The 68,709-nt window shown below is 36.7% G+C and overlaps 11 protein-coding genes, 1 non-coding gene and 1 pseudogene across 18 annotated transcripts; 6 read left to right on the forward strand and 7 right to left on the reverse strand.

Annotated features, from left to right (window-relative positions):
• Positions 1-2,259: 2,259 nt before the first annotated feature.
• On the forward strand, positions 2,260-4,187 carry LOC105173133 (P-loop containing nucleoside triphosphate hydrolases superfamily protein). Its single transcript, XM_088875165.1, has one exon. The coding sequence runs from the start codon at positions 2,636-2,638 to the stop codon at positions 4,070-4,072; it is 1,437 nt and encodes a 478-aa protein (XP_088731291.1). The 5' UTR covers positions 2,260-2,635; the 3' UTR covers positions 4,073-4,187.
• Positions 4,188-13,070: 8,883 nt separating this feature from the next.
• On the forward strand, positions 13,071-16,123 carry LOC105173065 (serine/arginine-rich splicing factor RS31). Of its 2 annotated transcripts, none has more exons than XM_011094712.3 (6): positions 13,071-13,226; positions 13,315-13,439; positions 14,794-14,906; positions 15,097-15,320; positions 15,426-15,713; positions 15,892-16,123. In XM_011094712.3, the coding sequence occupies exons 2-5, from the start codon at positions 13,334-13,336 to the stop codon at positions 15,679-15,681; spliced, it is 699 nt and encodes a 232-aa protein (XP_011093014.1). In that variant the 5' UTR covers positions 13,071-13,226; positions 13,315-13,333; the 3' UTR covers positions 15,682-15,713; positions 15,892-16,123. The 2 variants fall into 2 exon arrangements, with proteins under 2 accessions (XP_011093014.1, XP_011093015.1); XM_011094713.3 differs by lacking the exon at positions 13,071-13,226 and adding an exon at positions 14,178-14,636 and having other exon boundaries at positions 13,241-13,439.
• A 419-nt stretch (positions 16,124-16,542) lies between these two features.
• LOC105173064 (calcium-binding protein KIC-like) lies at positions 16,543-17,368 on the reverse strand. Its single transcript, XM_011094711.3, has one exon. It carries the CDS (start codon positions 17,111-17,113, stop codon positions 16,754-16,756), a length of 360 nt encoding a protein of 119 aa, XP_011093013.1. The 5' UTR covers positions 17,114-17,368; the 3' UTR covers positions 16,543-16,753.
• Positions 17,369-19,674: 2,306 nt separating this feature from the next.
• Positions 19,675-21,042, reverse strand: LOC105173067 (protein yippee-like At4g27745). Of its 2 annotated transcripts, XM_020697937.2 has the most exons (3): positions 20,782-21,042; positions 20,400-20,550; positions 19,675-20,101 (listed from the first exon to the last, which is right to left on the reverse strand). In XM_020697937.2, the coding sequence occupies exons 2-3, from the start codon at positions 20,490-20,492 to the stop codon at positions 19,874-19,876; spliced, it is 321 nt and encodes a 106-aa protein (XP_020553596.1). In that variant the 5' UTR covers positions 20,493-20,550; positions 20,782-21,042; the 3' UTR covers positions 19,675-19,873. The 2 variants fall into 2 exon arrangements, with proteins under 2 accessions (XP_020553596.1, XP_011093016.1); XM_011094714.3 differs by lacking the exon at positions 20,782-21,042 and having other exon boundaries at positions 20,400-20,775.
• Positions 21,043-21,352: 310 nt separating this feature from the next.
• On the reverse strand, positions 21,353-25,276 carry LOC105173068 (serine/threonine-protein kinase WNK8). Its single transcript, XM_020697935.2, has 7 exons — positions 24,365-25,276; positions 23,911-23,948; positions 23,552-23,779; positions 23,258-23,478; positions 23,017-23,174; positions 22,542-22,935; positions 21,353-22,458 (listed from the first exon to the last, which is right to left on the reverse strand). The coding sequence occupies exons 1-7, from the start codon at positions 24,536-24,538 to the stop codon at positions 21,626-21,628; spliced, it is 2,046 nt and encodes a 681-aa protein (XP_020553594.1). The 5' UTR covers positions 24,539-25,276; the 3' UTR covers positions 21,353-21,625.
• A 138-nt stretch (positions 25,277-25,414) lies between these two features.
• Positions 25,415-25,487, reverse strand: TRNAF-GAA (transfer RNA phenylalanine (anticodon GAA)). The gene has a single exon. It is a non-coding gene; the product is annotated as a tRNA-Phe (tRNA).
• A 122-nt stretch (positions 25,488-25,609) lies between these two features.
• On the forward strand, positions 25,610-28,384 carry LOC105173069 (protein LEAD-SENSITIVE 1). Its single transcript, XM_011094717.3, has 2 exons — positions 25,610-25,972; positions 27,578-28,384. Exons 1-2 carry the CDS (start codon positions 25,879-25,881, stop codon positions 28,243-28,245), a joined length of 762 nt encoding a protein of 253 aa, XP_011093019.1. The 5' UTR covers positions 25,610-25,878; the 3' UTR covers positions 28,246-28,384.
• Positions 28,385-28,524: 140 nt separating this feature from the next.
• LOC105173070 (Pyridoxamine 5'-phosphate oxidase family protein) lies at positions 28,525-30,928 on the forward strand. Its single transcript, XM_011094718.3, has 7 exons — positions 28,525-29,010; positions 29,111-29,160; positions 29,248-29,305; positions 29,665-29,697; positions 29,828-29,923; positions 30,468-30,635; positions 30,712-30,928. Exons 1-7 carry the CDS (start codon positions 28,918-28,920, stop codon positions 30,811-30,813), a joined length of 600 nt encoding a protein of 199 aa, XP_011093020.1. The 5' UTR covers positions 28,525-28,917; the 3' UTR covers positions 30,814-30,928.
• A 5,411-nt stretch (positions 30,929-36,339) lies between these two features.
• On the forward strand, positions 36,340-39,441 carry LOC105173071 (uncharacterized). 5 transcript variants are annotated; one of them, XM_011094719.3, is made up of 3 exons: positions 36,340-36,572; positions 37,018-37,983; positions 38,677-39,441. In XM_011094719.3, the coding sequence occupies exons 2-3, from the start codon at positions 37,061-37,063 to the stop codon at positions 39,188-39,190; spliced, it is 1,437 nt and encodes a 478-aa protein (XP_011093021.1). In that variant the 5' UTR covers positions 36,340-36,572; positions 37,018-37,060; the 3' UTR covers positions 39,191-39,441. The 5 variants fall into 5 exon arrangements, with proteins under 5 accessions (XP_011093021.1, XP_011093022.1, XP_088731989.1 ...); XM_011094720.3 differs by having other exon boundaries at positions 37,035-37,983; XM_088875863.1 differs by lacking the exon at positions 36,340-36,572 and adding an exon at positions 36,579-36,764 and having other exon boundaries at positions 37,035-37,983.
• Positions 39,442-39,957: 516 nt separating this feature from the next.
• Positions 39,958-42,389, forward strand: LOC105173072 (uncharacterized). Its single transcript, XM_011094721.3, has 3 exons — positions 39,958-40,171; positions 40,941-41,023; positions 42,113-42,389. The coding sequence occupies exons 1-3, from the start codon at positions 40,093-40,095 to the stop codon at positions 42,146-42,148; spliced, it is 198 nt and encodes a 65-aa protein (XP_011093023.1). The 5' UTR covers positions 39,958-40,092; the 3' UTR covers positions 42,149-42,389.
• Positions 42,390-42,766: 377 nt separating this feature from the next.
• LOC105173073 (uncharacterized protein At4g00950) lies at positions 42,767-44,484 on the reverse strand. Its single transcript, XM_011094722.3, has 2 exons — positions 43,748-44,484; positions 42,767-43,088 (listed from the first exon to the last, which is right to left on the reverse strand). The coding sequence occupies exons 1-2, from the start codon at positions 44,378-44,380 to the stop codon at positions 42,993-42,995; spliced, it is 729 nt and encodes a 242-aa protein (XP_011093024.1). The 5' UTR covers positions 44,381-44,484; the 3' UTR covers positions 42,767-42,992.
• A 4,344-nt stretch (positions 44,485-48,828) lies between these two features.
• On the reverse strand, positions 48,829-53,424 carry LOC105173074 (exportin-2 pseudogene; annotated as a pseudogene).
• A 126-nt stretch (positions 53,425-53,550) lies between these two features.
• LOC110012885 (ethylene-responsive transcription factor ERF023) lies at positions 53,551-54,311 on the reverse strand. The gene has a single exon (XM_088875897.1). It carries the CDS (start codon positions 54,221-54,223, stop codon positions 53,675-53,677), a length of 549 nt encoding a protein of 182 aa, XP_088732023.1. The 5' UTR covers positions 54,224-54,311; the 3' UTR covers positions 53,551-53,674.
• Positions 54,312-68,709: the final 14,398 nt, after the last annotated feature.

Genomic DNA, 68,709 nt, shown 5'->3' on the forward strand with positions numbered 1-68,709 from the left:
TTTTCACAATTGGAATTTAGATTCATTCGAAACTAAATAATTTTAATTAAATTTTTTCGTGGAAACAAATGAATTTTGATGTGTTCTCTGGTGCTAATATATATATATATATATATATATATATATGTTATGAACCTTTCACAAATTCTGGGGACGGAAAATTAATGGCGACTAATGGGAAACGCCAAAAGAGTATTTCTTGCAAAGGCTTGTTAACATGAGTCAACTCTCACCTCAAAGAGTTCAGGGAGATTTTGTATTTATTAATTATGTCCATATTTTAGGCGTTAGGTGCGCCATTTCTCCTTTCACCTCAAAATTAGCATTAAAGAGAAAGAAAAGAAAAGGGCGCGCCGGTTGCCTTATATGATGCATTGATATGGACACCACCACACGGAATGTCTGACATTGTATCGGGTAATTTTTTGAAGTGTCTGTGCATTATACATTGCTTTACAATTAATTGGCTAAACTTCATTTTATTCCCGATGTTTTAGAAATAGGCTAAAAGTTCTCTGTGTTTTAGTAAATTTAGCAAAAAGAATCTTTTCAATTAGAAACTAACAAAAGGTGGGAGGACACATCAAATGTGTGTTTGGAATTGATTGTTCGCGTATCTTGACAATTTTTACTTTTAATTGATTAAAATGCCCCTATATTATATGTAAAATTACTATGATCAAATTGGCTTTTTTAATTTTTTTTATTTTCCTTTCTTCTAAAAATATGAAATTCATTTATTTTGAAATATATTTATATTAAACATCAAAATACATATAAAAATAAAAAAAAGTAATTACATTAGAAAGACTAATATACTAAATTTTATTTGTCAAATTTAAATATGTACATGAATATAAATATTAAGCAATTATAATAATTGTAAGTTATAAATTAATTTAAATATAATGATTAGTATAATTATCTAAAATTATTTTTAATTAACTATAATATATAATAATTATTATAATTATTTAAAATTATTTTTATTAGTTAGAATATATTTAATTAATATAATTCAATCAATAAATAAAATTAAAAAAGAATTGGAGGCAATGGTGACTACTGTCCTCCGCGTCGCCCACGCCATTGCCCAAATTTAGGGGCGCCGGATGTGGGGTAGCGGAAGGGGAGGAGTTAGGGTTTTTTTTAAACAAAAAACTTTTTATATATAATAATACTAATTTTTTTAGAATTTTAAATTATTTATATATAATATAAATTAAATAATTTCTTGAACCCAAATCTTTTATTTTTTTAAAAAAATCTAACTATTGAAATTAACTGAGTAGATCTGAAGCTCATTATTTAATAGAAAAAGATTCAATGATCATTAAAATAAAAAATAATACATATTAAATAAGGGTATAATGGTCATATTATAAAAAACTTAACACCGTTAGTCTAATTAAATGGAGAGAGGTGATTGAGCTATATTTAGAAAATAGAGAGGGGTTTATTGGCCTATTTTAAAACAAGATGAGATTTTTACTTGACTTTTAAAAAACACAGAGAATTATTTAAGCTCTTAGTATTTTGCATTTATATATCCTTCAACATATTTTTATAGGAAAAAGTGTAAGTACCGTTCTTGTTATTTTGCAAATAAGCAGATTATTCTTTTATTAAAAAAAATAACAATTTATTTTTTTGTATTTTTAAATGAAAATGTAAACAGAATCTAATTGTGTGGACGACGTGAATATTAGATAGTATCAATAATTTTTTAAATAATATAAATATTTATAATTGTATTAAATCACGTAAAAGCTTAGTAATTTACCAAAAAAGAAAAAGTGGTGGAGGGTGAAATGAAGTGAATTATTAAGGAAGGTGAGTGAGTGTAATAATGAGGGAAAAATCAAATGTCAACTTACTTGGATTGAAGAGGAAACAGGCGGCACCCTGTGGTAGGGCCATAATTAACGCCGTGTGTGTTAAGCCCAACAGGTCATCAATGCCGTGTGTGTGTGTGTACCGTACTATCAAATAAAATTAAAACCAAAAAAGATTATTATGATACTATAATTTGTTAGCTGGAAAGTGGAAAGTGTAGTTAGGAAGGAGGAAGGCCGATCCGGGACCAACCTCCACTCCTCTCTCTACCCACTATAAACAACCCTAAATATCTCTATTTTAATTCCTACCACCATTCTACTAGCTGGTTTGTGTGTATGTAATAAATAATTTTTTATAATTATTAATAAAAATAAAATATAAAATTATATTTTATAAAAAAAAGTAATTTTGATAGTATTTTCTACGCAATAAAAAAATTATTGTAATAATTTTACAATTGGTATTTATGAATGAAAAGGACTATTTTTTTATTTTTTAAAGATAGAAAGTAGAAGAAAAAGGAGGAGGATTCTCTCTCATCCGCCAAACCTGTCTTCCTTTCTTCTTTATCTCAGTTCCCAATCCCAACCATACTCTTTTTTTTTCTTTCCAGTTTCCAGGTCTTAAATACCCCACTCCGCCAACTCTCTAACCCTTCTGTTTCTAATCCTTTTTCATTCAACATAATTACCCCTTTTTTCACTTCATAATCTCCCCCAAATTCTATGTTATATATATTCTACTCCAGATTATTACTATTTTGATTGTGAAGGAATTCCATTCCATCCTCGACTACATGCCCATGTTTCTTGTAAACCTGTTCTTGATTTGTTTGTCGATTATATGTTTCCTGTTCCTGGTTCGATTGTTTCTCCACCGGACGGCTCTGATATATGTCGTCAGGAGATGCGTTGAGTGGGTGGAAGACCGAGTTCACGTCCACCAACACTTCAGAGTCCCTGAGTTCAACGATTCCACCCACCAGGAAAACCTCTTTTACCGCCGCCTTTCCCTCTACCTCAATTCTTTGCCTTCCTTGGAAGACTCCGATTTCACCAATCTCTTCTCTGGGATTAACCCCAACGACATCCTTCTCTCACTCGACGACCATCAACAAGTCCACGATATTTTCCTCGGTGCTCGACTTTCATGGCTAAATCAAATCGTCAGAGATCATCAGAACCAGGTTCTGTCCCGGAGTTTCCTGCTGAGAATCAAGAAAAAGGATAAGCGAAGAATTCTCAAACCTTATCTTCAACACATACACGCCGTCTCCGACGACATCGAGCAGAGAGGTAAAGAATTGAGGATTCACAATCACAGCAACGGCAAATGGAAATCGGTTCCCTTCAATCACCCCGCCACTTTCGACTCGCTCGTCATCGACCCCGATTTGAAAACCAAAATACGCTCCGATTTGGAAGCATTTCTTAAATCCAAGCAGTATTACCACAAGCTGGGTCGTGTTTGGAAACGCAGTTATCTCCTCTACGGCCCTTCCGGCACCGGGAAATCCAGTTTCATCGCAGCCACGGCCAATCTGCTGAATTACGACGTTTACAACGTCAATTTGTGGCAAGTGGCCGATGACGCCGATCTCAATGCGATTCTGCTGAAAACCACGAGTAAATCTGTGATCGTCGTCGAGGATTTGGATCGCTATGTTTTGGAGAAATCGAGGGCGCGGATTACGTCATCGGGTTTGCTGAATTTCATGGACGGGATATTGAATTCTCAGGATGAGAGGCTTATGATTTTCACGATGAACAGTAAAGATGGAGTCGATCCAGACTTGCTGCGGCCTGGAAGAATTGATATGCACATTCATTTTCCTATGTGTGATTTCAACTCTTTCAAGAATCTGGCCAATAATTATCTAGGAGTTAAGGAGCATAAGTTATTTCCACAAGTAGAGGAGATTATTCAAAGCGGAGCGAGGATGAGTCCGGCAGAGATCAGCGAGTTGATGTTAGTGAATCGGAGCTCGCCGAGCCGTGCGCTGAAATCAGTGATCTCCGCTTTACAATCCAACAGTAAACATGTGGGAAAGGTGGGAGGGAGGATGAGCGAGAGCACGGCACCGTCGCCAGCGATGTCGGAGGAGTCTGGTGGCGTTGATTGGAAGGAGACAGTAGTGCCGAAGGAGTTTCGAAAGTTGTATGGACTGTTAAGATTAAAGAGCTGCAGGAGAGCAGGATCTTTGGATCATGATTCCGAAATCAGTGAACGATGATAGATATTATATATTCTGTGTGTGTGTTTTTCATTGAAATGAAAATTAATTTTACATGTAAATATAGTGAAAATTAATTTCATTTATTGTGATATTCTTCTTCTTCTTCTTGAAACCAACATTTGTAGCTCTTCCCACCTGCTGCTGCTGCAAGTCTCAACAAAGAATTAGATTTAGCTTATCATCATCAATTTGTACACACACACATTACTTTTCCTGGTAAGTATGTGATGAGTATGGATTAAGTTTCAAGTAAGAATGGAGTACAAGGGGAGATAGATTTGCTGCTGTTTGTGACTTGGGACAGCAGTCACTTTTAGCACAAACATCATCTTCAAACCTTTTATATACTTATCACTCAATCGCCACCACTGACCACCACCACCTCTCTATGAAAACCAAATCCCAACTCCTAAATTCCTATACTGGCAGTAAGTCATGGAATCATTGGCATCACTGTGAATGAGACTGTAATTAAGTGGTGATTTTAAGCTGTAAAAATTCAGATGCATGCAGTTGATGAACATCCCTCCCCCCCAAATTGAGTTAGCGTATGCTCATCAGTCACACCCACTAATGGAGCTACTTGGGTGATGCTACCCAACACCAACAGAAGAACCATACGCCCACTGCCACCATAATCTTAAACAATGAGCCAACACCAAAAATAAACAACCTACTCCGAGTTCCACCATATGTGTCCACTCCACCCAAACCGGGAAAAACAGGACCATATATATCCCTCCTCAAAGTAATTGAGCACACTCGATCCATAATTATAATTTTAAATTTTTTATATATTGTGATGCGTATTGAGGTTCAACTGCACCACAAGGGTCGAAAAATCTTTACAAAAATTCTAAGATCAACGAGGAACTAACCTGCGAAACATGTATTGGCACTTTGATGTTTAAGTCTGTAACGTTCTCACTGAGAAAAACAATGAAAAACTTAAATCAAAGTGAAATGATGTAAGTCATAGGAGTGCAAAAAGTATGCTAAAAGTAACCTAAAAAATGAGAGAGAATGATAGTATGATTGTGATAGCTTGTTTTAGGAAAATAACTACACAATGCCTCAATTTATAAGAATTCGTAGAGCAGGATCCTCCAGGTAGTTGGGTGAATCCAATAATATCATTGGTTAGCTAAATGTCTTAGCTATATAACAGAAAAAGAATTTAGAATTCGGACTTATTTACATAAAGATAGAGGAACTGGAGAGGGCTAACCTCCAGCTGAATGAGGAGATGAGGAAGAAAGACAGGGTCCATGAGGAAGATACTATAAGCATTCGCCACCTGAGGGAGGAGGTGACCAACATGCACTGTAGCATTCCCTTCGCTACAAGGGTTATATCTACCCTATATGTCATATTTATAGTAATCCTTGTGTGTATATAGAAATGCACATAATCATCTAATCAATATGCATACGTAATCTCAACGTCATAATGACATAGTCAACCCACAACATCATATATATACAAATCAAACACCACAGGTGGTCCACCACAGTTGATCGCTACGCCTATGTTCTTTTTATACAAACAAAATAAGATTTGTACTCTAGCTGACAAGAGGAGAAAACAGCATACTGGCCCGACCTGCCTGAGTATAGTGCGTAGACCTATTCTTCAACAGTCAGACACCTCAAAGTCTACTCCTGAAAGAAAATGTCAACAGAGGGATGAGTCGGTCACTCAGTAAGTAAATAATCAGCCCTATCTATATATGTATATCAAACACAGCCCAAATAGGACAAGTAGGCAACATGCATGGATTACAGTCAATTTAATTCCAACATAATTAATTGTAGTACACCACATAGCTATCTCACAATAAAATAATCAATTAAACTTCCTTTTTCCTAGTTTGCTTACCTCTTTTCATTCGCATCATAGCTCTTTTATTTCGCATCATAGCTCTTTTCACATCACATCTTTTTCATACCGCATCAAAGCTCTTTTCATTTTATTTCTTTCTCATATCGCATCAAAGTTCTTTTCATTTCATTTCGCCTTATAGGTTTTTCAACACATCAAGGGGTATTCACGCCACAATATATATTCAATTTCCACCACTCGCTCATTTTCACATATCACCATTCTTGTAAGCAACTAATAACGTTAAACAGTATATCCATATATTCTCATTTTCAGACATCCACAACACATCAACAACAAACATAATATTCCAACGTATTTTCTCATTCCACGTATACAATACCATCAATCAAATCAAATCATCCATCACTCATACTTTCAAATAAATCCATTCAGCATGAACCACAAATTTAGATTACAGTAAAATCACAAATAAAGATATATATAGATAATACTAATTATTTACTTACCTCAACCTCACAACGTTTCTTTCTACTCAATCGCTAATTGTCAGTCCTTTCACCTCACCCCCGTATCCTATAATGAGTTATACCACATATAATTAATATATCGAAAATATCATAATTTCTTTTAAATATAAGATTGAATATCATTTGTACAATTTCTAATAATTTTTTAATATTTCATTTCTATCGAATATAAATCTTCTTTTTTTTCTCTTTATTAACATACCATTTATTAAATATAATTTTCGAAATATTTCTATGGATTTCTTATCAATTTCTCGCTATTATATAATTTAATTAAATAACAATACGTAGAATTGCGTATTTAGTTAACAATTCCGATGGAATTATATAAATTGGCTATAGCAATATTCAAATCTAACGAATTTAATAATCTAATTAACCAACGACATCATTTTTATATCTGATTCTATATTTAATTAGACACTATTTTAAATAGTCAAACCCGTAAAATATTTTGATTAAATGGTACGTTGCTTAATATAATCAATATTTAATAAATGAACTAATTAAATAATATAATTATATAAATTAATATAAATTAAAATCAATATTTCATACCTGAAATATTGCGGAAATACTGCGGAACTGGTTATGCGAAAGTATGTGTGTGAATATGAAGTCACACATATATATATATTTTTTTAAGTGGGGGGTTAAGGCGGTGCCAACTCCCCCCCTCTTTTATATATTATATACATATATTTATATATTATTATTATTATTATTATTATTATTATTATATATTATATTTAGTTTTAAACTTTTCTAAAATACCTTTCACGTCCCTCCTAATATAACTTGCCCCCAAATATTATTACGAACTCCAATTTAATCCGTTCAAGTTTTACTATATCCCAAATTCAATATATAATTTATTTATTAATTAAATTTAAATTTTTAATATTTACCAATTAGTCTTCCAATTATATATTATAATTTTTTGGGACGTCACATGCACATTCACCTGGAACAATCTGTATTATAACAGGAACAAGTCAGGAAGGAGGTAATTCGCAATTACCCTGAAACGGAAGAAGGTCGAGATATGCTGGAGGGTTTGTGGATGAGCCATCTGGCGGAGTATAAAAAATCCTTGGGGTTCCAGACTTCGCTAGCTAACTGTGCTTTGAAGAACTACTATCATGGGTTCCGGACCTATGTTCAACAATTTGCGGCCGTAGGGTACCCTCAAATTGTGGTCCCTGAGAGTCCTCTTCATGTAGAGCAATAGCCTATGCCAGTGGACCTGACTAATTAAGTGATGGAGGATGTCCTACCCCTTAGGACTACTCGCCCTGTTGCTGGTGGTGAAGAGGACGTGCTCCCTTCTGATGTCGGGGGGCCTATCTCTGCTGCAGTATACTCCCCAATTGGTAAATGAGAATGCTCCTCTCTCTAAAAAAAAAGTTCCTTTTTTTAATGAGTATCTAGGATACCTCCTGTGTGAGGTTTGAAAGTGTACCGGTGTGGTTTGAATATTTTTTGTTTATGCTGACACATGGATGCCTTGGATTCTATTTTCTCCTCCTCCTTCCTTCTATGAATGGTTTATGAATAATTCTGTTTTTGTTAAATAGGCATTTGTGAATGAGTATGGTCTTGGCCTATTTATTTTTCATGTAGGATAAAGTATTAGGAATATGCGCTAGAATATGTATCTCTTCTCATGCAGGATAGTATAACAAAATACTGGGATTATCCCAGTGTTATAATTGTAACATACTTACATCCCCATGTTCTTTCCCGTAGGTAGGTAGTGGTAGAAAAGAAGGGAAGCTTTGCATCCTATTGTAACACAAAATTTGAGCGATGTTCATTCTAAGTGGTCAGTCTTTATCGATGTAATTCTTAAGGTAGCGGACTTGGCTCAACCGTTCTATCTCCTGTCTTAGCTGGGTACACCTGTTCGTATCATGTCCACATTCCCTATGATACCTGCAGAGATATTTAGGTTTAGGAAGTTAGGGTCCCACCGCTAAACATTTAGGCCACTGAAGAGGAGCACCCAACTTATAGCCACGAGCATTAGTGTTGGGCTAGAAATGGGAGGGGTGTAATACTTGTTCTTTAGATCGAGGTGGTTAAATCGTCCTATAGGCTCCCCTTTGTTCCTACGAGAGGAGGTTTCTTCATTGTCTCTCCTTCTATTATGCTGGTTACTCTTCTTTGTTAGTTGGGCATATTCTAAATTCATATACCTTTTAGCCCGAGCTAGTAGGCCATAAAAGTCAAAAACAAGCTTGTGGCCAAGGATTCAAAGAGAGGTTCTTCAGGAAGCCCCTTCATAATAGATTCCTTTGTTTAAACATTCGACAGCCCTCAATGTCTCATTCTCCTCTTGTTTCATTCTGAAAATGTTGATAGCTGATTTTTGGCACTTCTTGTTGCTAGCAATCTATTATAAAGAAGGGAACTCAATTTTGCAAAAATCTCATTAATCTAACTGGAAACTGCTTGAACAATTGTTGAGCATAATCAGTTAGTGTAGTGAAATGATATTTAATACCAACGCTATACTTGTTCAACAGTGTTGTATTCTCAAACTTATAGATGCTCTCAGCAGGGCAAGTGGTGCCATTGTAGCAAGCAGGTACAAGGGTGCCCTGAAATGAACCAGGAAGCTCTTCCGCCATGATGTCAACGCTGAAGGGAATACCTATTAGTTTTGTATGGCCCTTGACACGTTAAACACAGAGGAAATTAGAGTTTAGATTACAATTTAATATTGTAATTAGTGAGCAAATCCCCTCTCTATTGCTACTACAACACAAATCTCAGGCAAAAAGGACTTAATTGAACTATTTAGGATACCAATCTTTGGTGCACTCCTTTTTATGTAGGTGATTGAAGGTTCTCAAGAACGAACCTCATTCCAAACCAACGGCGGAAATAGTTACTAGTTGCTTGGCAAGTTGGATGGTGTTTGACTATTGTTCACTGTAGGAACACAAGTGTATTCCCTCTAAAGATAGTCTACACCACCTATAACGGAATCTCCTTTAACCCTATGCTAGTAGGCGTTAAAGGATTATGATAGATCAACAATGATCGACTGAGAAGACAAGATAACTCATTTCTCTTTGAAGATAACAAGAGCAATAGAGCAAAGAGATAAAGAGATCGAGAGAGCTTCAACTTGGATGACTAAATTTTCAGCAATGACCCCTCTATTTATAAATCTTAAATGAGGCAAAGTTCAAATTGTGAAGAAGAGGAAGACAAGTTAGATTCTCCTTTCTTGAAAAGAGACAAAACAATTTGTCATATTATGATGAAAAGTTCAGTTTTACTTCTTTTTCTCATGAAGACAAATCCGGTTTTGCTTCTCCTTCTTGAAAAGGGACAAAACTATTTTGTCATATTATGAAGAGAAGTTCAACTTTGATTCTTCTTCTCAAGAAGATAAATCCGGTTTTACTTCTCTTTCTTGAAAAGTGACAAAACTATTTTGTCATATTATGAAGAGAAGTTCAATTTTGCTTCTTCTTCTCAAGAAGACAAATCCTATTTCGCTTCTCCTTCTCGAAAAAGGGACAAAACTATTTTGTCATATATCTTCTTCTCAAGAATACAAATCCAACTTTCCTTCCCTTCTTAAAAGGAGAAGTTCAACTTTGCTTTCTCTTCTCAAGAGGACAAGTTCAACTTTACTTCTTTTCAAGAAGAAAAGTCCAATTTCGCTTCCTCTTCTCAAAGAGGACACGTTTGACTTTACTTCCTCTTCTCAAGAGGACAAGTACAACTTTACTTCTTCTCAAGAAGACAAATTCAACTTTGCTTCCTCTTCTCCAGAGGACAAGTTCAACTTTGCTTCTCTCAAGAAAACAAATTCAACTTTTCTTCTTCTCAAGAAGGCAAGTTCAATTTTGTTTCCTCTTCTCAAGAGGATAAGCTCGACTTTGCTTCGTCAAAAGAAGAAAAGTTCAACTTTTTTTCTTCTTCTCCATAATTAATCAAAATAATTATTTCAAAAATTCCATCATGGATTTTTGTGTGATCCTTTAGGTTCACTTCTCAACTAAACTTGGGTTTATACCACATACAATTTAATCGAAAACTAACTTGCTCAGATTAATTAAATTGTACTTGATTAATCACCCTCAATTAACTCCTTAATTAAAGGGTACTTGTCACAATGGATGGCCACCTAGTAGTGGTCCATGGTATTAGAGAAAATGTGAATCTTCGTGAACCCGTACACTGTGCATGCCATACAGATACAGTCCCTCCATCAAACATTCTCCAGATCAAAGTCTAGGGTATGGAATTCGTAATCGGTTTCCATCCTGAATTTGGATATCTATGTATTTATTTTATTTGTTTGTCTCCTCAATTAACATAGAAAACCCCTTTTCCTATTTAATTGATAGCCGTGGCCACCGAATTTTGGAAAGTACACAATATAGAAAATATAAGAGATCACCATCATTTCATGATGGGAGATGGATCCTTTCTTGGAACAGTCCAACCTCCATACACATTTTGATTGCACTGTTACAGGGCTTTGTGGTAACCACGTATTTATGTAGCCACATCAGCCATGACCAAGATACAACCGTCCTATACACAAGGCTATTGTGACTCCTCAAATCAAAGAACTAATTCTTGTACTATCGCAGGCAAAGAGTTCTAGTTATATCGATCATGCCTTATTGACTTTCATTTGACAAATCCTGCGAGTCGGTTCAGTGAACTTGATAAATCCTTATTAAACACCCACTAAAGTACACAGACATCATTCAGCGTTGTCTATGAAATGCGACATTCATCATATGAACGCATCACTTAGTGCAATTTTATAAGAAATCATGGTCAATGCCCTATCTCAACTGATTCATCAACTTGGAACATAGATGAAACCATAGAGATTGATTCCATGGTCACCCTCCTATGCGCAACCCAACCTTTTAGTATCATGATGTAAAGGTTTCAATCAAATGCTACAAGTATTGTATTAGCATTTTATTGAGAAAGATCATTTAGAAGTAATAACAATGAGCCAACAATTGGTTTGTCGGACATCAATTCTTACAATCTCTCACTTGATCTAAAATCCAATTGCCCATAAGCTCATGCCATCTACTCAAGATGTTGAGTATGTGTAATCTATAATCTGACTTTGTCAGCACGGGTCTGCTATATTCTTTATTGATGCAATGCCATCCATTCTCTGCACATTTGTGTTTGGGTTTGTAAATCGGTCTTAGCAATGCTACGCATTACACCCAACCTTTGGATGTTATTTTCATCCAAACAACCTTCTTTGCAGCTTCATACGCCGCAACATATTTGGCCTATTTCATGGAATCGTTGTCATGATTTAGAACTTTTATAACTGACAACTCCTCGATTTAGCCCAAATATATATAACCAAGTTTAGCATCATCCACAACATATTGAAAGTGGGTATTGATATACCATTTCAGTATCAACTCTCCATGACCATCTACATTAAGAAATCCTTAGTTCTTCTCAAGTACTTAAGGATATTCTAGATGGTAGTCTAGTGACCATCACTAGCACATGTCTAATAACAGCTATTTAATAATTTAGTGCATTGCTACATATACATGCAATTTGTCGTACTTTTCCTACAAATCACAATATCACATATATAACAATTGATAAAATCACAAAACTCAAGGAATAAAAAAGTAATTCCATTATATCATCAAGCGGAAGAAAAATACCATATAAAATTAAATTAATAATATGACGTACATGTTCGTATCCAATCAATAAAATCAAAGAACATGAATAATGAGAGAATTCTCTACGCTGGGTAGAGATTTACAGCTCTGTAATTTATTTTTGTGATTTGTTTCTATAGATACATTATTTATAATGATACAAATTTCTTATCTTTTAAATTATTTTAAATTCAAATGACAAAGTAGTTAATATTTGATATATAAGTGACTTATCTTTTCTCACTTAACTATCAAATATTATTGCTTCATATAAAATATTATCACTATATAATAATAAAATATAACTAACTTATTAACTTTTTTAAAATATTCTCGTGCTTTTCGAATTTTATCCAAAATAATAATAAATTTGTGCAGATTAATAGATTAGAAATACAATATAAAATTCAAATTTATTTTTGTATCTTTTAATATTTTTTTATCATTATCATATTAATTTAAATTCATTATTTCGCAGCTTATATTGATTATATTCTTTTGTATAAATATTAATACTTTTATTTTGTACAAATATTAATATTTCTTATTCTTTATTTAAAAGAAACTTCATAAATAATATTAGTCAGATTGTTTTAGATAAATCCAATATTTATAATTTTTTATCCAAAACGTTGTTAGATAATACTACTAAGATCTCTTTAAGATGAAATATAATAATTTTTATATTATCTAAAAATATATATTATATTTTATTTGGCATAATAGAGCTCATTGAGGTTGTCCATATCTGTAAATACGTAGCACTTATGTGGATAGCTTTAATATTTCTGTTTTATTATATATAGATATGTTGTGGAAATGACATTACAGCAGCTGCCTCTGATAAATGCAATAAGCCCAAAAGGGTTCCCGGAATCAATCAGACTACTGCCCATGGGCCTATTCAGGTCTTCTAAAGTACAACTCCAGCCCTTTGGATCCCCATTAACCAATGCAATTGATTTAAGCCCATTGTCCACGACTCTCCAAATCAATTCTGAAATCTGAACCCATCCTCCGCTGCCGCTCCTGCAAGCTTTTACCCTCAAATTCGATTCACGAAGCTAGGGTTCTTCATTTTTTTACACGGTATATTATTCTTGCCCCCCTTTCTGTCGAGAGTTTTCAGTTTTGTGTTTTTGATGATTTCTGTATTGTTCTTTGCTTGTTTATCAAGGTAAAATTTGTGAGCGAATATGAGACCCATTTTCTGCGGCAATTTTGAGTACGATACTCGACAATCGGACTTGGAGCGCTTATTTTCCAAATATGGAAGAATCGAACGTATCGACATGAAATCTGGTAACTTCCAAAAACATTTTTTTCTATTGATATATTTATATATGTTTCAAAATATTGATTTTGCACTTCTGTTAACTGTTTTGCTCTCTTCCTTACAACTTTTAGTTTCCTGTGTTCTTGATTTGGGTCATGGATATTTAGTGATTGAAACACAAAGAAAAATGTTCTCCTCACTCCGGCAAATATAAATTTGTAGCTCTTTTTTCTTCTTTATTTTATTTTATCTTTTCATGTTTTTCCCTTTTCTTCTCTTTTATACACTAGAATACAGCCCCTGGTCTATAGCTGAGAAATCAAGCATAAGGGAAATTAATAGCGCCTTGTAAATTTACTACCTTTTCCTTCCCCCCTTTTTCCTGGAGTCCCTGTGCTATTCGTAATGCATTTTGTATTTAACACATGACTGGAGTTGTCCTTTGATTGCTTATCCGTTATAGCATGCTCACATTTCTGCTGATCAATTTTAACTTAAAAAAATGTGCATTCATGCCCCATTGTGTTTGGAATAGAAGGTTGAACTTTGACTATTGCTCGTCTTACCATACAGAGGATATTTTTGTGGTAGCATTGACTTAAGGAATTATGAGTTATTTAAGTGAGCTTACTGCTGGTGTACGACATGAATAAAACATAAGTGGCAGGGAAATTGAAAGAAAACTCATATCCTTGGCAAGGAAATGGCAGGAAATTTCAATCTTTATCAAAGATCTCCATATTTAAGTGTTTGTTTTCACGCAGGAACTTCTATTGCTAAAGGAAAATGAGCTACTACCATCTTCTCTGCAATAAAAACCTCTAATGCAAACGGCAACCTATCTACTTGACAGTTCTACTCACAGATGGATTTGTTCTACATCTCTTTCACTTTCCTCAATGAATAGAGTTGACATCTCACCAGAATAGTAATGGTGGAAATGAGTTCATCATGCCATGCACCACAATAATGATAAGGGATCAATGTTTCTGTTCATCTGCAATGCCAACCACACTATTCATAAGGCGATCAATGAGTTCTATCATGCCATGTCTTCCATTTACTGAACTCTGCTGTGAAATTCGTCAACCATGCTTAGCAATGACTACTCGACTCCCCATGGATCTACCCATATTTTGCCTTCATCATTATTCATCTTTCTTTAGTTCATCATGCAAGGCCTCTACATCCTTTCTTTCATCAGAACCTTCTCATGTTTGCAGGTGTTGTACTTTATTTAACTGTTTCATAGGGCAAAGTAGTTTTTCCTTTTGTGTTTCTTTTTTCCTGCCAGCTAATAATATGAGTTGTCCATTGAGGTGTGCTGCGGGATCTTATTCTTTATTGTCTCTCATTCTCATGCTTGTTCTTTTACCTCAGGATTTGCCTTCGTTTATTTTGAGGATGAACGCGATGCCGAAGATGCCATCCGTGGTCTTGACAACTTACCATTTGGATATGACAGGCGCAGATTGTCAGTTGAATGGGCCAAGGTATGTTGCCTCCTTAGTTGATCAATTTCTTTGGGTGAAGACTTCTCTACTGGCTGTCTGGTTCTAGCATTAACAATAGTGAGATTAAGTCGTCTCTTCTTTTAGTAATGGAAAAATAAGAATTTTCTTTGTTCAACAAGTTATTTGAAGTTAAATTGTTTACAACTTTTACATGGTTTCATCTTGTTAGGGTGAACGTGGAAGGCATCATGATGCAAGAGCAACAAGCCAGAGACCGACTAAAACCCTTTTTGTGATAAATTTTGACCCAGTCCGTACGAGAGAACGTGATATAGAGAGGCACTTTGAACCATATGGGAAGGTTCTTAATGTACGCATTCGTCGGAATTTTGCATTTGTGCAATTTGAGACCCAGGAAGATGCCACGAAAGCTTTGGAGTGCACCCACATGAGGTGATGAATATTATTAACTTGCCTTTTATGTATCTTCTGTCGTATTCAGAGTCATTTTAACCTCATCTTAATAAGTGGCCTGATAAAATTCCTACGCAATTGCAGTAAGATACTAGACAGAGTTGTTTCTGTCGAGTATGCTCTGAGGGATGATGATGAGAGAGGTGGAAGATATGATAGCCCAAGAAGAGATTATGGAAGGCGTGGAGAGAGTCCTCCCCGGAGGTCACCCAGTCCTCGGTACCGCCGGAGTCGTATGAGTCCTGATTATGGGCGGGCTAGAAGCCCAGTTTATGATAGGTACAACGGCCCTTCATATGCAAGGGCCAGGAGTCCTGAATATGGCAGATATCGAAAATAAGATGCGTCCTCTGCGTGCTCTCTGGTTAACTGGTATTCGAACTTTTCTCTTTGATTGACATGCATGTTAAAAAAATGAAGAAATTTTGTTTAAGCGGTGCCTGATAAGGATGACATCTCTATGTAGAAAGCATCTAATATATGTAGTCCTTTCTTCCCATTGCACTTGAGGTCATATTGTTTACATGCTTCTGTGTTCCTTGTGCGTTAGGTCACCTGTCCACGGATCAAGAACTTGATGGAGAGAGTCCGTATGGAAGTCCATACTGTACTTTGGTGTGCTAGTCAGTCTATGAATGGAGTGTATTAATCTTGCAACGAAAAAACTTATAGGCACCAATGTTCAATCTTCTTTGTAATTGGAATAGATTTGGTCGGTTTGTTGACAAGGTACTGGTTATTTGTAATTGGCTTGGTGTTTGAGGAGTTTCTCTTGTGCATAAGCTGTTGGTTTTGTGATGGATTTTTAGTTTCTTTTCCTTACTATTATTGCCAGTTATTGGGGATGGTGGCAACCACTTGGTTGACTAGGTGCATTCTTGTTTTCTTATTTGATTCCCTACTCTCGTCTTTGTGAGCAGACCGGTTTCTAAAAGTGGTGGGGTGAGACATATAACCAAGTTGCTTAGATTTTCAACTTTATATTTAGGTCCATTTTATTCAACAAGTAGTTGCGGTACCAATTTTTTTCTGTCATGATATCCTAATTGCCCATAGTGAAATGGATATGGGTGGAAGAAAAGATAAGCCAACAACTGTTAAATTCATAGGAAAAAATTCAATGGAAAAAGAAAAATCGACTGAAAGCAATAGAGGGGAACAGGACGTTTGCTGCATGGTTCACTCTCTATTTGCTAGTATGTCTTGAAAGCAGGGAGCCCACCTGTTTATAAGTAGTAAATAAACGAACATCAAATGCATTTTGCAGGTTTACATCTCTAAAAGTAATCGACTGTCGTCTCAGGTTGCATAGTTAATTCGTTCCACCAATTATATGATAGAAACATAGAGAGGATATAAGGTAGTTAGTAATTTAGGCATCATCTACACAAATAAAAATGACAAACACAAAATCAAGAAGAGGCTCTCTGCAACTCCCCTTGGATGGCCTTGTCAAGCCAAGTCTCAGCATCCTCCATCATCCCCGGACTGAGTCTGACCATAAGAATGCAAAACTCCGTCTCGTTGAGCGCCCCATCTCCGTCTAGATCGCCTTCTCGTACCATAGCCTCTGCATCTTCTTCGCTCATCCCTTGTAATCCTAAAAGCTCACAGTTCTTCTGCAGACTTGTGGACGTGATCAACCCTTTAGCTGGATCTGCCAGAAGACGGAACCCACTGCAGAGTTCGGCAACAAAGGTATCGACATCTAACTTATCTGCCATCACAGGCAACAAGTCTTGGTATTCTCCGCCATCAACTTTGGTTTCCATTTTTCCTTGTGAAATCTCAAGAATCAGGAAGAGCTGTAGTATATCTCAAAGGGAGAGAAAAACGTGATAGCCCTTTATGGGAATAGATTGGTGATGCCGACCATGGAATGGAGAGGCTAACGCATACGTGCCATCGTCAAATTTATGTGATTCCATGAAAATTGGACGGCCAGGATTTGGTTCTTGTGTATTTAATGCGTATCAAGTTGTCCAAGTCTTGGTACTACATTCTTGGAGTGCTTGATTGATTTCCCATTGGCGTTTTACACGGGAATTTGGGGTATTTTCCAGGAAGGTGCGTCGTGGGGTAGAAATATGGGACATGGGTATGGGTGGGTTTGTTTGGACAGATATTAGAGTATGACTTGTCACTCGTGAGGAAATTTGCTTATTTTGTCGGAGTTTATGATTCTTCTACGAAGCTTCCTTCTTCTTGTACTCCCTAACCAGTTTGCACCATCCAATACATAATTATATTTATATTCTCTGAATTTTTAGTATACTTATACGAATCATTTTACTTTTTCATAAATATACAAGTCATCATGTCACTGTTTTCCAACCAAAAAAAAAAAAAGTGGTCTGAAAGTGTGAACTATCAATACTGCCCCTTACTGATAAAAAAAAATAATAAAATGAAAATGCATTTCCTTGTGTGACAGATTTGCCCTATGGAGTGTTGCTGTAATTGCCAAAATTTAGCTGGGGTCTCAAAGTAATGATTTAGGGATAAGCAATATGGTCTCATATCATGTTTTATTAACTATATCAATTTTTAATTTTTATAATATTATGCTGTTTAATCTTTACAAAATTTTAGATAAAAATCTTCATATTATTTAATAAATTTTAAATGTGCACAGCTATCCCATTTTATCATTTTTTTTAAAAAAAAACAAATAGAACCTTATATAAAATTACCCAATTTAATAATTAATGATGCGTATCAAAATCCAACAGCACCACAAGAATTTTTAAAGATCTTCTAAGAAATTTTAAAATTATCATAGGGCTAACATGCAAAATAAAAAATTACCAACTCAGATGTGTAAAACAGTAAAAACTATTCGATAATATAAAAATGAGAAAATCGAGTGAACACTTGCTACGTGTGAGCAACTAGTTTATTTACTTATTGCCTTACCTGAACCCCTATTTATTATAATAAATTTTGAGATTTTATGGTAAGTAGAGATATCTTTAAAATTCTTGAGATGTCTATTTTCTGAAGATGATGTCTATTCAAGTTTTTGAGTTATTCCCTAAAATATATGCCAATAACAAGGGATTTTGTTAAGATAGCGAAAAATATAGGATTGTTAGTAGTTGGATTTTTGAACAATGGAATCCAGCTGACACCATTTTAGGAAGATAGAGCCTAAGGTCTACAGAATGCAAATGAATGACATTAGGCTGCTACTATGAGTCCTTTTTTTGGTGTTGTCCTATGAGAAAAAGGGAAAAGAATATTTTATTAAATATATTTATTACTAAATTATATTAAAATAATGAACTAACAGTTTTAATAGAATTTATATAAAATACACAAATATTTTAAATTACAATTCATTAATTTTAGTTATAACTAAAAATAGCAGATAATAAATAATAATCAATATAAAAGTTTAAATTTCAAAATTTTGTAAATTTTTAAAATTTATTAATTGATAGTTAATATGAAAATTTGATTTGAATTTTTTTAATAGGTGTATGTGTAATTGTAGTATAATTCAATGAATTATTGGGTAATTTTCCGTAGATATACTTAAAATTATCTAGTGATGTGTAATTAGGATTAACAAAAACCAGTCCACTAAAAGTTTGAAAAAATGCTTAAAAATTTTATTAATGAGTTGAATTCAACAAAAATTTAGAGAATGGAAGGAGGGTCATTAATTTGTATTGTTTATTTGGACAAATGAGTAGGAAAGAAAATGTGTCTTTCTCCCATAATATTTTGATGGAAGCTACACACCACTTTACACATACATTGCATACAACACAATATTATTTAATTAAATTAATATATGTAGTGTTCAAAGTCCACATATAGCATGCAATTAACAATAAGACTTATTTGTGATTATGGGTTTAATTAATTAATGAAGAAATTGATGGCCCTTAGACCCATTCATCAATTCATCACCAAATAGGGTTTCTGCAAATGATGATGAGTTAACTCTATGACAAGTCTAGAAAGGAAATTAATGATCAGAAGTGAGCTGCCCCATTCTCTTTGAATAACAACCAAACCCCCCATACCCATACCCATTGCATGCATCATTTTAGAAAGCCCATTCTTTCAAGACAGACATCCTTAATATATAGAATTCTGTAGAATTATAGGCCTGTCTCTGTCTGTCTCTGCCCCCTTCATCCATATTAATTCTTCTCCTCGGACAACAGAAACTAATAATCAAGGGGCTGCCGGCTGCCGGCCGCTGTTTAATATACCACAAATGACTTGTTAATCATAGTATCCGCAAAGATGAGTGAGACCGCTCATCTCCACTCACTCCCACCTCTTCTTTTCCTTTCAACTGTATTAATTTTCTATGACATCACACAACACTTTTTTTTATTTACATAATTCAAATCTTTACAATTACATTTCCTTTTTCACAGAGATTATAAGCTACCAAACATTCTTTTTTCTCCTCCACCAATCACTTGTTTCTTTTGTACATCACAAGAACTGGACTTCAGCTATCAAATTAACACAGAGATAGGCTCCTGCCCTTTTCAACATTGGATAGGTAGCTACCAATTTTCTTTCACAATTTTATACTTTTCGAGCACTACTTTTCCTTCCTTGTACTTTTGTGACTCTTCGTACGCTTTCTCATACTTCCACCCCAACACCTCCCGGCAGTCTACACAGTGGATGTCGGCCACCCTGTGCAAACCGGTCATCAGCTGCCGATCCTCCTTTGGACCCGTTAAGACATTATGTGCATGAGAAAATAGAAAGGCTCTACCGTTTTTCGACTGATCAAAATATCGAGATCAACAAGTTAGTGACAAACGTCATGATCATCACATGTAAAAGTAACCTGAAAAAAGAACCCTTTTTTATCCCCTTCCTTTTCCAAAATTGTTTCCAGTTCCTTTATGTGTCCTTTTTCAGTAATGATGAGCCGATTTACTGTCCTAATTTTCTGTTGATCAAACAAGCTAGATTCAAAAGAAATAAATGACCAGTTGAGTAACTCAATAAAAAATAACAGAGACATAGTCCCTGATAATTGAGTTGAGGGAGAAAAGAAGATGGGAGGAATTGCTTCACCTGAAATCCTTTTGAAACGATATCATCATGAAGAGCAACAGGGTTTCTGCATTTATAGCAGCTGTACAACCTTGGACCGATCAAATCTCCCATTTTCCCAAAATAATGTTAAGAGAATAGGGAAACCTCAGCTGCTTCTGTTCTATGTCGTCTAACCAGACAAGAAGTAGTTTTATTTGTCAACCAAACTTAGATGGCAATTTTCTTGCAAGAAAAGATTAGACGGAAATTAAAGCTCGGGACAAATGATGAAAGGAAAACCATTTGATTATTGGAGCCAACACAATTAAAATAGAAGATTGAGTGATGATTCTAAACAAGACATGATGTTAATCAAGTAAAAATTGGGTCTTGAAAAGGATAGGGTTGATCAAGTACTCACCCCCTTTTGAAGCAGAAGCTTATATAATTATAATGGAGGGGTATTGGCTCTCAACAATTATTGTCACACTCAATGGCCCCAGCTCCTTGCCTTGCGTTTGGATATCCATTCACCTGAAAACCGACGACCCCTCAAGAAGAACTTGTTATAGTAAACAATAACAAAAAATGCACCACTGCTGACAAAAGCGATTTCTTTATAGGCAATAGGGATAGGAATTGGTAATGGTTTCAACTACTTTTTCATCAACATTGGAAAATATATTCCCCACAGCATGCAGCATGAGACTTAACTAGTACCACTACAAGTGCAAAAGCTACTTGCCTTGTACACCCAATTGCTGAATAATATATTATAATACTGCCAGTGTTTGAACTAGTCAGACCTTGCCAAAAAAAAAGCAAAATTAAAGAAATATTGTATAAGTTGTGATGCCACGATCCTTAGACTTGAGCCTGCAGGTGATTCGCATGCAGGCTGAAGATGATACAGGGGTTCTTACATTTTCAAAATGTAAACACGCGAGGCTAGTATGACATACATGTACCAAGATCATGCACAAGAAATACAATTTGTTGTTTGTCTACCAGGTGAAATAGAAATATATTCAGAAATCAACTATTATGTACATTCTCATACAAGATCCATTGCCCTGGCTCCAAAAAGATGATTAGTTCTACAAAGGAAGCCACATCCAATAAGGAAGGTTCCAAAGATCCATCACAACAAAACAAATAGAATAAAAGTCCTAAACAAGGAAAAACCGTCCTGAGATCATCCTCAACCACAAAACGAAAAACTTGGACATGGGCAGGAAGAAGATAAGAAGCAAATAACCCACCGGTTAATGAACAACCACTTTATCTTTCGCCATCCACCTTTTCTTGGTTTCCTCCATTGCATCCTGCTTCATCCTCAAAAGTTCTTGAAACCATTGCTGATATTGTGCTTCAATTGCATCAAGCTCAAGCTTCAGCTCAGCCTCAGGATCTCTCCTTTGCAAAGTCAAAGTTGAACAAGGGCTCCCTTTGGAAAACGTATCCTGATCAGAGAAAACCAAGTCAGAGTTCTCTGCCAACTGATCCCTATGTGCAGGATATTCTAAATTGCCACTTTCAACTGCACGCAATCTGCATTCAGCACAATATAGATCCCTAAAGTCCCTCTCAGAGGCTTCAGCACTGGAACCCTTAGACATCACACTTCTTCTTAAAGAATCTTCACCCAAGACCTCAGAAGTTGCTGATCCATGTGACAACTTGTTGCCTGTATTTATTGTGAAACATGGAGACAAAGCAAATGAAACGTGAGGAGAAGCAATACTGGAATTCCCATACAAATTATGGCCATTAACAGCTGGTACAAAAATTCGAGGATCCATATGAAACTCGCATGCATCATCTTGCTTGACCACTAACTCAGCTGGACTACCTGCCACGGGTGTCTCCCATTGATCTGGCATCAAGGTTAGGCCACTTGCTCTTCTCTCTGCGCTGGAGAGGCAACAAGATGAAGGCTTCCAGTTTGGCAAAATTCTCATAATTAAGAAATCGATAAAGTCGGCAATGAAAGCTACATCATGTTCAGCTAAATCCAGCTGCTCAACCATCTCAGCTGCAACAGCAAGCGCGGTGTCTGAATCAAGGTAAAATAGAAAGTGTATGTTCCTAACACGACCTGCACTTTAAAAGGACGATTATTGGATGCTAGTTTGCTGCAGCAACAACAGAGCAATACCAACTCACTACTCGCTTACTTACCACCCTGATCCGCGATGCGCAAGGTTAATGAGATTGAGCTGTCATCATTTTTCTTCCCCTTCAATCTAAATTCATTGTTCAGATGTACTCTTTGAATTTCCAGTACTGACGAACAAGAACTCCCAGAATTGGAGTCTGGACACTGAGACTGGTTATATTCATGGTCTATGTCCATAGAATGAGGCCCACAAATGAATGTACTTAAGAATCTAGGTGCTTCATTAGGTATTTGTAACAAATCAACAACAGGTAACTTTGAATGCTCAGATTGAAGAAAGGGGTCTCTAAGAAGCTCCTTAGCAGACAACCTTTGAGAGGCTGGAGCCAAGCATTTCTCAATGAATTCTTTGACTTCAGGAGAAGACACCTTGCCAAGTGCAGCAGGTTTCAAACCCTGCCACACAAAGTATAAATAAGACGACAACCACATAATTTTGACAGAATCCGATCCAGAATGAAGCACTCGCAAATATACCTTAGTAACTTTCCTAAAAATTTGAGCTGGATTTTTGCATTCAGAATAAGGATAATCCAAAGTCACCATTTCCAACAAGCACATTCCAAAGGAATATATGTCAACCAGTTCATTATATTCCTCCTCATAAAGCTCTGGAGCCATAAATTCTGGGGTTCCTAATCAAACAACACAAGAAGAATAAATACTTCTCGTATGATCCATTTTAATTTTGAGAAGTACAAACTCAACAACTTTATACCAATGACACTCTTTGCTGTAGGCCGCTGCAGGATGGTTGCCAATCCGAGGTCCCCAATTTTTACTTCTCCTTGATTTCCGTTAACAAGAATATTATCACATTTGAGATCCCTATGAATGACAGGTGGGATTTGACTATGAAGATAGTCTAGACCTCGGAGAATCTGCCGTGCCCAATTCTTTATAGCCTTCATATCAACAGTTTTGTGCTTTTTCCGATATCTAGAAGCCAAAACTATAGTATTAAGATATAATCTCTGTACAAAGAATTTGAGAATAAACAGAAGATACTCACTGCCTCAGGCTCCCAGATGTGAAAAGCTCTGTGATCATGTTAATAGTTTTCTTCTTTTCATCAATCCATGAATCATAGAATTTGATGATATTTTCATGCTTCAGTTGTTTTACAAGATGAACCTCAGAGTACAATTTTTCCAAATCTTGAGGTGACTGCAACACCTCATCTATCTTCACCCGATTCCATGCAACTTCTATCCCATCAACTTGATCAAATGCCTTGTAGCTAGAATAAATAAATAAAATGAGAAAGTCCACTTAGATGATTTACTTTTTCTTTTTAACACAGTTCCTACAGCGATCAGGTAAATGGAAAAGAAAGAAAAGGGGAAAAGAGGAAAAGGGTTGAATACATACACAGTCTTGAATGCGCCCTTGCCCAAGACTTCATTGTACTGCAAAAGAAAACCAAATGCATAAAGCCAAGTGAATTAACGTGCAGCAACATCCTAGCATTGTAACTTGTAAAAGGGGGCAAAAAAAGAAAAAAGCGTTAAATGCATTAGATTCCAAGCACGGCAGCTGTCGGGATTCTACAGAATATCTAACATCTTCTAAATCAAAGTGGATTAGAAATATCATCTCAGGGTATAACATAGATAGCTAAAACTACAATGGAATCAAATAAAATCAGTCTCAAAACTAAGTATGATTCAGATGATAAGAATCAGAATGAAACATGATGTCATACATTATCAGATCATCAAGAAATAATAGTTACTAGAAGATCATGAAACCATGAAAGAAACAAGAAGAACAAAGTACCACCATCCAAAATTCCACAAAAGGACAAGTGCAAAACCAAACATACCCGGACATATTGACCTCTGGGACATTTCTCCACATAATCAACCTCGTGATCAGGAGCGGCATTATAAATACCTTGACTCCCTGAAGAACCTATCGAATTCATATTCCTATTCCCACTCCCACTTCCATCTCCTATAACAGAATGACGCAATCCAGAGCCCGCACCAGAATTCATTCTGGTCGTAAACAATAACAAGAAGAGCGGTAGCAGCAACGACAACCTACCAAAGTTAGCAGAAGAAAAAGTGACGTTGAAACCAACGAGGAAACCTAGGAATCAGAGAAAAGCATTGTGAGGGAAAGGGGTTTGTGTTTTTTCGCCGAAAGAGAACGCTGAAGCAATGCAATAGGAAACGAAGGACGGCGATCGCGGGGGGCAGATTCGGGATCGACATTTGCGATCGGCATTGGCAGTATGAACATCCACAATCGAATAATTCAAAGAGAAGGATGATTGAGAAGGTAATCCAGAAAAGGATCCAGGGTGACACGATGAAGAAGAGTATTTTCGCGTCATCAACATAAGACAAATTTCCATAATACCTAATCCTCTGACGCTAAGAATATGATTAAGCTGTGATAACGATACATTAGCTCACTCAATTTATTCATAAAAAAATCAACAGTAATTCCTGAATTTTGCCATAATCGAAATCAAACAGTTTGGTCTCGAGCAAAGGGATCTGAAACAAAAACTTGGAAGGAACGGATTTTTGGTTAGAATTTGAAGGTGGGGTGGGGAGTTGGTGAAATGAAATTAATGGGAGAACGGAAGTGCAAAGGGAATAAAGTGAAAAGGGTTTGTGTTGGGAAGGAAAAATTAAATCAAATCAAATAATTGGGGAAAAAAGGAAAAAATGGAAAAAGTGAAGAAGAGATGAATATATAATTAGGGAATATTAGATCCAAATTGATTTGGGGCGGGAGGAACACACACTTGTACGGACATCTTTATTAACCCTATCTCATAATTAATTAATTTTATTATTATTATAATTTAATTAATCCATCAACAGAATTGACAGAGATAAGAAGAAAATAGAAAAAGGATTGCGGTGAGCGTGGATCGAACACGCGACCTTCAGATCTTCAGTCTGACGCTCTCCCAACTGAGCTATCCCCGCTTTGTTGACAATATCATTTGTCGATCTAACAGTGCTTCGTTGGATACTCACCGCATCAAACTTTCACTGAATATCCCAACTCTGGAAGAAATTATAGTGCCTAGAAAAATGAACCCACCCAACAAAACTGAAAGAAACCCCAACATATGCAGTGCCAGTGCGTCATCGTCGTCATATATAATAATATAATACTTGAGTAGAAGCACTTTCACTCATTTCTTGTAGCGGTTGTTGAGCTAATGCTTTCTTAAACCAATCACATCCTTCCACACAAGAACCCTTCATTCATTGTGTTTTCCTCATTTTTGTTCCGTGTGGGTCGTCGATGCTGAAATTGCTCAAACTCTTGCAGAAAGATTGATTTTTTAAGTACATTGAGCGAGAAAGAGCGATGGGTTTGCTCACAAACAGAGTGGAGAGAAGTGCGATCAAGCCTGGGGATCATATCTACACTTACAGAGCAGTCTTTGCATACTCTCATCATGGTTAATCATTTCTCCTCCCTTCTTCTTTTCTTTAATTTTCTTTTCCCAGTGATGATTATTATCTTGCACTTGAAAGAAAGCTGCTATGTGGCCTGGCCTTCATTTTATTTGACCCAGTTTTCCCACTGGAACTGTATTTTGCTTTCTGATTTGACCTGTTGTTGACCTTGATTTGCCCTTCTCGTATTATTACTCTCAATTTTAGCATTGATTATCTAGAGTCTGGACATATAGTACAAGTTACGACCATGGATTATGTAGTAATGGAATTCTGTAACATTTGATCCTCATTTTCAACACATCAGTTTGTCTGTTCTCTCGCCCTGTGCCGCTGTGCGTTTGTGATGCTCAGAGTTGACTCTTTTCGTTGATTATTTTTCCTGTTTTTTTCTTTGCAAAACTGCCCATTTTAGATTCCTTTTTTGGGATTCTGCTGGCAGCCGAGTGTTGGAGGTGGACAAACCATACCATCAATGTCTCGTAATTGCAGTTCCAATGAAGCTTCAAAACCACGCAGACCCATTGAAACATGCCATACAAATTACAATAATTTTTATACAAAGAGAAAAAGTATATTAGAAAATACCCAAAAAATGATTCTTTTCGTATATGCTCATTGATCTGCTTCTCTTACATCTGTGATGATGAAACGTGAGTTGTAACAGAAGATTGCACGTTCGGGGGCATAATCTTGAGGGTAACATAGGTCACACATGACCAGCAATTGAGCTGACACTTGATTTTGCTCTAATTATAATATGAGCAATATGTGTCTGACAGCAACTTTAACAACTGCTATGTTCCTCCTGAGAGAATCTATGATGAGAATTCTGTGATTTTAGTCAAACAAATTGGACTACGTAGACAAACATTCTTTTTCTTGATGGAGCAATTTCAAACGATTAGGACAAAATTTGGCACATGCATGTGGTATCTCATTTTCTTGTTTACGCCAACCACTTCGATGCTGTGTAAAATCCAGGCCCCACCCATAATGGTTGTGGGTTAAGTTGAAGTGTCCATATGCTGGAAAAGGATGAGGTGATACTACATGCCTGAAGATTACCGGCACTTCAATTAATAAGTGATAAATATCTCTTTGAGTAGTTTGGTGTAATACTGCATAGATTCCGCGCTGTTCATTGTAAACTTGGAGATTTCTTTGTTTCAATAGGAGCCTATACGCTTTTTATTCGATGATAAAGTTCAGGAAGAAAATAGCACATTGTCGTGCTATACACTCTCGTATCCCAATATCCATCTTTTTGTATGAAAATTACTTCTAGTATGCCCACTGGAGCATGGTTTAAATTCCACTAAATTGAGTACATATGTGGTACAAATTTTTCATAGATTATTCCCTTGTTTTTTGTCTCAGTTCCTCCTTAACATTGAAAGTCTTTCTTTCACTAACTGTGCAATTAAGTCCTGCGGCTTCAGTTAGAGTGTTAGATTCAAATGTTTGGTGTTTACACCTTTGGCTGGCTGTTTAGTGCTAATGTGTCGCTATGTTATTAATTACTGGGACTATCGCTTCATTTTCAGTAGCAGTTAAGCACAAATAACTATTACTTGGCTTAGACCTTTTAATGTCTGATTATGCAGGTATCTTTGTTGGGGGTAGCAAAGTAGTTCATTTTACCCGCGTTGAAACGTCTTCCAGCTCTGATTTTGAAGTATACAGCGCAATTGCAGAATGTCCGACCTTTCCTGACTGTGGATTTAGGCAGCCAAGGAGTGGAGTCGTCCTGTCCTGCCTAGATTGTTTCCTTCGTAGTGGTTCCCTTTATTGCTTTGAATATGGAGTAACCCCATCTGTTTTCATGGCTAAAGTACGTGGAGGCACATGCACAACTGCTGCATCTGACCCACCCGATGCAGTCATTGATCGAGCAATGTATCTGCTGCAGAATGGATTTGGGAACTACAATGTGTTCCAGAACAACTGCGAGGATTTTGCTTTGTACTGTAAAACAGGACTCTTGACTATTGATCGGATGGGGATGGGGAGAAGCGGACAAGCTTCATCTGTGATAGGTGCACCATTGGCGGCTCTTCTTTCTTCCCCTCTGAAGTTGCTTGTGCCGAGTCCAGTTGGAGTGGCTGCAGTGACTGCAGGAATGTACTGCATGAGCAGGTATGCAACCGATATTGGTGTGCGAACCGATGTTGTCAAGGTAGACGTGGAGGACCTGGCTGAGAATCTTGGTGTAGAGATCAGTGAAGAAGTAGCTGCAGAAAATGTGGTTTCAGACAGGCAACTTATCAGATGACATCTATTCTCTTCGGATTATATTACATATCTTCAGCCATGAACACTATTGTTATAGACAGAACGCATGGTCTTATCTGCATCATTAGTTTGTTGTTATCTTAATGAATCACATAATTCTATGTGATATATAGTCACAACATTGTAAGAACTACACAAATGAGGTTTGTACAGATTGCATCTTAATCTTATTTTTTCTAGGTGAAGTGATAAACTATTAAATTATTGGTTACGATCATTAATATCAATTATATATATATATATATATTAATCTAATAACTGGGGATGATTATATCAATCATATATTAATAATCTGTAGAAATTGCATCTTAAGCTGGGTTTGCTATGAGGCTAATGGGGTTCTACTGAGGAGCAAATCAGTAATGTTAGATGAATTTGCTATATTCAAATATAATTAGGGGCATTGCTAAGGTGTTGATGCATTATTACTACTTCATATTTTATAATTTTAAAATTTCCTTAAAATCATTTAAACTTTTCGTGGGCCCCAATGAATAAATGTCAACAAGTAGGCAGTAGGCATAAATGAGTTGTGTTGATCAGCTCCAAGTTGTTTTGTTTTTTCTTTACATATATGATAAATTACTAGAAATTGCCCCCAATTTTCCAGTAATATTAAAATCCTCCCCTGAATTTTGGAAACTTGCAGCAAATGGGCAGCTCGTCGGCGGCGCCATGGAAGCAGCTTCTACTCAGCTCAATCCAAGCCAATTCCCACCTCAAGCATTATTCCTATTTCCAGCTTGTCCGCATGTTATATACTGTTATAATTTCTTCAAATTCATTCCCTTTTCTCTTAATTTATGTCCTGTTTTCTTTTCTTCCCTCTTTTGGGTTATTTCCAGGCAACAGTAGCATCTAACGGCAGACCCTCCAATCGCACAGTTGTTTTCAGGTTTCTCCCCTTTACAGTGCGCACAACGCAGAAGATTAAAGTTTGATCTTTTTTCTTTTCATTATGTTAATTCTATGTTTTAATCAGAGGGTTTCAAGATGACGGTGATAAGATTCTAATCAACACCGACAATCGCTCTCGGAAGGTTCATTTTTTTTATTTGTTTTGTCTGAATTCACTCTTTCTGTATAATCCATTTTGTGGTTTTTGAGTATACTAATTTATTGCCATGAATTTGTATGCAAGAGTTCATCATTTCAAACTCCATTCTTTTTGCTTATTTCTTTGTTTGCACCATCATATGAATCTTTTTTACTATACAGCATCACCAGTTTTTCCACATTAGTATGATGATTAAATATTTAGTTGTTGAATGTCGTTTTTGTTTCAACGCAATTTGGCTTTCGGTAAGGTTTCTAGCCTGTTTCATGCAATGTCACTGCGCCGCCATTTCTAATATTATTCAGGTGAGGGACACAACTAATCAACTTGAAATTTTGGCAGATTGATGAGCTCAAGCACTGCCCTTTTGCCGAGGTACATGTATGTTTGTTTTCGTTAAGAATGCAGTGAACTAACATTGGCGCTGACACGTGGTTTCGATTGCTCTTCGCTTTCTACAAGTTAAGTTGTAATCTGTGAACTCCTGCTTCTTTTGATGGTTCAGATATGTTGGTATTTCACTGAATCTTGGGAGCAATTCCGAATCAACGGATCAGTAGATGTCATAGATGGAACTAATCCTGATCCGGTGAAACTTGAGGTAAATTCCATAGCTTTTGCAACCTCTTGAATAGTCCAGTTAGAATTCAGTATGAAATATAGGATGAAACTCCAATTCTGTAGAAGCAGTCCAAGTTTACACTGTAATGGGAGTGGCCAACTATTCCACCCCATCATCCTGTCGGGAAATTTCAACACAGAAGGAGCAGCATGTGCAAAATTAGAATGGAAAACCAAATATAAGAATATAGACATTTTAAAGTGCTTCAGAGATATGAGTTGCGCTGAAGATGGCTCAAGTTTCTCTTATTCCCTCACCAGGGAAAATTAGGGAACAAGTGTGATACAATTGTCATGTGATTAGTAGTTATCTTCTCTGAATTGTACATCAATCACAAGGCAAGTGTTTTGCACTTATCATATAATTGATTTAGGTCCCGCTATACCCTGTCTTGGTTAGAATTTCCCTATTACAAGTTAAGTGTATGCGAAAACCATAAATATATGGACTTTGGTGTGTGAAATGCAAAAGCACGTTAGCAGTTACTCAAGAAAAATAAGTAAAGGTATATGCTCGAATGCAGCAACGAGAGAAATCCTGGTTTGCATGCTCTCCTAAATCAAGGCTGCAGTATATGGCGCCCACGCCAAGACTCCCTTCCCTGAGCGAACTGCCATCTGAAATCCCCTCTATGGATCCTTCCATTGGACCAGTAGCTGCATTTTGCCTGCTCATACTCGATCCTGCCCAGGTTCTCAGACTCTCTCCCTGTTGCTTTCTTGATTTCCTGAAACCTTCAAAGTCATAGATTCATGTGTTGTTTGCAGATTGACTATTTGAATTTGAAGAGCAATGAGAGGCTCATATTCACATCAGGATTGAGTAGTGATGGAAAGAAGCTCTGGACTTCAGAAAAAGTCAATCCTTAACATTATGTCCCAGTTTCGCAGGAAAATTTACAGTTGGTGGGAGAGTTTGATCAATTATTTTGACATTGATTCATTTATTATTATCATTATTATTATAAATGGCTACTCTGTCTCAGTGGAGTGTGTGATTTATCTAACCTGTCTGATAATAGCAGCACTTTGATCAATATTTTGAGATTCCTGAGGAAATACTGGAAAAGGCGTGTTGATTAAATTCATTATTAATATCAAGGAATAAATTGGAATAGCAGGGAATGGAATGGAAATGACATGGACCAACACCAACCTTAATTTGCAAACATATTTTTGTTCAATAACATGTTGTTGTAGACGAATAGCATAGATGTTGTATAAACTTTTGATCACTCTCCATCTTTTTCTTATTGGATGGGAAAGGGGTTTGGAGTTTGGAGGGGGGGAGTAATGGATGCTCATGTCAGGCAGTGGCAGCTAACACGTGTATCCATGCATTGGGTGAATAAGCTGCTGATACTCATACCCCCACAATTCTTGTTCAACGTAAGAGGGATTCCTGGACCCCCGGGGTTCCCAATATGAAATCCATACACATCCCAATCTCTTCTCTTGCAACTCACTCAATCATCACCATAAACTAATATGAGGAAAAAGTATATAACATTATCTTGTCTCTATGTATTAATAAATTGGTATATTGCTATTTAAATTATATCTATTTTTACGCATTATCGTCGAAATTGTTCTTTTTTTTAATAATTTATCCTCTCAAATTTATGAAAGTTGTATTTTGTCATATATGACTAATTTTTTATCGGAAGAATATCACATATGCTGTATATGTGAAAAATATCACATCATATTACTCTTAAATATCATATAAACACTGCACGTGCTGTTTTTTCAACAAAAAACTTGATTGAAAAACAGTTATAAATGACAAAATGCAAAATTTTATAAAATTGAGTTAATAAATTAATTAAAAAAAAGTTTAAATGCCAACATGCAAAAATGGTCCTAGTTCAAATTACAAAATATAATTGATCATAATAAATATTTAAAAACACAACTATTTATATAAAAAAGAAAATTGTCTTAATTCATCTTAAAATATAATGTACGTACATAGGATAGGATGTGTTCATTAGGAGATTAAAAAAAATTCAAAAACCCCTAATTAAATTGAATTGAACTATTTTATGAAAAAGAAAGGAAAGAATGAAATTGGGGGTCGGCCATCACATACCGCTCCACCTACCTTTTATTATATACATATATATTCTTTACTATTAGACACACACTCTACGAAATTCGCATATTCACCAACTGCAGGTAATGTTTTAATTTTAAAAATTTATATTAACTTATATAATTATGTTATTTAATTAATTCATTTATTAAATATAATTTATATTGATCGATGTACTATTTTACCGTAATATTTTACGAAGCTATTTAACCGTAATATTTTACGAATTTAGCTATTTAAAATATTATTGAGTTAAATATCAGATTTTGATATAAAAATGATATAGTGGTTAATTAAATTTTAGGTTTGGTAGATTTAAATATTATTATCATTAATTTACTCAATTTCATAGGACATGTTGACTAAACTGTTAATTATATGTATTGATATTTAATTAAATTCCATAACAGCGAGAACTTTTTAGAAAATTTATAAAGATATTCAAAATTGTATTTAATAAGTATTTGAAAGTCGTATTTGAAAATATTATAGTTATTATATAGGAAAAATGAGATTTTTGAAATGATTTAATTTATAATCATTGAAAAAAATAAAATGAAAAGAGCTTTGACGCGATATGAAAAAAAGTTATGATGCAATGTGAAAAGAGCTATGATGTGATATAAAAGAGTTATGATGCGATTTAAAAGAGATGTGATGCGAAATGAGATTGATAAATCAGCTGTCAAAGGGATGCACTTGAACTTTATATAATTGTGAGATTGAGTTTATAGAAAAAATACTATATCACCTTCTGGTAAGCAGACTAGAAAAAAAAAAGAAGTTTAATTGATTATTTTATTGCGAGTTGGCTATGTGGTGCAATAAAACTGATTATATTAGGAATAAATTGATTATATTCTATGCATGTTGTCTACTTATCTTGTCTTGACTATATTTGATATACATATATAGATATGACTGGTTATTTACTTACTGAGTTGCAGAATCATTCCTCTGTTGATATTTTTTTTCAGGAGTAGATCTTGTGTCTGCCTGTCGAAGGTTAGGTCCAAATGCTACATTCAATCAGGTCGGGCCATTACGCAGTTTTCTCCTCATTTTCAGTTAAAATACAAATCACATTTTGGTTGTATAAAGAGGAATTAAAAGCGTAGAAACTACTTGTGATGGATTACTTTGTGGTATTTGGTATATGCGTATATATATAAAATTGTGGGTTAATTATGTTTGTTATGACGTTAGGATTACATATGCATATTGATTATGTGCATATTTATATATATAGATACAGGGGTTACTTTAAATATGATATTTAGGGAAGATATAGTTGTAATAGTGATAGAGGGTGCTACACTAGGTGGTATCAGAGCAAGGATTAGATTTCTTAAGAATAGTAGATGAAATTTGAGATTATACGTAAGGTATATATTAGGAAGCTACTTATATGTGTGCATTTCATATAGGATGGAAACGCCAGGTAAAAACGCTGCTAGCCCAACTAAGAATTGGGGTAGGACGGGAAACATGGCGCTTAAATTGGATATAAGCAAGACATATAATAAAATTAAGTAGAGCTTCCTTCGACAGGTACTTCTTAAACTAGGCTTCCACGATCACTTTGTACCTCTTGTTCTTTGTGTTTTGTCTGTTATACTTTTCCCTTAAAGAAGAAATCTTCATTCACTGCAACTAAAACCTCTATTCTTTTATATTAAGTGGCAGGTAATTTGGTAACATTATCCCATTACGAAATCTTCGGCAGGGAAACCCCCTGTCACCTTATCTCTTTTTGCTTTGTATGGAGACTCTGAGCTCATTGATCTCTTGGGTGGAACTGGTAGGGGAACTTCAGGGTATTTGCATTAGTAGAGGTGCACCAAGCATTTCTCACTTATTCTTTACTGATGATACCCTTTTGTGTTATCGAGCCTTTGTTGAGGCTATGGAGTGCATTCGATCTATTTTACAGTTGTCGTGTTCAGTAAAGATACATCTAAGCCTACTATGACGATTATATCTGCAGGACTTGGTATTTGGAGGGCGGACAAACATGTATATACTTGGGACTGCCATCTGTTGTGGGTTGTTCGAAGAAAGCGGTATTTGATTCCATAAGAGATTGCATTTAGAAGTGAATTAGCTCATGGGGGTAAGAAACAACTTTCTCAAGCCGAAAAAGAGGTTCTTATAAAAGTAGCGTTACAAGCCATTCCCATGTATGCTATGAGTGTCTTTAAACTACTGAGGAACTCATTCGTTAGATTGAGAATATGGTTGTTCACCTCTTGTGGGGATCATCTGAGACCCATAAGATACATTCATTATGTTTGGTTTCATTTTCAGACAATTTTTGAGACAAGACAAAACACACCTAATGTTTGCCTCTTTGTTTTTACACCTTGTTTGTGTGTTTTATTATTTTTGAACTTTCTATATAATATATATATATATACACTTTTATATATATAAATATAATATAAAAAAAATATTATTTGATAATGAACAGTAATTTTTGTCTCCAAAAAATACAACATTAAACATACAATATCTATATATATATACGCATTTATATATAAAAGATATATGATTTGACGATGAACATAGACTTTTGTCTCCCAAATCCCAACAACAAATATACACTATTTATTTTAAAATATTTTAAATTATGTCTAAAAACAAATCCAAACATACACTCTATCTCCAACATACACTTATTTATCTCTATTTTTCTCTCTCTATCTCCAAAATACAAAACAAAACACTCCAAAAATAAAATCAAACATAATGATTGGTTCTCATGTAATCGTTTGTGTACATCCAAGTTGCAAAGAGGACTAGGATTAAGGGATATCGTACTTCAATAACGCCACGCTTGCAAAGCAAGTTTGGCGCTTACTTGTCAAACCAGACTCTCTAGTTGGGCAAGGGGGGTGGGGTATCGTAGCAGTAGTAATAGACGTTTGATATGGACAAGTCAGTTTGATTGCAGGAGGATCTATTTATCATCTATCTATCAAACCAAAAATATCAATCCACAAAACTCCAATTATATATTATCAGTATTATTAGTAAGGGTAAAGGGTAAAGGGTAAAGGCCGCCCCACTATCCATTTTCCTTCCACCTAATTAATTAATCACAAGCAGAAGCCGCCATCTCTTAGTTTAACGCTTAATCTCTAATGTTTACCAACAAATTTTAAATTTTAAATTATCTCATATTTTAATGGTTAACGTTTTAAATTTTAATTTTTTTCTTTTAACTACAAATAATTGTATTGCTATTTTAATTAACAACTATTAATTAGAGTTAAATAATTTAAATTAATTATTTAATTAGACTTGAATACTTGATTCAACTAATATTTTATTTTTTAATAAATAATATCACTTTAGATTTAAATACATTTAATATAGTTTTCAATCTAAAATGATTTGTATAAGAAAATATGTTCATATAAATTATTAATTTTTCATCAAGTAATATTATTTTTTTAATAAATAATATCAATTTAGAATTAAATACCTTAACATAATTTTCAATCTTAATGAATTATATAAGTCAAAGTATATCTTCATTTAAATTATTAATTTTCTCGTCATGTAATATCATTTTACGATCTATAATGAATTATATAATACGAAAAATACATTCAACTAATATTTTATTTTTTAATAAGTAATTTCAGTTAAGATTTAAATATTTTAAAATAACTTTTCACTCTAAAATGAATTGTATAGCATAAAGTATATGTTCATCTAAATTATTAATTTTCTCATAAAGTAATTTCTTATTATTTGTATTTTATTTATAATACTATGATTTTTTTTTATTAATAATGAATTATATACTAATAATAGATGATTAAAAGTGTATAAAATATCGGGGTGGGGTGGGCCCGGGGGGTTCAGGACAAAACCCGAACCCAACCGAGTCCCGACTAGCCACGCCCCAAACCCACAAAATTCTATTTCAGACCCGCCCCATTTAGGTGGCGGCCCCAATTATCAGGGACCAATTGCCATCCCTACTAAGTTGTACATAGACATCAAATAATAAAATTCAGCATTAAAGTACTATACTATCAATTTTTACTGTTTAAAGCCATTTTTATCCTTATTATTTAATATTATCAAACTCCATCTATATACATAAGTAGATAAAAAGGCTAGTTTATGAAGGTTAAAAGTGTAATTTCAAGTAGATACATTGATTAATATATTTGTATTTTAGAGGTATATTCATTTTTGTAGTTGTTTATATAAAAATTCAAAAAAGTGAGTGAGATGAGAGATGAGATTCATTCAAGTCAAGTATATACCCTACCATACATGTAAAGTATGTTCACTCACCCACTCAACATTCCCCAACAGATAATAATCCGACATCGTCTGGGGATAAGAACACTTTATACGACAGCGTTCCACGTTAAAGCAGAGCGCCGGCACTGGAGAATGATAACTGAAACTCACTGAAACATGAGCAACATCCCCACCCTCTCTCTCTCTCTCTCTCTCTTTACAGATCTCAACAACGCTCACTCCCATCTATACTCACTCTTATCCGTTCCAGGTTTCACTTCTCTCTTCTCACCTTCCACTCAACTCTCTCTCTCTCTCTCTCTCTCTCTCCCCTCTTTCTCCCTTTTCTTTTTTTTTTTTAATGATTTGTAATTCAGATCGAGTCTGAGTTAATCCCGGTGCCGCGCCGATGATAGGGTTTATCCAGTTTTTCATTTTTTTCGTTTTTGGTGGTTGGGTGAGGGTAAATTTTATTTTTGTTGTAAGAATTCTGAAGATTAATTTAATTTTGGGGTAGTTGCTGGAATTGCAAATGTTACACGGATTAATGGATGATGAAGCTTTGATCTTTTTGAGTTGGGTGTTTATGGATGTTATGATCTGTTATTTGGCTTGAATTGTTGGCAGCTTAGGCAGAATATGCATCAGAAAAAATTTCAAGCTTGGGCTAATTGCTAAAAATCTTTTCGAAATTATTTCTTATATTTTTTCCTCAGAGATTTTTTGGATGTAGGAATTTGCTGAGTGCATGGATGAGTAATGGCATTCGCAGAAGCTAGGGCTGCTTGGCAGAGAACGGCCAACAGATGCTTGGTCCAAGAAGATGCGAAAAGAGCTCCTAAATTGGCTTGTTGCTCATCATCAGTGCCCCCTTCTGTTAAACAGGCTGAGACTGGACCTACAGGTGCAGCTGGTGGCCAAGACATTCCTAACTCCCCCTCTCTGCCGTTTAATCACTATCCTTCCTATTCTAATCTATCTCCAAATTCAAGATGGTGGCTTCAGCTGCAACCCAATTATGGGTATCAGAAGGGTTTGACGGATGAACAGTTTACTTCCACGGAAGGTAAAATTGGAACCTGCCAGATCCAAGAAAACTCAGGAGACGTTGCAAGCAATGTTGTTGATCGGACTTCCCATGTCGAATCTTCCTTTGATAACCAGTTTGGCAAGGAAGAATTTTCAGTTGAAGATGGAAAGTTTGGAACATTCTGTGGCCGGGATTGCCAAGATCCTCTCAAGCTTGAAGTCAAGGAGGATTTTCGAGAACTAAGAGGCGAAGATCTTTTTTGTTGTGAAGTTTCAAAAAACGCCAATGATCTTTATTTAGATTCGGAATTGTCCTGGATTGGGCCTGAGAAAAATACTCCATGGTGGCGAACTGCAGATACTGAGGAGTTGGCTTTATTAGTTGCACAAAGATCGCTTGATCTTATAGAGAATTGTGACCTTCCCAGGCCCCAGAATACTCATTTCACGAAGGATCTTAGAATCAATGCATCCTGTTACAGTCATGATCAAATTTCCACCTCACCACTGGATCGAAAGCCTGGAATTGGGAGTCACAACCATTGTGGTGCTCATGATTCTACCCCAGTCAGCCTGACTGCTGGAAGTTCTTGCCGACAACTTAGAATGTCAGCTAGAGATCAATTAGTATCTGTAGTAGGCAAGCCATTAAGGTAATCTACCGCTCATGTGTTCTCATTGTTTCTTAACATCCATGATCACCACATTCAGTGCTAAATCATGCTTTTACAGCTTCTGTGGATATAGAAGTTAATTCTTAATAATTGCTGTATAAAAATACGATATCTTTTTTTTGGGTTCAACGGCTTGCAGATCTATATCTGATTGACTGACAAACCTTCACTACAGGATTTTGGACATCACAAATTTTTTCTCTATATTCCGTCAAAAACTTATTTCAAGTAATTTTTGAAGTCCTATGATAAGTTGAAAATGGGAGAGTCCTAAATTGACTTCTGTAAGTAGGGTATGTAACTCCACAAGGTGTTTGGGGGCAAGATGTTATGCATTCAGACATGCTATCTACAAATAGGAGCTTACGTCTAGTTGTGTTTTTTTATCTTGAAAAAATGAGTTACTCTGTTCTTTTCTTCATCAATTTTCTTCACATTTTGGTGGAAACCCAACCTGCTGCTTATTGCATTTTTTGGTTTGATTTTCTTTGGGATGAGGGAGCATGATTGAGTAGAAACCTTTATCCATCCCATAGTGAAACCTTATAGTCTGTAAAATGGTGGAAGGTCAAATTTTAGATTTTCCAGATGGACAGCCCATATATAACTTCATCTTATTTAGCTCACACATCACATCTCATATTCAAATCTTATCATCTTTACTGTCTGCAGTGTTGTGACTTGCGAACGGAAAATCAGGGATAGCCCAACTAATGAGAGAATGCCTGAGCTGCCTGGACTTGATGATGATGCAAGCAAGGCTCGACTACTGGAAGCACTTCGTCATTCTCAGACACGCGCCAGAGAAGCCGAGCATGTAGCGGAACAGGCTTGTGTGGAGAAAGATCATGTTGTCAAGCTTGTATTCAGACAGGCATCACAGCTCTTTGCCTATAAACAGTGGGTCCATCTTCTGCAACTGGAGAACATGTATTTCCAGTTCAAGAACGCCAAAGCTCAGACATCATCGGCTGTCATTCCTGTAGTGTTACCTTGGACACCTCTAAGAACTAGGAAAATGAGGAAAAGCTGGCAAAAATCGTCCAGTAGAAAAAGGGCCAGACGGCCTCGTCCACAGATACATGATTTGGGCAGACATGCATTTGTTTTTGCGTTAGGGTTGGGGCTTATTGGCGCCGGTTTGTTACTGGGGTGGACCATTGGGTGGCTGCTGCCTACCTGGTGATGATGGATCTACTGCTGTCTTAAGGATTTGTGGATTTAGGTGTATTACAGGGTTTTATAGAGCTGTATTGCCCTCTCCCTATCTTGTACATAAGAAGTACATGTAAATTTAACGTTTTATGTCCTTAATTTCACCTTTCTCAATATGAGCGCAGTCATTCAAACTTTGTGTAAGTTGCAGCAAAAGACTTTTGTGTATATAAATGGCATTGTGGGTGGAGTTGTATGGCTCTCTCTCTTCTTGTTTCATAATCGCTTTAGTATCTCACACTGACTGAGAAAAGCATATAGCTTAGAATTAGTTCAATTTATTTCATAATATAAGAGTAAAATTCACTCTTGTTCGCTGACTTATATTAGATCTAGCTAATGTTTTTATTCAGCTCTGACAATTTCCATCTCATCTCCTATGCACTTTCACATGGTAAGTTATTGTAATTATAATTTTAATTTTAGATCACAACAAATTCTTTTAATATTTATTATAATTACAAACACATTCTCGTTATTTTAAAAATTATAAATACTCATTTGAAATTAATGATTTCTAATAATATCTCTTCTTGGACAATTAGCTCCAGACTATTTGTTAGACGATCATTAATTTTAGAGAATATTTGTGATTTTTTAAATAATAAGAAATATTTTTAATTATATTAAACCTCAAGTGAGCTCTTTCATAATTAACCCTTTAATTTACCATAATTTTCAAAAAGAAAATAAAAACCCAGCCCATTTGGTTGGGCCCAACCCATTTTCTAACACATTCCATTGACACTGAGAGAACGAAGAACTCTCTAGCAATAGCAGGCGACGAGAGATCGCGAAACAGAAACAGCGCGAATCCGTAGGGGACGAGATTAATAGAGGCGAAAGCGAGAAAACAATCCGCAATCTGAAAAGATGCCGGTGATGGAGAAGCTGAAAATGTTTGTGGTCCAAGAGCCTGTCGTCGCTGCTTCTTGCCTTATCGCCGGTGTTGGTCAGTATTTCTACTTCTGTATCTTGGATTTTGATTTTGCTCCTGAGTTTTTACTCAATTCGTGGCTAGAGTAACAAAATTGGAAACTCCGAACAGATAGTCTGAATAGGAACTAAATTAGCTGATTTGGTTCACTTTCTCAATCCTTCCTAGTTCCCATTTGTTGCGAATGAAAATAGGGAAAAAGGTGGGCCACTTATGTTGAGCCAACACAATATCCGAATGGCAAGAACTGGAGTAAGCAGCCCCTGCATATGGTATGGTGCAGCCAATTCTTACCATTGCTATGGTATGTGGGTATGGGATCATTGGGTTCGCGCTGTCCAATATTTAAGGGAAAATCTAAAAACTTGGTTGTGCTGGTGCATTAAAAATTGGGCAGCAGAGGCATACCAAGGTGGTAACTTTCTGGACTAGTTGGGTAATTGCCTTTTGGTGGCTTGATCCGTTTGGTAGCATGTCATTTCTGTCTCCAGTTTATGTTGGGGTATCAATTCTCAAGTCGACATATATTTTAATTTGCTGTATTTTTCAGTGTTCGCAGCTGTTTAATGGAAGCGCATAGAGTACATAATATATTAATGATTGTGCTAGGTTGTGAGAGGAGAGTGGGCTGTGTTTATGTAAAGACTCTGCAATTTGATGTTTTTTCGCTTAATATGAAAAAGAATGTGCAAAACCCTGTGGTTAGATAGCAACCACCTATATGATATCATTACAGGATCAACGTATATCCTTCTTAAGACATCTAGTATTGGGGCATTTGTAGGACTCTTCCTCCCAGCAGTGGTAAGACCTATACTGGACTCTTTTGAAACATCCAAGCAAGTACCTCCACCTGCCTTAAGTGATGTAAGTGACTTTTTGTCTATGCACTGTTATTTTTTAACTGTAAAGCAAAAATCCTCGTTTTCAATGCAATGTTTCCGCTCTTCTAGTTGGTATCTTTTTAACTTCTCTTACTTTTATGATCTCTAAATATTGTTTTGAGGGTTTACCGTTGATGCTTGCGAGTTGCTATCCATATACTAATCATCATAAATAGTTTCTCCTGTCCAGTTTTCATCCAACAGAGGAATGAACTTGTATTATATCAGGAGGAAATTCTCTTTCCTCTTTTCCTGATTGGAGCTAGCTAGAGTTTAACATTTCCTGTTTCTAAGATAGATTTTTCATGTATCACTTGATTTCAGTGGCAGCATGTTATTGGTTAATGATGAATATCATGGTCGGGCATGGGTTTAACATATAATTGCTATACCTGTCAAACAAAAGCTAAGCGGACCCCTCGAAACACAGATCATTAAGTGCCAGCTGTCTCACTAGTCACTACTGGTATTCTTTTGCCGCTCTGTATCTTACATTGAACCACATTGAATGCCTCATAGTCATAGGAAAGAAGTAGATCGAATAATCAACATAGAAAGTGGCTGTCATTTCTCTGTGCAGTATACAATGAAAAATTCTTGTTGACGATCTCTACCATATCAAGGCTGACTCTGAACCCCAGGGATCCAGTCTATTATCGGAAACATTGAGGAGTTTGGTGCAGTGGAAGTCATTTGCTGGTTTTAGAGTCACCAATTAGTTGGCTGTGGGGTTTCTGAAGGTGCCTACTGCCCAGGCATCTTACTCCTGCCCTCAAAATAATATTGTTATTGCACAAGCTTAAAGTGTGCTTCAAACAACAGAAAATTAATCCAGTTGCTAGGGTTCGATGGTTAGGACCTTATTATAATTGTGTTTCATGTACAATGGGACATAGGTAATGCACATAGTGTCTGCATTGGATACAAAGTTTCAGTTGGATGGAAGTATGCTTATTCAAGTATGAATGAGCAGCAAACTTCTCAAAATTTGGATGTTTGTTCAAGCTGAGGAAGAGAAACTTTTTCCTTTAGGCTTTATGCCATTGGACTGAACTCTGTTCTGTATTTGCAGGTAGTTGCTGGTGTGACAGGAAAGAAACAGGGTTGAGACTGACCAGAAGACATGGTGCTTTCTTAAATGTGCTCAGGAATAGAAATAAGTCTCTGAAATGTTTATCTTGGATTGAGGGTGCTATATATTTCACATTGAATACGCAAGAAACATTGCATTTACATGAAGCTTCCTTTGCTACCTATTTGTGTAATTCCACATTGCTTTGACGTCATTTTTTGACATTATTGCCCACATGTTGGCTTCCGATGTTTACATGGAAAATAGTAGTTTTGCATCGAGTTTTCTTTAGGCTTGTTATATTTTTCTCTTAATTATTTATTTAGTTCCGTTCTTCCGGCATTGCTTGTTCGTTTAGCTTTCAGATGTTCTTCATTCTAAGATATGCCACAAGATTCTGTGAGCGCGAAAGGCCATCTAATTTTGACATGTCTTTTCTGCTTTCCTGTTTTCTTTCCACATGCTGCAAGAGGATAATCCTCCTCTTTGACTTTGCAGGTGTGTTTTTACTTTTTATTTTTTCTTTTGTCTGTTGAAGAGATGCATACAGGGTATCAAATGCAAATCAAAAGGGGATTTCTTTCTTGGATGGGTAAACAAAAACTCCCAGTTCAACGCGAAAGATATATATGTTACAGCTAGAATTATTGATGATTGTGGGAAAGTGGGTGTAGTAAATATTAATGAGAGGCTGCGGAAACGGGTAATTGTCAAGTACAAGAGAGAGTTACATTAGCTACGAAGAAAGAAAGTGAAAGGTGATAATTATACATGCAAAGTAATGAAGCGTTTCTTGTAAACCATTGACGATGATCTTCTATGCAGGCAAACTGATAATATTACATTCGTTCCTCCAATCAAGATTTTCCTTCTTGCATGTCTATATGCCGGACTCCTTCAAACGGATCCTTTCTTTCTTCGATTTTCTACTACTCTTCCATGCCATCACTTGATTTAAACTCTCACATATAGCACTCTGACATTAAGCAGACAAAAATGATCAGTTTTTCAGTAGTCAACTGTGTTAAAATAAAAGCCTAAAATGAAGGGCAAAGGCAAACAAACGTCAAAATGGACATGTTTTACAGTCTTCACTTTGATCAGCAGGCTGCCCCACTCCCTTTCTTTTTCATGCACATTGACGAAACAACACATAAAATAAAAGCTGTGTACAGAATTCCAACTACTCTATTTTTATCATTTTTGGCATCTTTTGCTGAACGGGAGGGTTAGGTCATTAAAGTCGATGGAGGCCCCCCCACAATTTGTATATTATTTAATCTTACTATATATTACTAGAACTCATAAGCATGACAAATAAATATGATTGCAATTAAGGGCGGTGTGTACCCATTACCCAATATTAGGTGGTCTTTAATCAAATTTTTTAGAGCACTGAAAAGACAAGACGTGGGAGTAAAACAAAAATGTGTATGTGAAACATTTGGAGTCAAGCTCTTTGGGTTATCTTAATATAATCAAGAATTAATCATGATCTCATTAAACCAATAATCTGATCAAACTGATAAACTAAGCATTTTTGAAAATATAACGAAGGATTGATTGGTGAAAAACAGCATTTTTCTAGAGACAAAAGTTAAAATAGATTAACAAGAAGAAAAGAAATTTAGTTACCCAGATATGAGTAGACGTCGGTTGGGAAGAACTGGAAAAGCTTCCACTTCTTCTCATCTTCCCCTCCATTTTGGCCCTGCTGGAGCTCTCATAACTCTCACAGCCAGTAGTTGAAAAACAATCCCCATCATCAACCTCCTTTTTACCACCACTCTTGAACCTCAAAGTCCTACGGAAGAACCCTACTGGTCTTGAAATTCTCCGCCCTCCACTACTCCTCTTTCCAAGCAGCACATCCACAGCACTCTCAGGACTATCGCTGCTGTGGCTGTCGAAGGAGTCGTGGGCCTCCCGAAAGAATCTGAAGGAAGAAAACTTAGGGCGGGCGACATTATAAGGGCCATCAAGAACAGTGGTGGGGGAGGGCATTTTGTGGGCAGGCTCCACCCTACAGGGTGGAAGCTCCAAGGGCTTGGCCGCGGGTTGGGGAAAGGGAATGATGTCGGTGCAGGGTCGGGGTTTGCCGGGCTGTTCCTCCCATTTGAAGGGGACGGAAGCTAAGGTCTGGAGTGGGGGAGTTGAAGTTCCTGATGGATGGTCAGGTGAATGCATGGCCATGGTGGGTGCTGGTAGGGGTAAAAACGGAAAGCTGAGTGTGGAGAAACATGGATCTGTTTCATCCTCTTCTGCCATGTTTGCGTGTGGGTGTGTGGGGGAGAGAGAGAGAGACTGAGTGAGTGTGGATGGAACCTTTTATGTTATGATGATGAAGAGGATTAATAGAGGAGTGAGGAGAGGAACGGGGACCAACCCCTGTTACCAATTTTTTCTTTTTTGGTGGATAATTACGTTTATAAGCTTTGATTTATAGTTTGTTTACACAAATTATTTTATTATTTATACGATTACACATATACCTGCTAAAATAACAATATTATTTATACAAAATCATTCTTTACTCTTTTGAAAAGTTACACACACCATAAAAATTTTAGCATTATTATACAAACTACCCCTATTTTTTTGCTGTTTAGAATAATTTCTGTAATTATACACAAAATAGGGATTATTTGTGTAAATAGACTAGTGGTAATAAAAAAAAATTAAAAACCCCAAAAACGCCAGATCAAACCGAATTAAACTACTTTTCATTATTTATTTTTCAAACCGCAATTCTAAATTTAGTGTAAAATCTCACCGCTACTATTGGTTTGGTTTTAATTTAGAACTTAAAAAATCGTCAAAAATCACACCGCTCCGCTAAATATATAATTAATTTTTTAAATATTATATATAATAATTTGATAAAATAATTAATTTTTTAGAAGAATATCATATTCGAATTATATGATCTCAAAATTCAAGCGTAATAATAAAACTAAAACGTAAAATAACGAATTCAAAGGGTATACCTTTGGAGTTTTCGGGCGTTTGATGTATAAAGAAACAAAATAAACATACACGGGTTTGAGGCAAAAATTACATAAATCAAAAAATAAAGAAAGTAGAAATACGACACCTTCGTTTTTCTAACGTTTGATTGAAACGTTGTTCACTTGAGGCTCTAAAGCAGGAATCTTCTAACTTGTCCGTACCACAACGAAATTTGGATCTCAATGGTCTCTTTGCTAGAAGAGAACAAGAGATAAAAAAATTGCTCCAAGAGCAAGAGAGAGGGGGCTGCCGAGAGGAGGAAGAAATTTTATTTTGTTGTAATAATAATCTTTCCTTGATAAAATTATACACAATATAATATGTATATATACATATATACCTTGTATAGATGTATATGAATGTGTCTATATACATTTCATTTATGTATATGGTATGTCTTCTTAATTCCAACTCAAGAAGATGGCCAAAATTACACTTTCGAAAATTACAATTTGCTAGCCATTTATTTTCTTCCATCGAATTTTCCATTGGGCTCAAAAGGGGTGGGTTGGCCTATTTTTATACTTAGAAATACAAGCCCAATGAATTTTTATTTAAATTTAATTTTAATAAAAATTCATCCAATTGAGCCCAATATATTTTTTATCCAATTAAATACATAAGTCTTCATTGTCTTTATTAATTAATAAGGTCCAACTTATTAAATAATAAAGACAAGCCCACTATAAATTAATTCCATTAATTTATCATTTGGCCTTCCATCCAATGGAACTCTCATTTATAAGTAATTTAATTACTTGCACAATTAATTTCAAATTAATTCTTTGTTCCTTTCCCATGATTTGTGTTGACTCTTTATGTTCATCTTTCAGCTAGACTTGGGCTAGTGTATAACACTATTATCAATATAATTTAATTTAATTAATAATTTTTTATTAACTCTTAATCAAGAAAGCCCGTCACTGTGGGTGATTATCTAGCAACAGTCCATAGCACTAGAGACTATGTGAATGTCCATGTGAACATTTAGGCTCCCGAATCCATATGGGTATGGTCTTTCCATCCACCGTCCCCGGCCTTAGTTTAGGGCATGAAATTAGGTGTCGGTTTTCATCCTGAACCAGATGTTTATGCTTGATACCTAAAATAGCGTTGCACCAAGTTTCTCGACACAGGGACCTCTTTTTTTTATTCGATCAACGACTGTGGCCACAGATTCACAAAGCGTGAACGCACCTCCAAGTACATAAGAGATACCCCTGTCACATACTGACATGGGACGGATTCTCTTCTTGGAACTCACCGTCCTTACTGCATACTCCGACTGCATTAGACAAGGCTTATGATCATTATTTCTGTAACACAATAACCTCTCGCAGATCCAAGATACAGTCATCATATGCAAGTTTGAGGACTACTCCCGTACTATCGGAACTGGGGATTTGAGTCATACTGACCAAGACTCCAAGGCTTCCATATGACAATCCCCGTGAGTCAATTCAGTTGATTCGACACCTAATCAATCAACTCAAGATCATATAGACGCTCCGCGTCTGTCACTGATGAAACACGATACTCACTAATTGAATGCGACTCTTAGTGCAAGTTTCCATAGTACTCTCGATGCCTAATCTCGAGATCCTCGATTTGGAATGTTTCATACCCAACCTTTTGGCAGTTGGTTTCATGACCACCATCCAATGTGCGGCCCAATTACGCAGTTGCTAATTAGTGTGTGGGCTTTATTGTGATATTCAAGCAAATACAAAACATAACGAATGAGCACAACAAAGTAAATGCCAAATAAGCGAATACTCAATTTTTATTCACTTAAAATAATATTACATAATATCAATTAATCGTCAGAATAGAATACATCCAGGCCAATCTAATTGACTTTTTGGTCATCTATCCTAACACTTATATTTTTATCTACTTAAAGTTGTGAAGAGTGTTGATGGTTTATACTGCATAATGTTGGTTTTTTTTTCTTGTTACATACAAACACTTGTTTTATTTATTGATTTTTGTTAGTCTTAACATTTTATTTTTGTTATAAGTATTAAAACCGTCAAACTGCCCGAAACCACACAAAATCGTACATTTGATTTTGGTCTTAAAAATGACAGTTTAAAAAATTGTTTTATAAAACTGCCAAAGACAATTCGATTTGAAAATAGATTTAAAAAAATCGAAACCGTACCGTACCGTAAGCACTTCTAAAATAGCCCATAGATTAGAGATGTAAATGTAATTATCCTTTTTTTATTACAAAGTTTACTTTATTTTCTACTCTTCAATATACATACCACGCACGGTTATATAAAAATATATATACATGTGTGTGGTATGTATATGGAATAAAATAGAAAATAACATGTGATTTTTAATGAAAAGGAAAAGCGAATCCGGGAAAAGCAGTTGGATAAGGATTGGATATCATCATCATGTTATTGCTCTTCTCTACATTTATCAACACAAGATCACTAACCATTATTAGACTTCACTCTTTACTTTCTAAACTCTGCGCCCTGTATGATTTTTATTGTAAATTAATATATATATATATATATATATATATTCTATTTATCAAATAATTTATACATAAAATTTACACACAAGATGTAAATATCAATACTATTATAAAGAAAACCTTTTATCATACTAATTTTTGAATACTCAAATTTATTTTTTATTTCATTTTTTTCCTTTAACAAAATTTGGTCAAATTAATAATTTCAATATTTTTTAATAATTTTATAATTATATTTTCTTTTTTTTAGCTACCCGTCACTCCAAAATTCTATCTCGACTTACTTAGTCACATTTATTATAATTTATGCTTTTGTAAAAATTTTTTCTTATCATCTCAAACCAAAATTATTTTTTATGTTTACGGGAACAGCATGCGACGATACTAATTAATTTATAAATGAAGATCGAAACTGAAATTATGATTTGGACAAGATGCCCAATTTGTGTTATCCCTCCATTTTGAATGGAAAATTTCTAATTCAAATCAGATTTGTACGAATTTGAATTAATTATATAATAAATGTAATATCCTTACGCAGTGTGATTGATGTACAATTTAAAAGAAAATTATCATTCATATAATAAATATATCACACTTGTTTTATAATTAATTTCATTCATTCAAATTTAATTTGAATAAGAAGTTTCAATCGCATGGTTATTATAATGTTAAAAAAGTAATGGGGACATCACTAAAATTGGTGTCACATAGGTTTGATTGTGGGCCAATTACTTGAGTTTAATTAAAATTGAAGGAATGAATGGGCATAGACAAAAATGAAATGTAATTAGTCCTACCCCCTACTCATAAAAAAGTATATTATATTATACATTTGGTGAGAGTTAATAGTTTTAGGTGAAAATAATGACAACAAAATTAGCTCATAATCTTTTATAGTATTTGAAGAAAAACATACAGTACTACTATTATGGTGGTGTAGTATTGTAGAATTGTAGAATCCAGAGCAGCAGACAGGTGAGGTCATCATCATCTGCACATAACAAAAGTGGGGTGTGAAGTTACAGAGGCAGTGATGTGATTCTGGTAAAGAGAATGTCAGAATGCAAACAATTGTTGCTTGCATTGGATTCTCATCATCATCATCATCATGGTACAATCCAATTCCTTTTCAGAAATGATTTGGACCCATCACTACCTCTGCCTTACCTGCCCAACAACAAAGTTCTTCACCTTTCTCCTGAAAAAAGGATAAACTAATTAAGATTTTTTATTCAAACCAGAAATCCAAGTACATAAATGGGCAAACAAAAACAAGAAACCACTTCATATATACACACTCTTTGGTATTTTTGATCTGTCGTTTGCATTTTTCCCACAACTTCAAATTACAGTTGATTTAAGGTTGCCTTCTCCGGCAACCCAATATTAGTCCTTTACCATTAGTTGAGAATGGAGAATCATTGCCAATTTAAGTGGATCTTAGTCATGCCAACAAAACTCTGTATCCCTCCCTACTCCTTCCTATACACCTACAACAACTACAACCCCACCACAAAAATCCAAGTCTACAACTTGAGCCCTCCAATAACACCTGAAACTCTCTTCATAACCATTTGATCAGATGCAAGAGTTCTCCATTCTTTTGGGGAGACACTGAAATTGAGCAGAACCCCCCGTAAACGATGACCAGACCCCATTCTGCTCCCAACATTTCAATTGCCATGCAACCAAATCTACACCAGAAGCTATCTGCCAATTCTTAAGGCACCATGAAACAGGAGAAACTAGATAATTTGGCAACCATGAGTTCCAACTCTGTTTATTACAATACACTAATATGTAAATGCATCCAGAAACTATTTTGTCAAAACTGTGCATGTTTACACTAATTTTGTTTACGCGGAGCCTATAAGATGAAACACAAATTAGGAAAAACAAAGACATTCACCATCTTCATCAATCAGTAAATAATCAATAAAGATGACAAACCGATCTCAAGGAGCAGCTTAAATGGTTCAGCTCACAGATGAGAAAGAGAATATTCAAAGCATCAAAACGATCCACATTATTAATAGACTCATGTTCCCCCCAGGCTCCCACTTTGGCCCATGTTTAAGAACGAGTCAACTGTCAATGCATTAAAACCAACAGCATACTGTTGACATGTCAATATTCATGCACAAATTTCAAAGGGGGAAAAATACAAGCAAACTCCTTGTGATATAGCAAATGAGCAAATTACCCCCTTATAAAAAACAAATAGCGATTTACCTCCCTATATTTTTTAAAAATATAATAATTTACCTTCCTATGATTTTTAAAATGAAGCAGTTTACCTCCATATATAAGGAGGTAAATTGTTTCATTTTAAAAAGTAGAAGGAGGTAAATTGCTCTATTTTTTTCATAGGATGTAATGTGCTCATTTTTAATATCACAGGGGAGTAAATTGCTATTCACCCAATTTTAAAGTGATACATGGAAAGCAGTACATCAGTCAAGTATTTCCTACTACAAGACAGCGACTGGCTCAAACAATTGTTACATTATAGGAGCTGCAAAGTTGAAATAATGCAGCTTGATTTGCTGATCCAAGATTTTCATTAATGATTTGCGAGTATATTCCAGGTGAGCGGGCAAAAAGGTTTGCCAAAGATGCAACCGAAAATTGCTTTGGATCGCTGATATCCCGCACGGGGTTCTCTTCTTTCCTCCCAGCATTGTATAGATGGACGAATGTGGCATATAACCAACAGTTGCACCAAAATCAGGAACTTCATGATCCTCTTCCACTCTGTTCTCTGGACATGAAACAATTGTAACAACGCTGTCAAGTATTTTACCCCAAAGCTTTGAATCTGATGGTGACAATGATTCACATATAAGTCTAGTTGTAGCAACTGAAGTTAATTTGAGTTCCGTCGAACCCGTGATCAGCCTGACATTCAGTACCCAAAATTGCTCCAAGATTGTGCAGAAAACATCAGGCTGAACAGCATTCATCGTCGTTGCAAGTTTTTCAGGACCATGCTTCACCAAAAACAGTGACATAAATACAACGAGAGACTTGATATATTTCACTGTTCTGTTGTATTACAGTCGCTTAAATAAAGCAACCCAAATGTGGCTAATGTAGGATGAGATGACATCATATCCGAGGTTCTCAATCAGAGTGTTCAGCACATAAAATCCTTGCTCATAGTACTAGGAGATGAAACTAGTGTATTGAAAATTCCAAGTACACTAGACAATCTTCCCTGCTGATTTAGCTCATGTGGTACTTTTTTCGGAGGAAGGCCTGGAGCATTCGAACAAGAGCCGGTACATTTCCTGACTTTTTCCAGGATTCAGGCAGAGGAAGAATAGCAAAAGTCTCCATATAATTTCCAGGTATAGGAGATCCATTCAAGTCAACAAGCTGAGCCAGAAGCTGGAATGCATAAGGGAAGAACTCGCTAACATCTCTGGATAAGATCATCTGGAGGCTGGGCAGAAGGCTTGTTTCAAAGCTTGAAATGAGTGACTGATCCTGCTCAAAAGCCCGTTTAATTAGAAGAGCTACTGCTTCAGACATATAGTGGTTAAAGACAGGATTTTTTGGGTTTTCATAGACACTATTCAGAACAGCTGCCAGACCATTGATGCACGGTATAGCAACCTCGTGAGAAACATTAGCAACTCCAAGAACCCACATGATACACTTCATCACATACTGATTCTCCTCGGATTCTGGCTTCTGCAATGCAGTAAAAAGACTGGTCACCAAAGCAAGCAGGAACGGACTGACATCAGCAGCGGTGTATCTTGCCCTTCCCCCTTCATCTTTAACCAGCAGAAGCTTCTCAATGCAGCTGGCAGCATAGGAATGCACCACATTAGACTCTGAGCCAAGGAAGTGAACCGCATCAGGAAGCAATGCCATTGCAGTAGGTTTGGAGATCTAATTCCGAAACATGGGGAAGAACTTCAATGCGCCAGCTTTCACATTGGAAATCCATCCAAGTCTGGTTTTGCAGCTTGGGCACAATCACAGACCCAAAAAAGCTCTCCACGTCAACAAGATCAGTCGAAACAGAACTTCCACCAGCTTTCTTCATTGCAAGGGCGACAACCAGATAGATAGCATAGTCCTTATGCTTCCAATTCATCACTGGATTCCCGCCAAATGAGGTCAAAAGACTCTGTATCTGAGCAGAAACTTTCTCAGTGACCTTCTCCTTATAATTCATAGCAATTCCTTTCAGGAGTTCACAAGCAATCCTCCTCCTAGTATCAAGGTCACTGCCTTCCATATCTCTCCTTATGAACTCCACATAATAAATCTCAAAAAGCTCCTCATCCTCATCCCTTGACATCACATTAGGAATTACTATACTCTGGCATATTTTTTGCAAAATATTATCCCTCGCAAACAATGTATGACGAACACTTGTACTTACTGTGGTCAGAAACTTAATAGCAGTCACGGTCAGCCTCTCCCGATTTGATGAATTCGACACTACCACCAAAAGTCCCCACACCGCTCAACAAAACCACCCAAATATTTCTGAAACGTCTCCTCCTCTTTCTCCATATATCGGCTAATATTCTCACAAACAGCAGCTCCAACTCATCGACCAAAGCAAGCCCATCATTTCCACTATCTTCCGGAGCAGAATATTTTACAGCCAAATATTTATTGAACTCAATCATCCATTCATCCATATGATCTTCAAAGAACTCCGGCAATTCCATAATATTTAGCGAATAAAAGATCCTACAGCACAACCTCTGCGATTCTATATAACTCTTGAGAACCTTAACATCCACAGTTCCAGAACCCACAGCCTGGTCTATGAACCCCGCAGTCCGTTTAAAGACTTCCAATGGCTTTGCAAAGTTATCAAGGCAATACTTCAAATCGAGCAATAACTCATTCGTCTAAAACTGGTACCTGAATCTCTTAAACAACGAATTAATGGCTGTCAAGACACCATTAACGGAAACATAATTATTGGCCCGACTCAATTTACCCAAGTCGCAACTAATTCAGGCAACAAAGTGGGCCAGGCTTTTGGGAAATCATGCTTCCATATAAGATTCAAAGCTTCAGTGAGCTGCGCTTGAATTTTGGGGGAGGAATTAACCATCAAAGTGAGGATTAAGGATTCAATCTGTTCCTTTTCGGGGTCAGGTACAATAACCTAAACGGGATCGTTAGGCTTGGTGGCCCAATGGGCTTTGAGGTGGTCTTTGAAGTTAATAGTAGCAGATTGGCGGATCTGGTTATGAACAGAGGGGCCCGCGATAAGACGAAGAACAGCAAGAGCGTAAATAGGACGATCGGCGGCTTCGGACAACGCAGCTTCGGCACGTCGGCGAGGATCATGGTCGGGAGAAAGTGTATTGAGGAAACATTGTGAGAGGAAGTGTAGGGTGTCTGGGTTCCACTCCATGTTGTTTTAACAATCAGGGTGTGCGGGTTAGGGCTCTAGGAAGAAAAGGAAGATATATATATATATATATATATATATATATATATAGAGAGAGAGAGAGAGAGAGAGAGAGAGAGATTGGGAAGAGAATTGAATAGGAAGGAAACAGTGAAGGAGGGAAATGAGAAATGAACTTGGAGAAAGAAAGAAATTTGAAAAGAAAATGATAAAATTAGAATTTAAAACTATAGTTTGTGGGCCTTAAGACTGGGCTTTGACTTTGATTTGTTCTACCACTCAGCCCATTCTAGTTCATGGGCCTTATGACTGCGAATCTCATATTTTCATAACAATGCAATATATTTATCGTCTATTAGTGTATAGTTCACAGAAAGAACGTCGTAATTAATTTTATACGATCGAATCTAATTTGAATAAAAAATTTCGAATGACAACTCCAAAACATAGACATAACAAATTAACATTGCCATCCTCACAATAATATTCTTTTTTTGTTTCCTTTTCTTGAAATCAATTATCAACAAGTACACTAAGTAATAACAAAGGAAAACAACGTAATAATAATAATAATCATAAATAATTAATTACAAGCTACTACAAAAACCTTATTGTACGTTCTTGTAAATATTTAACAAATATATATAGGAGAGTGTATATATAATTAAAGAATTTGGTTTGCAGTGTCCAGGAACGACGTGGCATCACCAGAGAACACCCCACAGTGATCAGAAGTACAACTCCAATACCATACCTCAGATAAGTAATGATCATTATGATGACCCATCAGCTCCGGCAGCTCAATCTCCGCCCAAAAGTCATCCCCCTCCCCTCCCTCCTCCGCCGCCCCGCTCTTCCCCGCTGCCATCTTCGCTGCCAACGCCGCGGCTTCCTGTATATCCCTTGCAGTGCTGGTGGAGGGACGCGGGAACTGCTCGATTTCGTCTGGGAAATTGAGCTGAGCTCTGTGGCCTTTCAAGCAATAAGCAGCGACGTCGTAGGCTCTGGCTGCCATTTCGGGTGCGGGGAATGATCCCAGCCATATTCGAGTCTTCTTCTTGGGTTCTCGGATTTCGGACACCCATTTTCCCCAGCGTCGCTTTCGCACGCCGCGGTACACGGGGTGGCGCGTGCCTCCTTTGGTGGTGGAAGTATGGTGGTGGTGGTTGCTGCATGGTGGAGGTTGCTCCATTGCAAAGCAACTTCTGGGCATGCTCCTCCTTAAATGTTATTAATTTAGAGATGTGTCCCTGCTCTGTCTCTCTCTCTCTATATATATAGTTATGTTTGTGTTGGACCAATAGGAAGTTGAATTTGCAAATGTGCCCTTACCCCCAATCATTTCTACCACATAACACCGCCATTCGCAGCCGCAGCACGTGATTACACACTTACTGTTTCTACTTTCCTTTGTTGTTTCCGTTGGGTGCTCCGACCAAATTTTCATATAGGAAAAAAGCCATAGAGAGTGCGCCCAAAACCAGACAAACTCATAAATATCAATGAGGGTCTAATCTGTTCAAAATATTTTTTTACTAAAATTTTCGAAACTAGTGAATAGAATTGAATTTATTTTAAATTAATTCCTTCAAATAAAAATAAAGATAGAAGAAAATATGATCATGCTCAATTTCACGGTTAATTATAGATGCAAAGATGACAATCATTCATAATAGATAAATTGGTTATTATCATTGGTACGACCTAACGACCTCACATTTTCTTATCTCTAATCAGTAAAATCATGTGAGCGTCCTCAAAATTTAATTTACCAACAACATTAAGAACTTGAAAGGCCCAATTCTGACTAATAAATTCTTAGGAGGGTTTATTTAAGCTAAATTGTGCATTCCCAACAACATAATCAACCACTACAATATGATAAACTATGTTGTGTTATCAATAGTTATTGAACTAAACAAATAATTACGAATTTACAAGTTCAATTTAGCTAGGCAAATATTGTTTATAATGCATAACGGTACCTATCATTCATAAATCAGATTATTTATGATAAAAGTACAGAGAACAACACAAATACCCATATGAATGAAAGTAGGAAGTACAAGTTAGATCTCACAATATATTGAAATCAAGCATTCACCGAATCTTTAACCGAAAATAAATGAACTAACTTAGCATGCTAATGAGAGAACACAGAAAGAGAAAAATATTATAAAAAAAATACAGAGAATATCCAAAGATGAAATCGAAAGATCAAAGATCAAAGATGTTCATATCAACAAATTTAGTAAATTTTGACTAATGAATGAATTTATTTGTTAGACAAAAATAAAATTTTAAAATATTAGATAGAATTTCTTAAACTATAATATATATATATATAATTATATTTGAATTTTATAAAAAGAAGAGTATAATTATCCTTTACATATTGATGCGCATGAGATGATGATGATAATATGATAGGATAAAGTAGGGGAGGCGCGTGGAGGGGAGGGGGTGTGAAAGAACGAAGCTAACCCTGAAACAGACCTGACAGCCAACATAAATGGTTGAAAAGGGGATGGTCCCTTGCACTTGCAACAGGTTAGGATCACATTCACATGTGCAAAGCAGCACGAGATCTAAGTGACTCTCACCTCTCTCTCTCTCTCTCTCACCTCTTCTCTTTTGTTGTTTTCTGCCCTCTCTTTTCTTATTTTGGTCCATCATCATTATCTTTTGTCTTTAAACTTTTAACTATTGTTTCTTATGCTCAAATTCTACCCCCCCAATATTTCCAATATTTACTTCTCTCCTCTCTCTCTCTCTCTCTATACATATATATATATATATATATTCTTCTTTCCTTTCTCTCACCAAATTCTACCTCTCTCTACCTATTTTAATATTCTATTAATATGAAAAAAGGAATAATTCTTTCCCACAACTACGGTCATAATAGTTTAAATATGATCGAAATTGAAATAAATATAATGTACTAAAAGCGTATGTAAACAGAGGTATTTATAAAAAAATTGGTATGGTCCACGTGGCAACATCTTCTACAGTCCAAATTTCGAGTTTTAGACTAGGGTCAGATGTTACAGCCCATCAGAGTTATTGCAATTCATTTATTGTTAGAAAAAAAGATTGAATGAACAAGTTTCCCTTCTTCCAGAAAAAAATCCTCAAAAAATAGAAGCTAATTAACGACAATGGGATTCATCCAACGATTGGGATGCATCAATCCTTTAAGCTCCAATTCGGACCACATAAAGAAGCGGCCAAATCTTTGTTTGTAGGTAGCTAGTGGGATTGATGATGGTGCCAATTGCCATTAAGGACATATGCAATATTTAGCATTTGCACTTCCCATGTCTCTGTGGTGCAAATTCTAGCTTCACCAGATCTTGTCCGGATCCACACTACACTACATTTCCCAACTTGCATGTCTAAAACACCACGTGCTGTTTACTATTAATACAACAAATTGATGATTGAGATTTAGTAGGTTACGTCTACTTCAATTATTTATTCAGCACAAAAGACAAATTCAGCCTATTTGTATACTCAAGTTTAATTAGCAAGCCCATGTTTTGCTGGCCCAACTGCAATTCACAGCTTAAAGCATGGCATGCTAACTAGCCCAAATTATGCCACCATACTGACGAGGCAATACTAAAAAATAAGTCTAATACCAACAAACTCAATGCCATCCACCTTAACCTCCATCTCAACCACATTCTATACATCTTAAAACACGTCATCCTAAAATGGCGCTAGTAGGGAAGGTTGCGGTAACGAAACCTGACTGATTAAATATGCATGTAGCTAATCTTTCTAAATATTTGAAAGTTAACCCTTTGTTAGTCTTTACTTTGAAAGTTAACCCTCTGATGATATTAAAAGTTTTGGAAAGAACCATTGACTCGTATGGTACTACTGAATTTTATTACACATCATAAGTTATCCACCTACATATAATGTTTAATTTAGTAAAAACTGAACTCAATATACCTAGTATAATTATGGGATTATAGGAATCTGGGTAGGGAGTATGTGATATTACGTGCTCAATGTATTGGTGCGACTAAGATAAATTAAGAGTAATAGTTCAAGGTGCTTTGATAAAACAATATTTCATAACTATTAAAAGTAATTAGGATAGCCATAACAAATTTGACATGATTCAAGGAAAAATCTTAGTTTTGTACCATAATTTAGGTCTAATTCATTTTTGTTTTCAATGATTATAAAAATCTTACTTTAATGATAATATTTTTTACATCTTGTCTCACTTTTTAGTCGAAACATTAAATAATTGACGAAAACACCTACTACATGAGACTTACATGGCCGTTAAGTGTACGTTTTGGAGGGAAAAGATGAGTTTGCATCTCGCAGAAAAAAATTATTTTTATCCCATAACTTAATCCTTGTTCACTTTTTGTCTCAATAATCATGAAATTCTCACTTTAAAGACAATAATTTATGACTTTTCTCACTTTTCGTCTTGCCATTAAATATTTCAAAAAGCTGCCACGCGATACTCATTCAACCATTAAAGTTGGGGTGTGTTGGAGGAAATTATGGCATGTGAGAGGCATATGATTTTTTTCAGAGGAATTATAACTGTAACTTTTAAAAATAGAAGAAAAATAATAAAATTAAAAATAACTCTATTTAAGTCCTTACAAACTCGTGAGAATTAAGTTTCTCAAATTAAAAATATGATTTCAGCAAGTAACTTAAGTCTTACAAAATTAACTAAAATTTTTATAATTATTGAAATCAAAAGTAAATAGAATCTAAATGACCAAAATTTTAGATTTTCCCTCCCACATTTATGGATTCAGGAGAAAAAATAGATAAAAAAAAAAAAAAAGGAAAAGGAGCACGTGAGGATTTAAATAGGGGCCCAATTGGATGTGTTAGAAAGGAGAGGAGACAAGCTCATTGCTAGATTCAATGATAGGAATGCAGCAGAGTGTGGGGATCATCGATCTTGGGCCTCTGTTGTCTGAAAAACCTGTTTCCTCCGGACACTTTACTTTATCCCAATTAATCTTCACATCTTATCGTACTTGATATTTATTGATGATGCTTCCATCAGGAGCTACGTGTCTTCTGTAAGACCCATTCTGTTGATTAATTATTTACCGATTTTTATGGTATGGGCCGCCTGCCCTTGACCATTTTGTTCAGTGGGTCCCAATGATTGAGCCCTGCCTTTCCCTTTCAAGAAGGAAACAATAAATTAAAAAAAATAAAAAAAAAGAATTTTTTCTATTCAAGTAAATGTATACTCGAGAGATTAGAGGGGTTTAGGAGATTATTATTTCTTTTTAAGAAAAATATTTCATAAAATATTTGAGAAATCACAATTTTCAGACAAAATGCTCTGAATATATTTGATGCGAGCGATTTTAGCACGGATCCAACAAGTTTGGATTTGGGCGGTGGACTTGGGCCAGTCTAATAAAAGAACTTGAAAAATAAGACCTATAAAACAACACGTTAATACTTTGATGCCTAAGTTAGTTTCAGATTGAGGAGTAAATAATTGAAGAAATGAAGTATAATGAAGAATTGAGATATGATAAATAAATTCGTGGAATAGATCGTGATCAGAGTGCAATTGGAATGATAGAGAAAAGATAGGGAGTAATTTTCCAGATTGTAGAAAGTGTCATCATTGAGGGACTGAACCTGTATATATAAAGAGGGGCATTTCCTTTTGTTGGGACTCTGCACACCACCCTTATTCTCGGAGAAAGGGTTCAAAATAAGTGTTGATAAGGCCTAATTCGATCTCATCTCCAACTGATCACCTCACAACAACATGCTTTTTCCTAGGGGAGGATTCTTTGCATGTGAAAACTCTTATTCTGCGGGGAGTCCCTCCAGATTTAGGAATCCTAGGTCTTGAAAGTGTTTCCCTTTTCCTACACTGTCTTAGTTAGACCCTGAATGTGTGCCTGTGGTTCGAAAAGTGTGTTACCAGACCTCTTTCTTGGGTCAGGTCTATGGTGATTCTAGTGCGCTACCATTTCCTTAGGCTGGTGGACTATGCTCAAGAGGTCTTGGATTCTATAAACTCCCTTTTGGGCAAAGTCTTTTTAGACTATACACATCATTCAGTCCCCCCCAACCCCACTCTAAGGAGGAAGGGCGCCTCCTAACTTCTTAGAGTAGGAGCCCTTATTACACCAGAAAGGGGATCCCCGTTTGAATTTTTTGATGCATGCTCGTCTCAGCAACTTCTTGTAACTTAGGAAAGTGGATCTTCACTTTTTGTTATTTGATATGATTGCCATAATTATTTGTTGCATGGGGGATGGTATTTTGGTAACCGCCCCAACCCCGGTGCCTGGTAACCGTTCAACCAAAGGCAATTATAGGCAAAACGTGGATTTAACTCCCCTCACCCACGATCTCAACCAGGGTGTAACCCACCTTCGCCCTTCATCTTCCCTCCACAAATTATTTTTTTGAAGAACAAAGGTTTTCCATCTCCATATTCAGTAAGTATCTTCTATCTTTCTTCATAATCTTACAAACTTGTCTTTTTTTCATGTCTTCTTCCAACGAATCAGTCCCTTTCATCAAGAAAATCATTCCAAGCGACGATCCCTCCGAAGCCACCTCAAGAAGGGCTAGCCTTGGTTTGCCTCGATTTACCAGTGGACGGAGGAGGAGTTTGCGGCAGGCTAAGGCTATTGTCAGTGGTTAATAGATGAGGAATCCGAGGAAGAGGGGGCTGGGGGAATGAGGGAGAAGGGTCTTCTCCTGAGGAAGAGAAGGGGCTTGGGTCTTCTCTTGGGGAAGAAAGGGTCTTTGGGTCTTTTCCTAGGGAGGAGAGAAGAGGTCCCCCAAGGAGGAGGAGGAGGAGGACGACGAGGAAAGGGTGCCTCAGTCATTGATAGACTGGGGCTCCTCTGCTCTGAAAACATCTTCCACAGATCAGTTGCTTCAAGAGTTCCATATTCCGTCTTCCTTTATTATTTATACTCCCCCAACTAGTCGTCCGTCTCATCCTCCTCTAAGTTGCTTGTGTTTTTTCCCTGCCCAACTGCATTTAGGTTTATGTTTTTCATCCCTCTTTTTTATTCCAAAGTGGCTCGTCTCTTTCAAGTTCCTTTGGACTAGTTGGTTCTCAATTCTTTTAGAGTCTTGGCTAGTCCTTTTATGAATTTCGGTTTCATGGGTCCCCTATGACGACCCATATCTTTGCTAAGTGTTACTGACTCAAGAGGGCTGAGATGGGTTTCTTCTATTTTCTACCTCACAAGAGGGTATCCTTCATGCCGACTCTAGATCCCCCAAAGCACTGGAAAAATAACTATTTTTATGTCTTCCCCTTCTATGTTTGGACCTTCCCTGATCAATGGTTTCAGGAAACCCTGTCTCCTGTGCATGTGGAGGTGAGAACAGTTGCTTTATCCTCCTTGTTGACCATGTTGAATGAGAGCCCTTATGACTGTAGGTCTCTTATTGATGAAATGTTGTTGGGGCATTTTGGCCTAACCCCTAGAACAGAACCCTTGGGATATTTATTGGGTATCTCTTTGTTATCATTTTGCTGTTATGTTTTTTTTCTTGTATATCCTTGGATATAACTTTCTTCTTTAGATTTCCTAATAGAAAATATCATGTTTAGCAAGCTTATGCTTGATCATGTATTGCGGGGTCGTGCTGGGGGAACCCCCACTCCCAGATCTTTAAAGGAGACCATTGCTTCTAGTGAGTCGAAAGTCAAGCGACCTACTTCGTCCTCTCTAGGACCTGCTACTGGTAGTTGCTTGAAGAAGCCTCGTGGTGGTTCTATGGGGGCTCCTTCTTCTCGTCATTCACTTTTGCCTCATACTCATCCTTCCTTCAAAGATGAAACGGATACTCCCCTCAAGTCCTCACTTATTTCTTCAGACTGTCTGCAAAGTCGCCAGTCTCTGGATCAGGAGAGGGGAAAGAACCCTATTATGGCTGATCCTAGGAGGGAGTCTTGTCCTCTGGTGATAAACATCTTCTAGCCCTCTTCCTTGAGAAAAAACTTGAGGGGATAGTGGCTTCATATTTGTTCAAGGTATTGCCCCCTTGTTGCATTTTCTTTCCTTAGGGTGTTATTATGATGTTTTGTATTTTCTCTATAGGCAGCCTCCATAGGCGAGGAACTTTCTAGGTTCCAAGGGGCTCCTCCCATCCCTCCACCCGATGCCTAAAGACGTAAGTTGGAGGATAACGTGGAACGCCTAGGGAGAGAAAATGCCAAGCTGCAAGCCGTTGTCAACAGTTGGAGAGGGACATAAAAAAGTTATAAAAGGAGGTCGGTGGTCACGAGGGGGCCATCAAGAAGGCGGTAGAGAAAGAAGTGCTGGATTTTCCTAATTCAGAAGAGGACTGAAATTACTTGGAAGCCTACTGGGAAAGCCGCTTCAAGGAGTTCAAAAAATTCGAAAGTTATTAGCAGGAGGTAGCCAAAATTAGCTGAGCCTTATTTTGAACACTTCCTAGCTTGCAAAGAGCAATTCCAGGCTCAAGGGCATCCCCTTTCAGGAGAAGAGCCCACTTTCCTCGACCTTGCAACCGCCCTATATAATGCATCGGGTTCTTTTGCTGAGCCTCCAATTCCCAAAAATGGGAGCCCCCCCTGATTCAGGTTTGTTTCTTCCTCCATCCTTTAATTATGCTTCATTCCCATTTTATGCTGATTCTGCAAAATTTTGATTTTGTAGGAGACTTAGATCATTTGTTGGGGGAGAATGAAACATAGGTAAGAAGTCCCCTCATTGAGGCAACAATTGAATCTACAGTGACATCCTTGGTGAAGGCGCCCTCGAGTCGAAGAAAGGAGGTGCCCCCTTGGCCGCTGATGCTGAACCCCCCACCACTTTTGTGAATGCTCCTGGCAACCAGTCTGAGAAAGAAAAGGAAGACCCCACCTGTGGGGAGGAAAATGATGATGTAGTTGGATCTCCCCTGTCCCCCTATTGGCTTGAAATAATTTTACTTTTTTTACTCTACCCCTTTCCCCCATCTGAAATGGGGTTGAAACAATTTAAGTTTTCTTTCGAGCCGCCCATGCTTTAGGCCGGGCCTTATGACATGATTGAATAGGATGAGCTTCTTTTTGCTTTCTGCTTATTTGGATGCATACTTCTTGTTTTTTCCTGCTTGGTGGAGTATCAGTACCCTGTTTGAGAAGTACTTGTTATGAGGGATGTTCTCTTCGGGGTGGGGGGGGGGGGGGAGGGGGAATCCCCCTCAATACTTTCCTGCATTCCCTATTCTTAAAACCAAAACTCTTCCCTCTCTTTTTAGCATAAGCTATATATGTATATATGTGATGTGCATAAAATAAATAAAAGGTATATGAGGGTTTTGGAGTAGGAAATAAGGATTCCTTTGCAACTGGATGCCTATTTGATTTTTAACAGGGTTTACTCCTATGTTCAATTTATGCTTCGCCTTATTACGCACACAAAGTAGGAAGCCATACCTTTTATTAGGGGCGTGCACCCAACAGAGGGGAAAATCCCATGAAGTATTTGTTTATCGATAATGATTTAGCATTTGATGTCTGTTGATAAAGACATCCTTTAGAAAAACTCATCCCTTTTCAGGAGTACTAATTGGGGGATATCTTTCAGGAGAAATTATTCAAAAGGGGCCCTTCAGATGGAGGATGTCTTTTAGGAGTATTTATTCAGGGGGAGTCCTTCAAGAGGATTTATTGAATGATGTCCTTCAGTAGGACTTATTGTCCGCGAAGGAGATGCCCTCCTTCAGGCATAGTATTTCTTGCGATTTTGTATGTTCCAACGACGCAGTAGAGGTATCCCTTGAGATCTTCTAACTCATATTCTCCACGTCCTATTACCCTTGTAACTTTACAGGGTCCTTCCCAATTAGGGTCTAGTTTTTCCATTGGTTTCAAAGTATCCATTCTTCTTAATATTAGATCTCCGACTTGAAAATTTTGTATTTTTATTCTTTTGTTGTGAGCATTAATCATAGTGTTCTTGTATCTTCAAATGCAAATGAAAGATTTCTATCTCAATTATTCGATAAAATCCAGATTTTCTTTTAGCAACTCCGTATTTTTTCTTTATAAAAGTGTAAAATTCTGTAAGAGGGTACCCTCAATCTTACAGGGATGATCACCTCAGTTCCGTAAACCATTGTAAAGGGACTCTCTCCTGTAGATCCTCGAGGGATTTTTGGTATACCCATAAGACACTAGTTAGTTCTTCCGTCCAATTTCCACCAACTCGTTCTAGTCTTTTTTTGATTCTTTGCACTAGGATTCGGTTAGTGACCTCCACTTGCCCATTGGACTGAGGGTGTGCTACTGATGTGAATCTTTGTTTCATATGCAAACCTTTACACTAATCTTGCATTCTATAATCTTGGAACTGTCGGCCATTGTCTGAGATTATTTCTTGAGGGAGTCTAAAATGACAGATGATATTTCTCCATATAAATTTCATTAAATCTGCTTCTGTGATACGGGCGAGTGGCTCAGCCTCTACCCATATGGTGAAATAGTCGATGGCTATTAGAAGAAATTTTCTTTGACTGGGAGCTAGGGGGAAAGGCCCCACAATATCCATTCCCAACTGTGTGAAGGGACAAGGTGACAACATGGTTGCAAGGGGCTCGGCAGGTTGATGTATGAGAGAGGAATGCTTCTGACACTTCTTGCATTTGCTTACTAATTGTTGTATGTCTTGTTTCAAGGAGGGCTAGAAGTATCCAACCCGCAAGGCTTTGTTAGCGAGGATCTATTTTCCTGCATGCGCTTCATAGCAACCACTATGTATTTCTTTAAGAGTATGTATTCCTTGTTGCTGCCATAAACACCAGAGTAAGGGGTGTATAAACGATTTCTTGTAGAGGACTCCTCATTGTAGTAGAAAGCGGGTAACTCGAGCCTTGAGTCTTATTGCCTCCTATCCATTGTTAGGGAGATGTCCCTCTTCAAGCCATTAGATCACAACCATCCTCGTATTTCCTATAGAAGATATTGATTGAATACAAACTGGAGCTCCTGGCATTAGGAGGTATTGTATGGTAATATGCCTCGTTCTGGAGTCTTCTAAAGTACTAGCAAGTTTGGAAGGCAGTCTGCTTTAACATTTTTCTCCCTTAGGATTTGAATGAGCTGGAAATTCTCAATCTTGTCTTTAGTTCTGCTATCTATTGCGATATTGTATCATATTTTCTTCTTTAGCTTCGTATGAACCTTCCACTTGTTTGACTATTAGCTGTGAGTTTGAATAAGATATCAGATGTCTAGCAACTACTTCATGCGCCATTTTAAGACCTGTCATAAGTGCTTCGTATTTAGCCTCGTTGTTGGAGGATTTAAACCTAAATTTGACGGTGAATTCTAAATCTTCTCCTTGTGGTGAAGTAATACTATGCCTGCATCGCTGCTTTGAATTGTGGATGATCCATCTACATGTAATAGTCATTTTTCATCTTGGGGGTGTTTTCTTTAGATGTCCCTGTTGTCTCAGAGATAAAGTCGGCTAAAGCCTGAGCTTTGATGGTTGTCCAGGGCAAGTATGAAATGTCATATTCACTTAACTCTATTATCGCTTTTTGCAACACTTTAAGAAAGGGTAAACTTTTCTCCACTGACTTAGAAATAAAACGGCTGAGTTTTTCGACCCTCCTCGTTAGTCTTTGTACTTCATTAACGTCGGAAGGTGCCTTCATGTCCAGAACGACTTTAATCTTGAGGGGGTTGGCTTCGGTTCCTCTTTGGGTGCCCATAAACCCCAGGAAACCAAAAGTGCATTTTCAAGATTGAGCTTTAATCAGTAGTTACTCAGAACAGAGAATGTTTTCTCTAAGTCTGCAACATGATCTTTAGCCTCTTTGCTTGTTACTAGCATATCATCTACGTACACCTCGACATTCTTTCTAATTTGTGAACAAAATATTTTATCTAACAAATATTGGTGGGTGGCTCTTGCATTATTTAGGCTAAATGACATGACCACGTAACAGGATGTTCCAGCGGAAGTGATGAAATTGAATCTTTTACGATCGTACAGAGCCAACATTATTTCATGATATCCTTGAGATGTGTCCATCATGCTTAGCAATTCACATCCGGAAGTGAAATCCACTAGTTGATCAATTCACGGTAAAGGATAAAAATCCTTAGGACACGCCTTGTTGAGGACCCTAAAGTCAATACAAATTCTTCATTTTCTTCTGGGCTTGGGTACTAATACTACATCGGATATCCATTCAGGGAATTATATTTATTCGATGTGTTCTGCTGCCAATTATTTGTCGACTTCAGCTCGGATTATCTTATCTTTTTCAGGCTCGAAGTGTTTCTTTTTTTGTTTCACCGACTTGATGCTGTGATCTATATTGAGGTGATGGGTAATGACATTACGATCAATTCTTTCTAAGTCTTGAGGGGTCCAAATGCAAAGATGTCAATATTGTGACATAAATATTGATGAATTACTTATTCACGCACTGCATCCTCCATTTGGAAACCAATTCGTGTAATTTTCTCCTGATCTCGGGATATGAGTTCAATATTCATTACTTCTTCAACTGGTCGGACCTTGGGGACGTCCACTCACTTTCCGCTCCTTAATCGTTTTATCCTTATTTCTTTTCTGCCCTTTGCGTATAACTTCCATATAGCATTTTCGAGATTAGAGGGGGTCTCCTTGTACTTCTCCTACGCCACCAAAAGTAGGGAACTTGATCTTCATATGATAGGTGCAAATAACTGCTTAGAAAACGTTGAGGGTGGGTCTCCCGAAGATGACGTTGCAAATTGAAGGTGTATCTACCACTAAAAATTTTAATAGGCTAGTCCTTCGAGTAGTTCCAGTCCTTAGAGTCAATGGGAGTGAAACCATGCCCCGAGGGTGAACTACTTCTCCCGCAAAACCGTACATGGAGGTATTCACCTTTTCTAGGGGGGTGTCTCCTAACTGTGTCTGATCATATGCCTCCCCAAATAATATGTCCGTAGAACCTCAGAATCTATGAAGATGCGACCTACTTCATAATTTACCAATAATACCTTGATTACTAGAGCATTACTACGAGAATTTTTAGGATCTGACCGTTCTGCTATCCCGAACTGGATGAGGGGGGTGTCCTCCAGCGCCCCAACATCCCATATTTCTTTCACGGTTATGTCGTGCACTTCCGTTACTTCAGCTTTTCTAGCATGGTGGGAGTCGCCTCCACTTGGCCTCCTGCAATTATTCCTATAACTCTTTTACGGGGAAGGTCATTAGCCTCAGCCCTCCCCCCAAATGCATTTTTGTGCCCTTCTCTTGGGAGAAATTTAGGATTAGAAACTTTTGTTTCCTTTGCCTTGTCTATTTCCTGCTTTTGATATGACTCTGTTCCTCGAGCTTTCTCCCAACAAACGTATTCCTGCAAATATCCGTTTTGGATAAGTCTTTCAATCTCATTCTTCAGATGCCAACACTCTTTAGTGGTATGACCATAGTCGTTGTGAAAATGACAGAATTTTTTGAACTTAGGGCATTGGGGACCATCTTTCCATGATTTAAGATGAGCTAGTAGGCCTTTTCCTTCTATCGCCATAAGAGCTTAAGTGATAGGTAACGTCAAGGGCATTCACCCTCTGGAAGGGTAGTTTCTTATCCTAAAAATCAGTTTGGGGCTTCTTGGAGGGGGCTTCCTCCTTCGTTTCTTTTCTTTTTTTTTTCTCCACGACTCTCCTTCTTAGCAGTTTGGGCATCCTCCATGTTAATATATTTTGCAGCACGAGCTAAAAAGGCGTCAAACTTGGAGACATGTCTCTTGGCTAGGGATTTGAAGAAGTCTTCATCCAAAAGTCCTTGTGAGAAAGCACTGGCCTTTACTTCTTAAGTGGTGGAGGGCATCTCTAATGCAATAGCATTAAATCTCTGCAATTACTCCTTCAAAGGTTTATTTTCTTTTTGGCGTATGGCAAAAAGACTAGCTCTGCCTTCCTAAGGTTCCGACTGCTCTTGAATTGGTGCAAAAAGAGAGATCAAAACTCTTGGAAACTTCCTATCGCTCCCTTGGGCAACTGATTGAACTATTGTTGTGCGGCCCTAGCGAAGGTGGTAACAAAAGTACAACATTTGATCCCGTCCATGTATCTATGTTAAAGAGCTGCATTCTCAAAACATAAGAGATGCTTTTGAGGATTGGTCATCCTATCAGATTCAGTAATAGCCAGGGGACGGCAATTTGCTAGAAGTTCGTTCTCCATCATTGCATCCGTGAAAGGGACACCTTGTTGCTCGTCTTTGGGGCCCCCCACAATCTGATACTGGACGTCTTGGAGACCTTTCTACAGACATTCCAGTTGTGCTAGCCATTGTCGGGGGTCTCTTGAAGGGCTGCTTGAGGGGGCCTTTGTCTCTCAACCATTTAGGGTCTGAATAAAGGGGTGTCTCCTTCAGCTACGTCTCCTTTAATTCCTTCTTCTGGAATTCTTGCTTCTAACACGGGAGTTGTGCGGGTAGGAACAAGCACTGCCACCTGCTTCAGAATGGTTGCCGCGACTACCTGCTGGATTACGCCTAACAAGGCTAGAGAATCTCTCTTGAAGTGGTATCGAAAGAGGTACTTCGTCTTGGGGGATCGACCGCAGGATCCATTGCTATGGGGGGTGGCATTGGTGTAGGGAGTGCTGGGGCAGATCCTCCATTAATCAGGATTAGAGATGTTCCTGCAATGACCTGCTAAGTCTTATTGCTGCCAGGTACCTTCATAGCCTTTTATTTGTCTTCGGGATTGCTGGGGGTTTCCATGGTAAGTCACCTTTTTAACTCAAGTTCCTACAGACGACGCCACTTGATGTGTGTGATTTTAGCACGGATCTAATAAGTTTGGATTTGGGCAATGGACTTGGGCCAGTCGAATAAAAGAACTGAAAAAATAAGACCTACAAAACAACACGTTAGCACTCCGCTGCCTAAGTTTCAGATTGAGGAGTATATAATCGCAGAAATAAAGTGTAATGAAAAATTGAGATAAGATAAATAAATTCGTAGAATAGATCGTGATCAGAGTGCAATTGGAATGATAGAGAAGAAATAAGGAATGATTTTCCAAATCGTAGAAAGTGCCCTTGTTGAGGAACTGAACCTATATATATAAGGGGGCGTCCCCTTCTGCTGGGATTTCACACACCACTCTTATTCTCGAAAAAAATAGGTCAAAATACGTGTAGATGAGGCCTAATTCGATCTTATCTTCAACTGATCACCTCATAGCAACATGTTTTTGCCTAGGGGAGGACTCCTTGCATGTGAGGACTCCTATTCTGCGGAAAGTCCCTCTAGGTTTAGGAGTATTGAGTCTTGGGGGTACCTCCCTTCTCTTGGGCTGTCCTAGTTGGACTCTAAATATGAGCCTGTGGTTTGAAAAGTACTTTACCAAGCCTCTTTCTTGGGTTAGGTTCATGGTCGTTCTGATGGGCTACTTTCTTCTTGGGCTGATGGGCTATGCTCAAGAGGTCTTGAACTCCATAAACTCTCTTTTGGGCCGAGTCTTTTTGGACCATATACATCAATATTATTTCTTCTATAATCATGATAATATCTTATGTGAAAATTTACCTAGCTGAAAAAAGCATATTTCAATTTTATATAAAAAAAAGAATATGTGAAGCTTTACGAATAAAAGAAATAAAGGAAAGAGAGGAAGAGAAAAAACAAGGAAATTGTGGTAATTTAAGTGTTGGGGAAAATGAAGGATGGA

The sequence above is a fragment of the Sesamum indicum genome, linkage group LG11 (assembly GCF_026168435.1).
Source record: "Sesamum indicum cultivar Baizhima isolate 11 linkage group LG11, ASM2616843v1, whole genome shotgun sequence".
NCBI classification, from domain to species: Eukaryota; Viridiplantae; Streptophyta; class Magnoliopsida; order Lamiales; family Pedaliaceae; genus Sesamum; species Sesamum indicum.

Bases quoted from the DNA above. Each gene is read 5' to 3' on its own strand.
- LOC105173073 (XM_011094722.3), bottom strand. From the start codon at position 44,380: ATGGCAGAAGAGGATGAAACAGATCCATGTTTCTCCACACTCAGCTTT. The intron at 43,089-43,747 runs GTAACTAAATTT...GCTTAATGTCAG, and splicing joins CGACGTCTACTCATATCTGG to AGTGCTATATGTGAGAGTTT.
- LOC105173071 (XM_011094719.3), top strand. From the start codon at position 37,061: ATGGCATTCGCAGAAGCTAGGGCTGCTTGGCAGAGAACGGCCAACAGA. The intron at 37,984-38,676 runs GTAATCTACCGC...TACTGTCTGCAG, and splicing joins GTAGTAGGCAAGCCATTAAG to TGTTGTGACTTGCGAACGGA.
- LOC105173067 (XM_020697937.2), bottom strand. From the start codon at position 20,492: ATGGGAGATTTGATCGGTCCAAGGTTGTACAGCTGCTATAAATGCAGA. The intron at 20,102-20,399 runs GTGAAGCAATTC...TATTTTGATCAG, and splicing joins TCGTTTCAAAAGGATTTCAG to TCGAAAAACGGTAGAGCCTT.
- LOC105173068 (XM_020697935.2), bottom strand. From the start codon at position 24,538: ATGAATTCTGGTGCGGGCTCTGGATTGCGTCATTCTGTTATAGGAGAT. The intron at 23,780-23,910 runs GTATGTATTCAA...TATTTATTCTAG, and splicing joins AAGGGCGCATTCAAGACTGT to CTACAAGGCATTTGATCAAG. The intron at 22,459-22,541 runs GTAAGTAAGCGA...TTTAAAGTGCAG, and splicing joins GCGCATCGCGGATCAGGGTG to GTCGTGTTAGGAACATACAC.
- LOC105173072 (XM_011094721.3), top strand. From the start codon at position 40,093: ATGCCGGTGATGGAGAAGCTGAAAATGTTTGTGGTCCAAGAGCCTGTC. The intron at 40,172-40,940 runs GTCAGTATTTCT...GGGCATTTGTAG, and splicing joins TTGCCTTATCGCCGGTGTTG to GACTCTTCCTCCCAGCAGTG. The intron at 41,024-42,112 runs GTAAGTGACTTT...CTGTATTTGCAG, and splicing joins CTCCACCTGCCTTAAGTGAT to GTAGTTGCTGGTGTGACAGG.
- LOC105173064 (XM_011094711.3), bottom strand. From the start codon at position 17,113: ATGGAAACCAAAGTTGATGGCGGAGAATACCAAGACTTGTTGCCTGTG.
- LOC105173069 (XM_011094717.3), top strand. From the start codon at position 25,879: ATGGGTTTGCTCACAAACAGAGTGGAGAGAAGTGCGATCAAGCCTGGG. The intron at 25,973-27,577 runs GTTAATCATTTC...CTGATTATGCAG, and splicing joins CTTTGCATACTCTCATCATG to GTATCTTTGTTGGGGGTAGC.
- LOC105173065 (XM_011094712.3), top strand. From the start codon at position 13,334: ATGAGACCCATTTTCTGCGGCAATTTTGAGTACGATACTCGACAATCG. The intron at 13,440-14,793 runs GTAACTTCCAAA...CTTTTACCTCAG, and splicing joins ACGTATCGACATGAAATCTG to GATTTGCCTTCGTTTATTTT. The intron at 14,907-15,096 runs GTATGTTGCCTC...TCATCTTGTTAG, and splicing joins TGTCAGTTGAATGGGCCAAG to GGTGAACGTGGAAGGCATCA.
- LOC105173070 (XM_011094718.3), top strand. From the start codon at position 28,918: ATGGGCAGCTCGTCGGCGGCGCCATGGAAGCAGCTTCTACTCAGCTCA. The intron at 29,161-29,247 runs GTTTCTCCCCTT...TGTTTTAATCAG, and splicing joins AATCGCACAGTTGTTTTCAG to AGGGTTTCAAGATGACGGTG. The intron at 29,698-29,827 runs GTACATGTATGT...TTGATGGTTCAG, and splicing joins AGCACTGCCCTTTTGCCGAG to ATATGTTGGTATTTCACTGA.
- LOC110012885 (XM_088875897.1), bottom strand. From the start codon at position 54,223: ATGCCCAGAAGTTGCTTTGCAATGGAGCAACCTCCACCATGCAGCAAC.
- LOC105173133 (XM_088875165.1), top strand. From the start codon at position 2,636: ATGCCCATGTTTCTTGTAAACCTGTTCTTGATTTGTTTGTCGATTATA.